The sequence below is a fragment of the Hesperophylax consimilis genome, chromosome 11 (assembly GCF_061612785.1).
Source record: "Hesperophylax consimilis isolate HC1 chromosome 11, BYU_Hcon_1.0, whole genome shotgun sequence".
NCBI lineage: Eukaryota > Metazoa > Arthropoda > Insecta > Trichoptera > Limnephilidae > Hesperophylax > Hesperophylax consimilis.
The window spans coordinates 5,527,938-5,600,026 of NC_142846.1; the positions used below are offsets into that span (position 1 = coordinate 5,527,938).

Genomic DNA, 72,089 nt, shown 5'->3' on the forward strand with positions numbered 1-72,089 from the left:
AATTCTATATTTTTCTTGGTGGGAATCTTAGTTATTTTCGAACTTTTATTTTTGTTATCAATCAAATTTTGAAGTTTATTTTGTTGTGTTTTAAATTTTTCAAATATAATTCCGTTAATATGTTCACGTGTATCAAAATCTAGGGTATCAAATTCCCATGCGTGAAGTTTAAATGTTAATTCTGAATGGATCACCTTTATGTAGTGAAGCAATGTGTCCCGTTTCCGACAGCACTCCTTTGTTTCTTCCTTCAGCCATATCCTCTGTGCTCTCACCACAGTGGCTATGGCTGCCGTAGATGTACTTTTGATGGAGATCTGCACGAACTTCGGAATCACATTACACTTCAAGCACTCTTGGTTAAACCACAAATTTTGAACTATTTTTCGATGTTTGAGTTTAAGTCGTCTATATAAGATCACAAGGGTAGCTATATCAACTACCTTTAATTTATTTATTGTTTTTGTGTTTAATTCGTAGAACTCCATTTAATTTTTTTATAAATTTAATTTAGATTAAATTTGATAATATTATTATTAAGTTCTGCAAGTGTTTTAGTTTTTTATTATTGTGACAGCTGTTTCGGCTTACAAGGCCATTTTCAAACTGTGGTTAGTCCACATTGAGACGACGTTTTTATACTATTTCAAATGTAAATTTTGAAGGTGCATACATTGATTTATTACTGGTTACACCGATGACATGATCTATTGTTGGTTAAACCAATCTATGTTTTCCCCTCAGTAAATGGTAATGGGTTCTTAATTATTTACTAATGACTTTATTGCTATGAATTATTTGGGTGCATTATACTGCTTGGGTTTTGTGAAAATACTAAGAAGTGGTGAGTAAATTATTTTCCGTACTTTATTAATTAGTGTTAAATTTGGGTCATTCGTTCGTTTATTGATTTCTAATTGTTCAAGTAAATTTAATCTAATGCCCTTTTTTTCTATATGCAATGGTTTAGGACCCTTGTTGTTAAGTGGGGTATGATTATTCACCAAGAGATGTTCTGCGAATTTTGAGGATGTGTTTTTATTATTATAACATCGTATATGTTCTTGGAATCTAGTTGAGAATGCCCTCCCCGTTTGTCCGATGTAAGTGGCGTTACAATCGGCGTGGTCACATTTTAATTCATATATGCCACTGTTATTGAGTATAGGGATTTTACTTTTAGAGTTTTTAAGGCTTGTTCCTAAATTATTGTTTGTTCGAAAAGCTATATTTAAACCACATTTTTTAATTTCTTTTGCAATTTTTTCAGATATTGGGCCGAGGAATTCGAGACATGCAAATTTTTCTATATTTTTGTTATTTACCGGATATATTAAATTGATTTTATTTTTATATTTCTTATTTTTTATTATTTTTTCAATGTTATTTGCCTCATAGCCGTTATTAATCGCGATCGTTTTTATCGTTTCCTTTTCTTTTACATAAGCTTTATTGTCTAAGGGAATGTTAATGAGTCTATGTACCATTGAATGGTACGCTGATAATTTATGAGACCAAGGATGATTTGAATTTGAATTTATTGTTGTATCTGTAAAAGTTGGTTTTCTAAATATTTCAAAGGTATGTTTATTATTACTTTTACCAATTGTCAGATCTAAAAAGTTTATTTTACCTTCAATCTCATGTTCAACTGTGAAGCAGATTTTATTATTAACGGTGTTGGCCCAATTAGTAAAGATATCTAACTGTCGGTTGGTACCATTCCAACATATAAGGATGTCGTCTACGTATCGGACATAATATACTATATGTTTAGCTAAGGGAGATTTAAGAATTATATTTTCAATATAATCCATAAATATCTCCGCTAGAAGTGGACTTAATGGTGACCCCATGGGGAGACCATCATGTTGTTGGTAATATATATCATTGAAAAGGAAATAATTTGTATCTACGCAGATTTTTATGAGCTGGAATAACTTTTTTCTTATTACCGGATTGATATTGCATTTTTCCAAGATATTTTCAATTATTATTAGGCATTCTTTAATGGGGATGTTGGTAAATAGGGATTTTACGTCTAGAGAAATGAATTTACAGTTATGCGGGAGATTAAAAATTTTTATTTTATTAACTAGTTCTATCGAGTTTTTGACACTGTAACGTGGTGAAAAATTTGTTAATTTTTTGAAGATGAAGTTAAGTCTTTTAGCCAGGTTTGATGTAGGGGCGTTAATAAAAGATACTACGGGCCTTATTGGATTATTCGCTTTATGGAGCTTAGGTTGGCCATACAGAGCTGGGGCTCTTGGGTTCATGACCCTTACGTTTTTCTTTGACCATTCGGTGGGAAATATGGCATTGCAATTATTTATAAGGATGTTGACGTTATTGACAATTTTATTGGTTGGATCCTTAGTTAAAATTTTAAAATCTTCTGGTAACAAGAAGTCTTCCACCTTACTGATGTAATCAATTCTATCTAAAATAACGATTGAGTTACCTTTGTCAGCTTTGGTTATAGTAAGATTATTATTTTTAATTTTATCTCTAATTTCTTTCAATGTTCGGGTTTCTGTACTGACAGCATATTTATTTTTATTGTTTATCGATTTTAGTGTTTTTTCTAAAATAACTGCCGTGACGTGTTTTGTTAAATTATTATTTTCCACTTTACGTAGAGAAATTTCAGTGTCGATAGCTAATGATTCTATTTGTTTGGGTGTTACTTCGCTAGGGATTTTATATTTAAAGCCTTTATCTAATAAATTATTTTCATCCGTTTCAAATGCAGTGTTTGACAAATTCACAGTTTTTTTATAAAATTCTATATTTTTCTTGGTGGGAATCTTAGTTATTTTCGAACTTTTATTTTTGTTATCAATCAAATTTTGAAGTTTATTTTGTTGTGTTTTAAATTTTTCAAATATAATTCCGTTAATATGTTCACGTGTATCAAAATCTAGGGTATCAAATTCCCATGCGTGAAGTTTAAATGTTAATTCTGAATGGATCACCTTTATGTAGTGAAGCAATGTGTCCCGTTTCCGACAGCACTCCTTTGTTTCTTCCTTCAGCCATATCCTCTGTGCTCTCACCACAGTGGCTATGGCTGCCGTAGATGTACTTTTGATGGAGATCTGCACGAACTTCGGAATCACATTACACTTCAAGCACTCTTGGTTAAACCACAAATTTTGAACTATTTTTCGATGTTTGAGTTTAAGTCGTCTATATAAGATCACAAGGGTAGCTATATCAACTACCTTTAATTTATTTATTGTTTTTGTGTTTAATTCGTAGAACTCCATTTAATTTTTTTATAAATTTAATTTAGATTAAATTTGATAATATTATTATTAAGTTCTGCAAGTGTTTTAGTTTTTTATTATTGTGACAGCTGTTTCGGCTTACAAGGCCATTTTCAAACTGTGGTTAGTCCACATTGAGACGACGTTTTTATACTATTTCAAATGTAAATTTTGAAGGTGCATACATTGATTTATTACTGGTTACACCGATGACATGATCTATTGTTGGTTAAACCAATCTATGTTTTCCCCTCAGTAAATGGTAATGGGTTCTTAATTATTTACTAATGACTTTATTGCTATGAATTATTTGGGTGCATTATACTGCTTGGGTTTTGTGAAAATACTAAGAAGTGGTGAGTAAATTATTTTCCGTACTTTATTAATTAGTGTTAAATTTGGGTCATTCGTTCGTTTATTGATTTCTAATTGTTCAAGTAAATTTAATCTAATGCCCTTTTTTTCTATATGCAATGGTTTAGGACCCTTGTTGTTAAGTGGGGTATGATTATTCACCAAGAGATGTTCTGCGAATTTTGAGGATGTGTTTTTATTATTATAACATCGTATATGATAGATTAGATTAGATAGGTTGATAGATTGGTTTAACCAACAATAGATCATGTCATCGGTGTAACCAGTAATAAATCAATGTATGCACCTTCAAAATTTACATTTGAAATAGTATAAAAACGTCGTCTCAATGTGGACTAACCACAGTTTGAAAATGGCCTTGTAAGCCGAAACAGCTGTCACAATAATAAAAAACTAAAACACTTGCAGAACTTAATAATAATATTATCAAATTTAATCTAAATTAAATTTATAAAAAAATTAAATGGAGTTCTACGAATTAAACACAAAAACAATAAATAAATTAAAGGTAGTTGATATAGCTACCCTTGTGATCTTATATAGACGACTTAAACTCAAACATCGAAAAATAGTTCAAAATTTGTGGTTTAACCAAGAGTGCTTGAAGTGTAATGTGATTCCGAAGTTCGTGCAGATCTCCATCAAAAGTACATCTACGGCAGCCATAGCCACTGTGGTGAGAGCACAGAGGATATGGCTGAAGGAAGAAACAAAGGAGTGCTGTCGGAAACGGGACACATTGCTTCACTACATAAAGGTGATCCATTCAGAATTAACATTTAAACTTCACGCATGGGAATTTGATACCCTAGATTTTGATACACGTGAACATATTAACGGAATTATATTTGAAAAATTTAAAACACAACAAAATAAACTTCAAAATTTGATTGATAACAAAAATAAAAGTTCGAAAATAACTAAGATTCCCACCAAGAAAAATATAGAATTTTATAAAAAAACTGTGAATTTGTCAAACACTGCATTTGAAACGGATGAAAATAATTTATTAGATAAAGGCTTTAAATATAAAATCCCTAGCGAAGTAACACCCAAACAAATAGAATCATTAGCTATCGACACTGAAATTTCTCTACGTAAAGTGGAAAATAATAATTTAACAAAACACGTCACGGCAGTTATTTTAGAAAAAACACTAAAATCGATAAACAATAAAAATAAATATGCTGTCAGTACAGAAACCCGAACATTGAAAGAAATTAGAGATAAAATTAAAAATAATAATCTTACTATAACCAAAGCTGACAAAGGTAACTCAATCGTTATTTTAGATAGAATTGATTACATCAGTAAGGTGGAAGACTTCTTGTTACCAGAAGATTTTAAAATTTTAACTAAGGATCCAACCAATAAAATTGTCAATAACGTCAACATCCTTATAAATAATTGCAATGCCATATTTCCCACCGAATGGTCAAAGAAAAACGTAAGGGTCATGAACCCAAGAGCCCCAGCTCTGTATGGCCAACCTAAGCTCCATAAAGCGAATAATCCAATAAGGCCCGTAGTATCTTTTATTAACGCCCCTACATCAAACCTGGCTAAAAGACTTAACTTCATCTTCAAAAAATTAACAAATTTTTCACCACGTTACAGTGTCAAAAACTCGATAGAACTAGTTAATAAAATAAAAATTTTTAATCTCCCGCATAACTGTAAATTCATTTCTCTAGACGTAAAATCCCTATTTACCAACATCCCCATTAAAGAATGCCTAATAATAATTGAAAATATCTTGGAAAAATGCAATATCAATCCGGTAATAAGAAAAAAGTTATTCCAGCTCATAAAAATCTGCGTAGATACAAATTATTTCCTTTTCAATGATATATATTACCAACAACATGATGGTCTCCCCATGGGGTCACCATTAAGTCCACTTCTAGCGGAGATATTTATGGATTATATTGAAAATATAATTCTTAAATCTCCCTTAGCTAAACATATAGTATATTATGTCCGATACGTAGACGACATCCTTATATGTTGGAATGGTACCAACCGACAGTTAGATATCTTTACTAATTGGGCCAACACCGTTAATAATAAAATCTGCTTCACAGTTGAACATGAGATTGAAGGTAAAATAAACTTTTTAGATCTGACAATTGGTAAAAGTAATAATAAACATACCTTTGAAATATTTAGAAAACCAACTTTTACAGATACAACAATAAATTCAAATTCAAATCATCCTTGGTCTCATAAATTATCAGCGTACCATTCAATGGTACATAGACTCATTAACATTCCCTTAGACAATAAAGCTTATGTAAAAGAAAAGGAAACGATAAAAACGATCGCGATTAATAACGGCTATGAGGCAAATAACATTGAAAAAATAATAAAAAATAAGAAATATAAAAATAAAATCAATTTAATATATCCGGTAAATAACAAAAATATAGAAAAATTTGCATGTCTCGAATTCCTCGGCCCAATATCTGAAAAAATTGCAAAAGAAATTAAAAAATGTGGTTTAAATATAGCTTTTCGAACAAACAATAATTTAGGAACAAGCCTTAAAAACTCTAAAAGTAAAATCCCTATACTCAATAACAGTGGCATATATGAATTAAAATGTGACCACGCCGATTGTAACGCCACTTACATCGGACAAACGGGGAGGGCATTCTCAACTAGATTCCAAGAACATATACGATGTTATAATAATAAAAACACATCCTCAAAATTCGCAGAACATCTCTTGGTGAATAATCATACCCCACTTAACAACAAGGGTCCTAAACCATTGCATATAGAAAAAAAGGGCATTAGATTAAATTTACTTGAACAATTAGAAATCAATAAACGAACGAATGACCCAAATTTAACACTAATTAATAAAGTACGGAAAATAATTTACTCACCACTTCTTAGTATTTTCACAAAACCCAAGCAGTATAATGCACCCAAATAATTCATAGCAATAAAGTCATTAGTAAATAATTAAGAACCCATTACCATTTACTGAGGGGAAAACATAGATTGGTTTAACCAACAATAGATCATGTCATCGGTGTAACCAGTAATAAATCAATGTATGCACCTTCAAAATTTACATTTGAAATAGTATAAAAACGTCGTCTCAATGTGGACTAACCACAGTTTGAAAATGGCCTTGTAAGCCGAAACAGCTGTCACAATAATAAAAAACTAAAACACTTGCAGAACTTAATAATAATATTATCAAATTTAATCTAAATTAAATTTATAAAAAAATTAAATGGAGTTCTACGAACTAAACACAAAAACAATAAATAAAAAAAAAATAAAAATAAAAAATAAAAAATGGACTAATCTCGTAAATTTATCAGATCGCAGAAAAATCTGTGATCTATTAATATTATATAAAATAATTCACTCGGTCCTGGATACCCCTGATTTAATAGAACTAATACGATTTCATTGCCCTGGTCGCGCTTACAATAGACTGACTCTACCGTTCTACTATAATAACACACATACATTATCACATTATTACTCACCAATCAGTCGATTACACATTTTGGGAAATGAACATGCCAACATCGGCGACATTTATTTCTTAAAATTAGCGCAATATAAACATGCACTCAAAAATTATTTTTCCATAATGTAACGTTATATACGCAATATGGATATGTTGAAATGAAATGATGATATTTCTCATTGTTCTTTTTTTGTTATTTTTGGTTGTGATACACAAAATAATTGTATGTTAGTTTTAAGTTTAAAACTACTATAATGTAATAATATTATTTTTCTTACTTTGTACTCTATTATATGTTTATTTATAAAAGGCAGTATAGCCGTTTATGTATTTAAAATAAAATATATGTAAATGGGGGATACATTGACAATATCAACTTGGCTCTGGTCTTGGCATCCTTTGCAGCTGCAACGTTTGCTTGAACTTCCTCTGGCAATGCATCCCAGCGTTCCTTCCAGCACTAAGAAGTTTTCTGCCACAAAGCACCACTCACTATAGTCACGATATAGCTTCAGTTAAAACTCCATGATGTTTTCTCACCGCTCGACTGCACAAACACAACACAACTAACTGAATGAAAATTAACACAACACAACATGTTCTCTTACCTATTATCAATGTATCAATCACAACACAACATGTTCTCTTACCTATTATCAATGTCCCGATAACACACTGTGAATGTCCTGTGCCCACAACCTGTTAATATTATGAGATTAACTAAGCTCTAAATAAAACAACGTGCTTGGCTATACTGATAAAACGGAAAAAGTTTTTATTTCCTATAATAGACAAGTTTACACCTCTCCATTATACTCGTAGGTAGAGTTAGTGACAAGTAAATACATGGTATTTTGAGCACATTACTTACTACAACAGAATCACATCCCCAAGTTAGTTCAGCACTTTTTTATTTTTTTTATGTGCAATACTTTATATATTTTAATGTTTTTAATATTTTTATGGGCAATACTTTATACATTATTTGATAATGTGGGCCTTACTGGGTGCTTTACCCGTGCTGAGGCCCCCATTTTACAACTTTAAAAATAACAATTTTTTCCAGGATGTGGTGAGGTTAGTGCAATCCCACGCGTCCCAAATAATTACACATATTGATTGAATTAAAAGAATTAGTTTTATAAAAATACAAGTAAATCTAAAAACAAACAATGATTATGTGAACGCCATGAATTTTAAGAGTAAAATTAATTTAGTAGATACTTTAAACCCGGAAGACCTTTGTTAGTATTTAATTCTCCTCCCAAAAGAGCGCGAGCTGGAAGGCTTATTTATAACTGAACACAAATCGAATAGCTCATTTTATTGTATAAATAAGTCGTAAATAAGTAGGTTACCTATTTATTTATTACGTTAAACTGAAATAGAGAACACATTTCAAATAAAATTCATTTAAATAAATTAAAGAAAATTAATTCATATTTCCTCCGCTAGAGGCGCTAGTGTAGCATGATACTATCTCAATAAATGAATAATGTCAAAGAACCTATGAAAATGATGAAAATTTATGTTTTCGCTTTGAATAAAATTCACAGTATTTGTCCAGTTCATCAGAATTCTATGTTAATTTTAAAGTTCTGTCGAAGTCCTTTTCAAGTTGTTATTGGCCAGTTACTTCACAGTATTGAAAAAATAACGAAACATAAATAGAACTTTTACAAAACATTAAAATTACCTTTTAAATTTGATGAATTGTTCAATAACATAACTTACCCTTACTTACCGTTATTTTTAAAGTAAAACCAAATAAACGAAAGTTAAACCTATCGAATTCCACTGCACGCAAAGACTCGTTAGTTAAAATAATACTTAATCTTAACCTTTGCATGTAGCGGAATATGACAAGTTTAATAAAAAAAGCATAATACTTTGTAAATATTATTTATTCAAACCCATCGACAAAAGCATTAGACATTACGAAAAAAGCACATTAATAAACATTTTTAAAAAAACCTTCCGAAAGAGACATCAAAAATGTGCATCGCGACAACAAAAATTTTACGTTCCCAAAAATAACAATTATCAACATCTTCTCCGCTTCTTTCTGACTGTAAAACATGTCCGGTCGCTGGGATTGCAGCAGTGCTTCCGCTTGAAGCGTCCCGTTATACGACTCCTGCAGGCGCACCTTCTGTTTGGGTTCCTGCGTCTCCTTTTCCCGCAGGACCTCTTCCTACGCTTTCTGCAGGATCTTTTCCTTCGTCTTCTGCATGATCTCTTTCTACGCCTCCTACAGCTATCTTCAGGGGCAGATGTGGAAGGCAATACCTCTCCGTTACCTTCACCGTCACCGTCACTTAATGATTCTTCATCGTCACACATCTGATATTCCATACACTCCTTACACAACATCCCGGAAAACAACTATTTCGATTAAAAACAACGATTAATAAATCGCATAAAAAAAACACAACTAATTTGGAAGAACGTCTGGTCTTTCTTGTATTAGAACTAAAATAGTTTTTGTTTTTTGTTCTTATTTTTGGAAGGTTTGTTTTTCAAACATAAATTTTCTAATTTCGTAAGTTTTCGGAGGGTATCCTACCTAGCTGGGCAACGGTAATCACCAAACTCGTTGAAAATCGCTACATTACTTGGTATATAATGTAGGTATTGTAGGTACTTCTATAATTATTATTTAGTAGGTTACTTGTTTCGCTGTGACAATTGAGATCTATAATTACTTCAAAATCCATATACCGTCCATCTTCTTCAAGGATACACAAGTATTCAATACTTGAAAAATTTCAGGTACGGTAGTTGTGAGTAGCGATGAGTCGTTCGTGAACAAGTCACACTATTGAGCTAGCTCCTTTTAAAGAGTCGTACTCTTACGACTCACGCAAATTGTTTCGCTATAAAATTTTGCCTAGGTATTACTCATGCATTTTTTTTAATGTACGTATTAAGGGAAGGTATCAAGGTATTTTTAAATGTAGGTGGGTACATTGAAAGATAAAGTAAACAAATATTTTTACTAAAAACAATAATTGTATTGTAGGACTAAAATGTAAGAGATATTTCACTTTGTGGTAACTTTTTTTTTTAAATGTGTATATTTTTCTATTTTGACAATGTTCGCAAATTTCGACATATTATAAAATAAAGATATCATTAAATATTTGCAAATGTATTTTCTTATTATTCATCCAATCGAAAAAATAATTTAATTTGCATTTAAAGATTATTCTATAGTATTTATTTCTGAAAACGCTCCTTCATTATTCTTATCTTGGCGTTCAAAGGCGATAGAAAGATAACCTTTTGCAAAACACAAATGTTTATGATATGGAATATTTCATATTATTTCAATTTGTTTCATAATTTTCTCGGACATAGAAAACACTAGATTATGTCTCTCCTCACCGTTTGGCAAAACGTTAAAATATTAAGTATACAGGTATGAAAATAGTATTACTAAAAATTGTCGTTAAGAGGAAGCTACAAGCCAAAAATGTGAATATTCTTGGTACCTACACCTTATATTGTAGGTAATAGGTATTAAAATCGCTTGACAAACGCAGTCTAGAAACGTTCGATTTCAAACACAAAACTGGTTTTTATTTATTTCGTAAATAATTTTATAATAAAGCAAAAAAGTAAATCAAGTGAAACTGTCACAAATAATTTTAGCTATAATACTGTATATTTTAAAAGTTGTTTCCTTTATGCGTTCATACATTTCTATTGAAAAAATATTTTTTTATTAGTTTACATTTATATTTTTATTGAGTAATTAATTTTTTTTATTTGTATTCTACTCAAACGAAACGATAGGAAAACCTTCAATTTATCTAAAGCATATTTTTTTGTATTCATAATGTACACCAATTCGATATAAAGATTAATCAAAATAGTGATTTAGCATTAAGCTTCGCCTTAATAACACGTTCAAAGTCGTTTTCGAAGATGCTAAAATGCTGGTTTAAACAACAACTTTTCCACCCTTTGGTCTGGCTTTAAAGCTAAGTAGACTTTTGAAATGTGAAAAGTTAAAGTCCCGGTAATGGTAATGCTAATATAAATATTAATTATTTTCAAGCAACTTTAATTTTAATTCAATAATAAAATGATTACATTATTATTAAATCAGTGTATTTAAGACATTGGTAAGAGTAGCTCGTACATTATAAATGAAATAATAATGTACTTCATCAAAACCGTATTGGTTTTGTTCGTGTTTTTGACAGCAGGCGTTTCGGGAGAAAATAATGAAGGTATGTCAAATAAGAATAATAGGTAATCAAATACCATATCGACTTTGATTAATACCAATTATTAAGCCATTTTTTTCTTCTTTTTTACATTAAAAATACAATAACGATATTTAGGCGATCCCTGCACCGATATCAAAACAGGTGAGCCTGGAATCTGCACGATAATAGGCGACTGCGCTGAGGCTTTGAAATCTGCGATATTTAACGGCTCCATGCCACAGGTACTTTTTAATTTTTTTTTATGCAAACATTACGAAAAAACATACGAGTTTCGAATAACCTGACAATATTTGAAATTATCCTACTACCACCACAGTAAGCGAAAAATGTTGTCTGTGTTGTGATGGAGGACTTAGCCAGCCGAGGCATTGAACACATTACGCCTGGGTGGGACCCAAACGCGATGTCAACTCAGCCCCGATCGGTCAGTTTATCGAAGTATTTAATTTTCTCTAGAACACAAACAAGCATAACATTATACAGGGGGATATGGGACATATTTGACTTACTTACCAGTGATTTCTGACATTATATGGAATCAAAAATGGAAATGAAATTTTGGTCTTCGGTGACATTTTCAACGTTTTTTTTCAACTAAAAACAAAGAAAATCAATATGTATTGAATAGCTTGGGTCGATTCGAGGGGTTGAGCGCTTACTCGGCTAGTGACAAGTGGAAGGAAAAAATATGTTTGAAAAAAAAAGAAAACAAAAATCTGAAAAGTCAAAGGAAACCAAAATTTAAATAACATTTTTTACTACAAATAATGTCAAAAACTATTGGTAAAATTCAAGTACGTCCCTCAACACCATATATATTGCGAAAATAAAAGTAGGTAGGTAAGCCTTTGAGACGTACGGGGGATATGTCCAAGATCGCCGCCCCGTTGTTGTCGTTTGTGTCTCAAAGTACCGTAATGAAGAGTTCGCACTAACTAATTTACATAATTATAAAATACAGCTAAATAAGATTTTTTTCTTACGTGGTGGTAGCATTCTATCTCTGTAAACAATTATTGCCTTCCACACAGGAGGCCACGAGGAAAATGATTTTGATCAGGGCCTATGTCATCTTTGGAGTATCTGTGTGGAAGGACTATTAAGGAAAGGAAAGAGAAGAAGTTTCGTGAAGAAGGGATATAAGGGTGGTTAGGAATCTGGGGGTTCAGTGTATCCAGTAGTAACGTATGACTCCATTCCTCCCACTGCGGTGAAAGGCAATGGTTTGAGAGAGTCAGTCTGGAGAAGTGAAAGGGTCTCTCTCAACTCTGGGCACTGTAACAACGCAGCTGGTGGGCAAACGCATCCGCAAACTGTATAAGGTCGATCAAAAAAGACCTGGATAGACCTTACCCTATGTTCCCATGCAACCCTGCCAAGTCAGCAAACTTTAGCTAACCACTTGGGGTGACTTTTAGCAGAAATGTTTGTTATCCAATGAATTGTTCCCTGGGCGGCAGTTCCCATGCCCGCTTCCCAAATTGATGTCTAAAGCTTCTATCCCAGCCTCCTTAATTTAGCGAACACGTTGTTCAAACACCGTGATATTGTTGGTGACTCTTAACTCTAAAAGATGACCTGGTTATAGATGATGTAACTTCCTATGACACATTATTTGATGTGTTATATCTTAATTATTATTAAACCTAGTGGTCCTTGTGTAATGATGATTTCACAACACATTTGTAATTTTTATGATAATTGTTGTAGGTCTGTTCTCATCTGGGAACCCTGCAAATAGTTTGCTGTCCCCGTACCTCCCCAGTCAGGACCAGCTGTCTGCCACTAGCTGCCCCGTATATCAAAGTACAAAAGACAGGAAGTAAATCATGGGATCGTAAGTGCATCAGTTATTTATAAAAGATAAAATAAATCATTTGATGTTACTACATTCCCTTGGCCATTTCAATTAAAACCACAATCACAACATCTAAACGCAAATGGCTAGCCATGGGTTAGCAATTTGGAAATGATGCCAACAGGCAGTACACCAAAATGTACCCTGGAATGTAGAAGCAGGCTGAAGTAAATCTGGTCAGATTACATGAAAACGCGGGATATTGGAGCTGAATTCTCAAGACTACGGGCTGGATCTTGGGTATCGAATAGAGATATTCCAAGAAACCTACTCACATTATGCTAATCGATACTGTTTAGCACTATGTATCTACATTACAGGTGAAAAAAAGATTTTGATACTTTTTTTTTCAGATTGTATCGATTTGGCTGACACAATCTTCCCCTGTGAGAAATCCGGGGAAAGGTGGGTCAGGGAAAACAAATGTCCCGGAATTCCCAGTGAAGGCACCTCTGATGACGGTACAGTACCTCCAGGAGAGTTCCCGCTTTTGGTTTGTCCTGCATCCAATTTTATTTGTTGTCTTCACAGGGCGTAGTATGCAAAAATCCCAAAATGAAGTTTTTGACCCAGGAGGGTACTAATGAGTATAATGTAATTACTTAAAGAGCCTGCAATGAAGATGTGGGCACATTCAAACCACCCAAACCACTGCTTTGCTCCCTTCACTCGTTTGTGCCCCAACGAGTGGCGGATTAACATCTTAGTGAAAGATGGCTGAGCCGTACTAGGCTGACTCGCAAAACTCGGTGAATATTACTTAATTACTAAAACCATGAACTTATACGAAAACGAAGATGCACCACAATATAATGTAAAAAATTCAATAAATCTATCTGTGTGAAGCATACATTTAATTAGGATAATACTCATAATACTTATAACGTACCTACAATAGGATAACATCCTTCTTGGGTTAACAACATCGCTTTCAATTAGGACAGTACACATAATACCAATAACACACCTATGAGAGGATAACACCATTCTAGGGTTTAAAATATCGCTTTCAATTAGAATAATACTTATAACGTACCTACAATAGGATAACATCTTTCTTGGGTTAACAACATCGCTTTCAATTAGAACAGTACACATAATACCAATAACATACCTATGAGAGGATAACACCATTCTAGGGTTAAAAACATCGCTTTCAATTAGGATAATACTAATAACGTGCCTACAATAGTATAATATCTTTCTTGGGTTAAAAACATCCCTTTCAATTAGGACAGTACACATAATACATATAACATACCCATGAGAGGATAACACCATTCTAGGGTTGAAAACATCGCTTTCAATTAGGATAATACTCATAATACCGATAACGTACCTACGAAAAGATATCACCCTTCTAGACATAAAAACGTGGCTTTTTATATCTATATAATACTCATAATACCCATAACGTACCTACGAGAAGATAACACCCTTCTAGGATTAAAAACATAACTTTCAATTAGGATAATACTCATAACGTACCATCAAGAGGATAACACTATTCTAGGGTTAACAACATCACTTTCAAATAGGATAAGAAAATAATAAATCAATTCGGACAAAGATGGCCATCGTCATCATCATGAATTATTATTCTTTTTAGGTTTTTGGTTAGGTTGGGTGTTTTTAGTGAAGTAGCTTTCAACAAAATGCATCCTTGCAATGCTTTTAAAAATGTATTTAGTCAATTAATTGCAACCTCATTTCGAGGCCATTATGAATATGCATGCATGAAGTTTTTGATTTGTCCAGGTGAGCCTGGGTAAAGGGGACTTTCCTGACATTCATTGGAGGTGTACAGGATCCTTCATCAGTGATCGATGGGTCCTAACCTCCGCAGGGTGCTCAATGTTTTTTGGGTAAGAATAAATTAGCAATTTTCGTTTGTCTTCGTGTATATTAAATCTGAGATCACAATTGCTTGTTTGCCTTTGACAAACAGAATACTAAAACAAAGCTTGGTTTTTAGGTTGGTTGATGGTTTTCGTACGCAGCGTGGCATTACAGCTCTTCGTGCATTCACCTACATATTACGCGTCGCATTATTTCCAGCCTTAAAGGTCCTCAATCAAATCCAACCCAATCAATCGTTTTAAGACTTTTAATATGATTTCCATTAAATAACATATTTTCGTAAATTTGTGGGTTAGGGTGTTTTTTGTCCAAATATCGATGATAAAATCATTTTTAAACAAACTTTATTTATAATGACAAAAGCTGGATTCGGATTCATGTCCTTTTACCACCATATTTCTGATGTTTACGTCCGATAAAAAGGCAAAATCAAAATTCTTTTGCAGCCCCTTGAAGTATGCATCACCGGGTGGAGACAGCCCAGAACCCAACAAGATCGCCCTAAGTGACATTTATTCTATAATCGAGAATATTCGCCATCCCGAGTACAACCTAAGATCGAAGATAAATGACATTTGTCTTGTGAAGATAGACAGGAAGTAAGTATACGATTGTTACTTAAATTCTAAGTTCTGCAAAAATAAGAATGATGGTTTAGATTCACGTTTTGACATGTAGGTATGTACTTTTTTGTATGTGAATACCGCACAAGAGTCCCAACTTTGTTGTTGATGAATTGTGAGGCTGAAGGTAGTTTGAATGGGAAGGAGGTGGGGTAAAGGTAGCTATTGAGGTAGCTGGCTATTCAGATCTGGTCACAAACACTGCTTAAGCCGTTTCAGGCAACATTTTAATTCTGAATTATGGTCTTTCACCAGGGCGACACTAAGAGTATCTACTTATTTAGTACGTTTCACTAATAAGCTATGTGTTATTTAAAAACAACTATTTGAGAAACAACACATATCAATTGTAAAATTTATGAACGCCAACCTCCGCTTTATAAAAAAATATGTTGCGTATCACGTGGTAGATATTCGTAATTTAAATAAATTTTATTTAACTAGTGACACTTCTTCGTGTGAGGATTCTGCCTCTTTCATGATATTATAAAATGGATAACTTAAATTTACAATCTTTAGCGCCGGACACGCTGCCTGCTTGCACACCCATATTCCTTTACCTGATGACGGTTTTGTGTACACTGGAAAAAATAACGACGATAGGCTTCAAAAAGTGAGTGTAATCATTCTGATTATGATTTTCAGAGAAAACTTATGCAGCATCTAATTTTTAATTTTTGACTATTACGATAACAGACAATTGAAATCGTCTTGTTGAAAGTGGTCCCAAAACCAAGAAATATTTGAGAAAAATGTATTATTTTTGTTTTAGACCACATTATTTTAATTAAACTCTAACCGTTTTGGAAGCACCAACATCAGCGTCAACTAATCAGTTTTAATATCTCCTGAGGAAAGAAGGGTGCTTCCGAAACCGGAAGAGTGTAATTAAAGTTATAGTGGTCTATAACAAAATTATAATTTTTTTTTGTAAATTATGCGAGCCACAAAGTTAATGCTCATTACAAATATATAATTTCAGCATTTATGCAAATACACGTATTTCATGCGCATCTATGCTATGCATATTTCAAAGACGCTTAGAACATTACCCAGAAGTCTTTACTTCTCACAGACATATGAATATAGTCTATGGTACTTCTAAACATTTGTTTTGATTTTATGAATGAATAATAATATTTTGAAAAATTACCTCAAGGACGCTGTACAAATCTATATAAATAAAAATGTAAGTGTCAAAGTTCTTCACAGATTGATTTGAATTTGGCACAGCAAAAAATTGACATTTGTATACGTGTGTTTTTATATACCTGAAGATGACACCTGTGACAGGTAAAAACAGCGCCATCTATGGGAAGTAAAAACAACACGCTCTCTTGTTTCTCTGTCTGCACGCACAGACATATTAAGGTTTTTTGGGTCACCTGTGACATGTAAAAAGTGTTTTTTTAACAAACAACGCTATCTGTTGGAAGTAAAAGCATCACCAGCTATTGTTCCTATATCTGCACAGACAGACTGAGCCGGGTAGCGGGGTACAGCTAGTTTATAATAAATCTCTACGACGATATGTTTCATTACTATCTACAGACTAGTTAAAAGAGTTTTTGTTAAAATAATCTTTCCTTTCTCAAAAAATTGAGTAAGATTTAGCCAAATGGCTAGTACGCATTCAATAAAAATAATACAAAACAGCAGTAAACTCTAACTCATAAATGATTCTAAAAATATTTTTGTACAAAACAAACATTTATTTTTTTAGATGACCATGGTTAAGATCTCCCATGCAGAATGCTCAAGAACTGTTAATATGATGGCTTTACGATTGACCAATGATACCATATTTTGCTGTAAAAACGTTAAGCCACTCCGAATACTAACAAACAAATGTCAGTTTGAGGTAAGTCATCTTTTCACAATTATTTAACTGGAGTGTAATAAAGCTATTACATGAAGCTACTTACATTGTGATAGCAAAATTTAAAATATTCCTTACAAGAAGCAAAAGTTAGGTCTAAAACGATTGCAAGACGTTTTAGTGAAAAATTTAACTTAATGTTATTAATTAATTTGGAAAGGCAGGTACGGGTACCGCCGTCCCGGCAACCATTCATTAGTTAACCTTCACCTCTGCCATAGTTCACTCCATGTGGTTTGTTAGTTGTAATTTAGTAGGGGTGCTAGGGTTTTTATTTATTTTTTATTTATTTAATACATGTTACATTGTTTTGAAATTTACATAAAGTAGATATAATGAATCACCATACTATACTAATGGTTAATGGGGTGAGGTTTGTCCGGGTCTTAGGGGCGTCTTACTGCGTGGCAGGCGGGATCGGAAGAGACTGGTTGAGGAAGACCTTTTGCTCTCTCCTGCAGGACTCTCTCTCTGAACATCGTCTTTCACCGCAGTTGGAGAGATGGATTTATAAGTCCGTGCTCCTGGACACAATAACCCTCTACATTCCTACTCACCCCTCATACCATATTCCTTCCAGGAATACCCTCTCATTCCTTTCCTATAAAGATCCTCCACATAACATCCTCATGGATGACATTAAATTTAATTATTTTCCCTAGGCCCTCTTTTGTGGAGCTTTGTAAAAAAAGAGAAAACCTAAAAGCATGGTGTTAAAAAAGATGTTTTTAGATGAAAGACATCTGAAAATAATCATCCATCACCTCTCTCGGACACACCAACCCACGAAGTGACCGCGGCTAGGAAGGCTACTCAGTATTTACGTAGGACCCCCTCCACTACTCCCCGGATGGAATTCCATGATGGCCGCCGTCTCCAACCAATCACAGCCCAGCATGTCACCTTGACTTTCTTATCAAACACTGATAACAGATTCAAATGTGATTAATTGTGATATCATCAGACTAGATTTACGGAAAAATGATGCAAGATATAACTACGAAATAAATATCAACATCAAGAAATGATTATATACTAATTCAATAACATGAATAATTATATCTAACTATATTTGTTACCCTTTGGGAAATGTTCAAACCAAAGATATTTAACTTCAAACCCAATATGAAAATTTGTATAATTATTTATAAAATAAATAAACGGGACTGCGGGAGATGGTTTTGGTAGATTGAACTGACTTGGTGAAAGGTATCATATTAAAATATAACTTTCCTCTCAACAAGATAATTGCAGAGAGGAAAAATACCTAACCACTTTACTCCTCACGAAAGAGGATAGAACGCCTCCGAGAGGGTTCGATTTGAAAACGTTTTATAAATAGAGAACCGAATTCCATACAAAGTCAGTTCAACAACTACCTCTGAAAGAGAATCCTCTCTCCTGAACAACCATCTCCAAGTCTCCAAAAGTCTCAAGAAATATTTTCAAGTGTTTTATTCAGTAGTAAATTCAGTTTTTCCAAGTATTAAATTCTTTTCGTCAGTTCAGATCTGGAAATAAATTCCTCTCTGATCGTGGCTTTAAACTCTACCACGAACTTCTACAACATCTGCAACCTCTACCAAGACTGAAAACGCTGACAAGTGTACCCAGCTACCTTCGTATCTACAGTTATTGTACGGACAGTATATTGTTTCGTACAATATTGATGGAATATCTTGAAAAACTACGAATAGGTTCTGTTAAAAATGAGCGCAGGATTTAATTTTTTATTTTTTGATCTGATGGTCGTACTTAAAAAAGTGTAATTTTAATATTTTCATTAATAAATATTATTGTTTTTAAACAATCTAATACTAACTAACTAACTAACTAACCATCACGCCGTTTCCCCGCAGGGGTTGGCAGAGAGGACGGACCGCCAAACAACTCGGTCTTGGCACACACTTCTTGCCTCATTCACATTCATACATCGTCTCATACATACTCTTCTATTATTCTGACTCTTGACATGGCCCGACTCGAGTATCTGATTCACTTGATCGTGCCATTTCTTCCTAGGGCGTCCCTGACTTCTGCTACCATTCGCATTTGCATCATATATCCTCCTTACACTCCTATCTTCGCTCATTCGCTCTACATGCCCAAACCATATAAGCGTCCCTTTCTTAATCTTACTCATTACGCTTACATCAGCCTTGCACTCTTTGCGCATCTCCACATTCCTCACACGATCAAACATGGTTTTACCACACATACGCCTCAGGAATCTCATTTCAACAGCATTCAATCTACTTTCATCCTTTCTTTGCCAGTTGCATGCCTCACTTCCATACATCAAGGTAGGTACCAGCACTCCGTTGTGGACTGCTAACTTCGCTTCTTTGGACAATTTTTTGTTAGCGCCAACGGCGTTCAGTCCTCCATTAACGGAATTACATGCATTTACCCTAATACCGTATATTTCAAAACGGTTCCAACTGGTAACAACATAATTATGACGTAGAAAACGTCATACTGACGCTACTGACTAGTGAGACGGCTGTCACCGACGCGACGTTAGCTGGCATATCGTTCAACGCCATATTTGCTAACAAAATCGATCACGTCGTTGTGGCAGCTTATCAAAAATTGCACATTTTAAAACGTGGTAGAAAATTTGTTGAGCAACATAAAAATAAAATAAAATCGTTATACCCATTATTTTCCTAACATTTTCATATGTTTGTATAACTAAACCTGGACAGAGCTATTCGTGAACAATTTTGAAACCGAGGGGTGAAGGGGAAGATATATGAAAAATGCCAAAAACTATTTAAATTTTTTTATGTCATTCCATTCCTTGTCTCGTCAAATACACAAAAAACATAAACGTCAGTACACAAAAATCATAAAAAAATCAGACAGCTATGCAAAAGATAATGATAAACTGACAAGGCATGTACTTTTTGACACCAAAAAGGTAGTTGATTAGTTCATGAGGTATTTAGTTATGACAAACAACTTTTGTTCCTCCAAGTTGGAACGGAATCAATTGATCGCGTTTCGATCGTCCATTGATGGTGTATACAATTTCTTTCAACTTAAGAGCTTAGTTAGTTTACCTTCATTTAGTTGTTTTGGTTAAAAAAATCGACATTGCATGAAGTCGTGCATATTGACAACTTATTCGACACCTTGGAGGTCTAGTTAAATTTTGTCTACCGACAATCGCAATCCTGTTTTGACCTTTCTGAACATAGATGACGAATTTTGTCAATATTGTATTGACCTAGGACTATAAGGATCATCGGTAGTTACGTCTATCGATCTGATTTTGTAAAGTTATCGATTTCATTGTGTTAGACCCACTGAGCCACAAATCAACCACGAAATTTTTTAATTTCTTGTTTAGCTCTGATTAACAAAATTGTATTTTTTGTTGACAGATGAGCGCCGGATCTCCAGTGCAGATTTATAATGGGAATAGGGTGGCTTGCACCCATCTTCTAGTTGGAATCATCAGCAGATCATTCGGTGAATCCTGCAGAGATGACGGACATTTTATAGCAATTTTTACCAGGGTTGTTCCTTACGTCTCGTGGATAGAGGGAATCGTCTGGCCTTAGAATAAAAAGTATAAGAATTTTACAATTATAACAGATGACAATTATAACAGATGACAATGATAACAGATGACAGTTATAACAGATGACAATCATAACAGATGAAAATTATAACAGATGACAATTATAACAGATGACAATTATAACAGATGACAATTATAACAGATTACAATTATAACAGATGACTATATTTTTTTCAACTTTTGGTGGCAATCACGCATACACACGCAGACATGCACGTACACGAATTTCACTGAAATTGGATAAGATTACAGCATTTAATGTACGAAATAAATGTCTATTCTACCCAATCGGAATTTGCGCAGTTGTTATTGCGCTTGAAACCAGTTCCAGGGGGAAGGTTAAAAAAGTTTAATTTGGCTACAAGAATTGAAAATAGTCGTATTATAGTAAAAAAACTACGTTAAAAACTGTCGAAATCGCGTTATATTTATTCTCGTTCACCTGGTCAATGTGAATTGATGGGAAAATGGACCTTCTCCTTCTTCCCATCAATTAAACTCAGAATGGAAGGGGCTTTCATCAAACCAGACCACTATATGGTTCAACTGTTGTCCGGACATGGGGAATTCAGGGGGAGACTTCACAGACTCTCCCTGTCACCCCATCCCAACTGCGCCTGTGGCAATACGGACCAAACCGCCGAGCACATTCTGTGGCACTGCGAGATAATGACGGATGCGAGGGATGAATTACTGAGAGGCCTAGATGTAATCACGAGACCGGTTTGGAACGCCGATCTCGTTTCGAACAAGACAAATTTCGAATGTCTGAGGAAGTATGTTAAGTCATGGGTTGAGAGATGGCCAGCTTTGAGAGTCGCTGACTAGAGTAAAATCAATCATAACCTGGTGTACTTGCTCCTGACTTCCTTGACCATGATTTGTATACTCTTTTACACCCTCGCCAGATTTTGCTGATAATTGTTCTTCACCCAGCTCAGATGATAAACACCAGACCCAGCAGCAGCAGCTCCCATCTTTGTGGATACCTTGGAATGACAAATAATATATATATTTTTTTTTTGCTATGGAAATTGTAGCTTCTACCAATTCTCCGTTCTTTCATACTTTTGTTTTATTTTTGCTTCATAATTTTCTTTATAGTTTCCTCACATTTCTCTTTTGCTTTCTTTTCTTATATTTTGTTATTCAGGTTATCCACCCATATAGAAGAAACCTTTAGGGGCAACACGAGTCCGGGATGAAACTGAACATCAATGTTCTGTCAATGTCCATTTTCCCCACAAGGGGGTGGATAAACCTCGTCCCCTCATACGGCCAAAGGACAGACCCCGAAAACAGGATATCCACAAACCTACCGCGCCTCCCCCGAGGACAGTAGCAGGTTTGAGGGATGGTCGGTCGACCTTAGGGAATCTTCCTCCCCGCCTCCGACGACTCGACGCATCTCTCCCTAGGGTCTTCGGGTATCCACTCCCCCATCTCCCAGTTACACTTTCTTCAGGGCACCACCGAGAAATCGGCTAAGGGGAGCGGTCCCCTGACTTCGTAACCGATCAACCCAATCACCAACTGACTCGCCTCGGGACCGCCGAAAAGAATGTGGATTATTCCTCTCCGGACCAGCACCAGATGTTTTTCGTTTGTACTTTTGTTTTATCTAAATTACTATGCATATACTATGTAGACAAACAGTCTACACCAGTTGTTTTTATTTATTATTTATTTATTTATTTATTTATTTTTCATGTTCTCCGTAAAACGGCTATTCACCAATACATTATGGAGAAGATTACAAATTAGACAAAAAGTATAGCAAAACACATAAAAAGGTCAGTTTCACTACTTTGTGACATACGTCAAAAGATAATTGTTAAACTGCCTGTAGGTTACGTTTAAAATGTCGATGGTCAATGCAGACTCGTTGAGCAGTTCAGTCGCTCTGTTGACTGGTATGAATTTTATGAATGCCTTCGGGTGAAAAGAATACCATAAATATAAAAAAGCAAAGAAAAGTTATCATTTTACAATAAAACCCACGCACAGGCCTTGCCTTCGTGCTTTTTTTTCATTAAATATTTTTATTTATATAATTACAGCTGTTCCACTATCAAGCAAAATATATATCAAAAACTTTCAAAATATAAAAAAAACTTTTTTTTTGTATTTTAACTCAAACGAGAATGAATATTTTTAACCAAAAAACCTCTCTCGATTATATTTGCATAATTTTTATGTTTTTATTTTATTTACTAGCTGTACCCCGCCACGCGTTGCAATGGCTCAGTCTGTCTATGCAGATAGAGAAACAATAGTGCGTTTTGTTTTTACGTCCATCAGATGGAGCTGTTAAAAAAAACACCTGACGTTTGTATATAATATAGGTATATAAAAACACACACGTATTCGAATGCAATATTCTGTAAAAATTTCAAAGCAATCGGTAAAAAGCTTTCAGAGATTTAAGATTTTGAACAAACGGACATTTACATTCTCATTTATATAAAATAATAACATAATGTGAGCATCAGATAAGGATTTAAAATTAATTACCAACCGTCCAATAACTGTGTACAATAATATTTAGGAATACAACAATAAGTTGGTATTTAAAACGCAAACAATAAAAACAAGAGACAAAGTTTGGGTCAAGTGAAATTTAGTAAAGTTCCGGGGGCTATCGGGGTTATTATATTATGGTTCGTAACGTAAATATCATCTTTTGATTTTTTTTAGACATCTTCGTCCATAAATTCTCTTCCCGTAAAATATCGTGAGAAGGGCTATTTGTAACAGAAAATACATTAAACATTGTGCGTCAGTACTCAATTAAAAATCTTACGTTGTCTACTAAATTCGAAATTAAGGACCTTAGGGTTATACTTGAGTGTAAATTAACTTTCAACAAACATGTCGACCACATATTCTCTATGCTTGGTTTTGTTATCCGTGCCTGTAAACATATCATAGATAAACACTTCAAAACTCTGTATTTCTCGTTTGTTCACAGTATTTTAGAATATGCATCGCAGATGTGAAACCAGGGCTACGCAGTTCAGAAAAACAGAATTGAAAGCGTCCAAAAAAGATTTTTAAGGCACCTTAACATTAGCAAACTTCTACAACATGCAGACAGTAAATTGCCGAAGATATATACGGATTCAGTAATGTTATTTAAAATCGCAATTAATTTACTTGATAGTCCTGATCGTATTCAACGCTTATCATTCCATTTTACAAATCGCACAACACCAGACAATCACTTACCACTAATCTCTCTCTTTCCAAGACCAACTCTAAATACATTTCTTTATCTACTGATCTACACATTCATTAGACTTATATTTTTATTTATTAGCACACTTTTATTTTTATTATACTTTTATAGTGAAGTACTGCCCATCTCACTAGGTGTGGAACGCCTGTGTTGAGATGGCAATTTACATAGTGGTTGATAATAACATAAAATCAGTATTTTTTGATTTTTTTTTTTAAATTATACAATTCAAGAATGAATGTAGACAGTGGAAACGAAGCAATAATAATTTTAAGTAATTAATTAATAAAGTTTCTGTTTGACCAATAGGCGTATTATATTCTATATCTATTACTAATCCGATGCCAAATCCACTGCCCAAATTCAAACATGTCAATAATATAAACTTTTCAATACGCATACATATACACACATACAGACATATAGACTTACACACACATTACACACACACACACACACACACACCTATATACTACACGCGTCACCTGATAATTCAGTAATAAACATACCACTTATCAGACATTATAAGGAAACATATCATAGTTACCCAACATGTAATATCTAGTTCCGTTATATTGTTTCATCACTGTAAATCATGTACTGTTTGTTTCTATAATATAAAAAAAAATAAAAAAAATAAATAAAATGACATTGACATCTTTGACTCGAATCTACGGGACTTAAACTGACGAAAGCTTAAACTACCTTCTCATCTACTCCCGTCCTTCGCCTCTTTATCCTATGCCCCCCCCCCCACTTTTATTTTTGATTATTATTGAAGATTATTAATCGGCTAAGTTCCTCGACTACGAATTCAAAGAGTTTCGAATCCGGCTAGTTGTTTATAATTAAGATTAAGAACATTAAAAAAAATAAGTTAAAGAGTAGTATATTATTTTTGGGATGTTATGCCGTATTGCACTACCTCCTTCTTAAGCTAAAGTTTCTGAGAGCAGCGTCCATCATCAGGGCAGATGTGACAAGGCCGTGAAAATCTCAAATCACAGGTAAAGATAGGTTATCCCCTAGCTTCGGCAGCCCGCGTGCACCGCACACATTGCTCACAATGATGCGGCGCTCCTGACCAACGTCATTCCTGCCTTCTGAACGTGGTCGGCAAATCGTACAAAAAAAAACAGAGATCGAGAAACCTGGCTTATCAGAGTATCAGATCTGTAGTGGAGTGGACTCGTTTGGCGAGACGACTATCTCAGCAAAGAAAACGAAAGTTCTCACTCCGAACGGCGTGTACAATGAAATATAACAATTATGTGGGTATATTACACAAGGCTAGATCAAACTATGCAAGAAGATTTTTTATTTGCATTTTTTTTCTCACAGGGATCTCAAAAATTGCGTAGGTATGATTATTTAGATAACAATCTCATTTTTATTTTTCATTATTACTTTCTATCAGTGTCATGGCTTGAATATGGGACAGTTAAAGTTATATTGCGAACTTGTGTGAATAAATAACAAATATTTTAAATGCGTAATTATTCACGTTTCTGCAGTTTGATGACACAAGTGTGACAAACAAACAGTTTTCCACTTATTTTCTACATCTCTTCGCAAATCATTGTTAGCCTGATGCTTCTATCAAAATTCACACTTCTTAATAATACTTACTGAACGATCTGGAAATTGATTGATTTTTTTTTTGTAAATTTTTGGGAAATCTATGGTTCATTTTTTTTAATTTTTACATCACACGAAAAATACAACGACTTATAGATTTCCTCTTTGTGTTAAGAAATTAACAACATTAACCCTTTCAATACCTACCAAAGTTTTTCTTCAGGAACATGTAGAAAAAATTTAATATCTCTTGATTTTGTGAAACAAATCGCCTTGTATTTTGCGTATAGCTTGGGAAGGATATTCTTTATGGCGTCTTTATATTTATGCATGTTACACTGTAAATTAATATTTTTTTAACTAAGCACTTGTTTGTGTGGTAGGTTTTATGTTTCGAATAAAAAAACTCTCTAAAGCCTACAAATATTTTTTTTAAATTAGAAAAAAAATGTTTTTAGAAAGCAAAAAAAAATGTTTACAAACAAATATTTGAGGTGTTAATCAAGCATAAAATAGTTTTATATGTGGAAACAAAATTTCAGTTTTTAAATGGTTAATAAAACAGAATTACATTAATCAAAAACAAAACCACTATATAAAGGTTAATAAAACAGAATTACATAAATCAAAAACAAAACTACTATAAAATGGTTAATGGGACAGAATTACACAAATCAAAAACAAAACCACTATATATTATAATGGTTAACAGTACAGAATTACTTAAATCATAAACAAAACCACTATATAATGGTTACTAGAACAGAATTACATAAATCAAAAACAAAACCACAATATAATTTAAACCTCGTGACCCAGCGAGGCTCACAATACCAAATAATGTTTTATAAAAAAATTCTCCTATTGTAACAATAAAAAAAACAATAATAATAATAATTAATTTTAATTGGAAGACACTATACCATTCAGAATTGAAAAGTTGCTTGAAATGGCTTTGGACGTGTTAGGTGACCAGATCTGAATAGCCAGGTACTTCCCCACCTTACTCTTCTTCATCTCATTTCTCTCCCCACTACCTTCAGCCTCACAGCACACCCCGAATTGTGGATGCCATAGTCTCACTAACTCCAGACGGCTGAGATCAGTTGGGACTCTTATGCAGTTTCACCAAAAAAAATCTTCGTTATTCGGAAGTTATATAAATAATTTTCCGCAATATTGAATACCAGCGGGAAAAAAATTTGGGCAAAAGATGTTCTCAAAAATTTACTAATTTTAAGTAACTTTCTAGTACATTTTAATAACACGTAAAAAATGTCTCTTTGACAAGTATCATAATTAAATAGTTAAACACAACCGGAAATGTATTATTTAAACCGTCTGACAAATAATAATATATGTTTTCTCTCGCCAACTAATTATTATTATTATTGGAAGTAAATTAATCAGGTTTTGAACCGTCTGATAGCAGTGAGCACGGGATGTCAGATGTCGTAACGGTGAGTTTGGACTACACGACGGTTGGAACAACGGCCAACGGCTAATGGGAGTAAATTGAGCCATTCACCTCTTTTTGTTTCAACGTATTACGAGAATAGCGCGTGACGCGTAACTACTGATACAGTCGATTTCGACAAAGAGTCCGCAGTGAAGACCTTTTAAAGATCTGTTTATTAAAAATTCATTAATTCAAATCATAAAAAAAAGAAAAGTTCCAATTTCTAACTGAAAACCGCACTCGACTTAAATACATTTATCGATGTCCAAAATTAAACACTTCCTTTGCACAAAATTACTATACATACCAAGGAAGAACCTTTTTCAATCAACTCCCTGGGGAAATCAGAATCATAAACAACAAAAGCCAAGCATGGAGCATTTTGAAAAAAATATTTTAAAGTTAAATGATCAAAAAATGAATAGTTAATATTCTACTTAAGAAGCAACTTCTCCAAATATAGTATGTATATTAATAAAAATATAATAATAATAATTGTCTTTATAACAGAAACTAATATCATCATGTTTTTATTTATATATTATAGCTACTATTAGAACATTATTTTACTTACAATATTTTTTTTCCTTGCTTCTCTTGATTCTATATATATATTTACAATAACATAATGTACACTCCTCTTCCAACCACATGCGAATGCTTCTCTGGATGAGTAGTATTAAATATTGTCATTGTAAATTGTAAACCTTATTACTTACATGTACTTTTTCCTTTAATAAATAAAACTAAAAAAAATTAATGCCGAATTTTAATGCAGATTATAGGCTATCCACCGCTTACACGCCATGGTATAAGTAACAGATGGTTACTCCTTCAGGTCTCTCACAAGTACTCGATTTATTTTTGATAAAATGACTACATTTGTTATAAAACGCATCCAGACCCCCAATTAATACAGACAGAATTTAAAAAAAATCTGATTCCAAATACTTATGATTCAAAAGTAGGGAATAACAATTTCACTGTCACCTTTATTAATACAAGCCGTACTATAGAAATGAACTGACAGTTAAAAAGGGACCTTTTTTGGATTTTTGGTACTAATCCCTTCTACTAACCTATGCTAACTATACTTCTATATGTTACCGGAAATGAACGATATCTAGAAAGTGTATACAACTCCTAGGAAATGTATTCAATTCCGAAATTATTCAGGAAATGCATAAAATATTGTTTTGATTTTTTTTTTATTTATTTGTGAATTTGTGTCTGGAAGATGTATAAATTTCCAAGGAATTGTATATAATTCCAATATCGTATTAGGAAATGTATAAAAAGAATGCTTTCTGTAATAAAACGCGTTGTTTTATTTGTTATATTCTTATTAAGTTCAACTTTCATTTGGTAAGTAATCAGTCTGTTATTGAAGTAATTATAAATGTCACAATATTAAAGTAAAAGTCTTTATTTTCTTTTACTAAGTTAAATGTAAACGAGGCAGTCCATATGGCTATTTATTTTTGCAAGTTAAGCTGGAATGGCACTTGGAAGTAAACAATAGTTTATTTTTATAGCACAGACATCTTGCTGTAATACAGTTCTTCTTGCAAAGGCACTTTTTAAATCCTTGGCCGGTTTCAATGGATTTTAGGTTAGCAACTGACTGTAGTTCAATCTTCGTAATCATTTTAGGTTTCCGATTGCTATTTTGAAAATGTATAGATTTTCTAGGAAATGTGTCTAATATAATTTATGTCACACATTTCAGTGCGATTTTAGGAACTACTTACATTTCCTAGGAATTGAATATTTCCGTTAACGTATATACTACTAACCCAGTGCAATCGTCTGAAAACAGGTATCTTTAACTGTTATTTTCATTTCCTACAGCACGGCTTTTATTCATAAAAGATGGCGGTGAAACTATTAAATATTTTAATTAAGGTCGTCGGTGCAAGCTTGTTTTTAGTGCAAGCTTATTTAGGTTACATGAAATTTTCAAAATTGGAACGGATATTGAAAATTGGATGGAGAGTAGGAACAATTTTTTTATCTGCATACTGCACAAGAGTCCCAACTGCTCAGAACCATCTGGAGCCAGTGAAACCATGGCATCCCCATGGTCTCACTGGCTCATGGGTATGGCTTATGGGCTGAAGGTAGTACGGAAAGGAAGGAGATGGGAAAAAGGATGGTGGGGAAGTACATGTCTACTAAGATCTGATCACCATACACGGCTTAAGTAATTGGTGGTCTAATACCAGGGCGATACTAAGAGAATCTTTCACTGTGGAACGTGCCGCAAATATTGATTATAATATTTAAATAATTAAATTGTGAAATAAAACAAATCATTCGAATTATATTAACATGCGCACGCCTTGATTTGAACCCGCGACCATCGGCTTGCAAGTTGAGAGCCTTACCCCTAGACCTCCGAGGCCGTCAAAATTTTATTCAAAATGTTTAAAAAATTTTAAATTTAATAGAGTGAAGATACGTTTCAGAGATAATGCGCGTAGTTTCGGTGGACTAGGTCCAATGGACACACTTTAATAGGCCGTTTATATAAGCTATTTCATTCAGACACACATATTATTTGAATAGATATTTCTCGTCAGCGGTGCTGCATATTATATTGTTCGATCAGTATGTACATAACCTGTCTTGTATTTTTATAATGTCGTTGGATAGTTGTCGTAATTTTTCAACTTAACTAACATTCGAAATTAAAATTTCTTATTTCGAAAGGCAATGATCCTGAGGCATTATTTTTTTAATAATTATATTCAGTTTCATAAATCTTACAATAATCATAATATCCCGTGATTATTTAGTAACTTCGTTAGTTGCAATGTTTTTTAAAAGTTCTTGTAACACGAAAATAAATTGCCTTCCAACAAACTTTGCTGACGAAAGTTTGCAGATTACATCCAAACACCTTAAAACTTTTTTTTTATATTAGTGAATAAAGTGTGACGCGAATATGAATAGTAGAAAAAATCGAATCAATCAAGTGAACCAAAAACTTGAGTCGGGTCATGTCAAGAGTCAAAGTAAAGGAAATGTATGTATGAACGTGAATTTAGCAAGGAGTGTATGATAAAACCGATATGTTTGGCGGTTCATTTTCTCCAGCTTTCCCTACGGGAAACGTTGTGATGGTACTGATGACTACTACAATAATTATAAGCGCAAATTGCTCGTAAAATGACGGAGGAATCTGCCAAGAGAGAAATTGGACACCCATGTTGAAGTAGACACATTTGTCAACTAACCACTGTTCCCTCACGAAAAAAAAGATAAGAAAATATTGCAAATTTATTAAGAACCTCTTCAAATTCTTTTTAACCCGATTAAAAACGGGATTGCAAGCAGTTAACGAATGAATTTAAAGGTATCCTGATAATCTTTTTTTTAATACCAATGTATTGTCACAATTTCCGAACACGTGTTCATAAAAATCAAAACATTTTTGCATTTCGTTATTAAGAAAATCGCAGGCACTTGAACACGTGTTCCAGTATAATTTAGAATTTTATAAAAAAATATCAGGAAGCCGCCTGCAGTTCCCTTTTTATTTATTTATTTATATAAACGCCTAAAAAGGCTTTTAAATAAAAGAAATACATGATGCAGTGTACATAGGAAAATATCTGTACTATACAGGAGATACTGACAGTAAATAAATTTAATCCATTGTAAAGTAGGTACAAAATACACAATTGTAAAATTGTGATTACAAGTATAATGAGAAAATATTAAGAAATAATGAAAAAAAAATAATAATTACTAAATATGAAGCAATATTAGTAAAACGTAAGAGTAACATAAAGTGATAAAGGAATTACAACAACAGTACACATAGGACAAAACAATAAAAATAATTTACCAACGCTACTCTAATTTGTAGGATTCGACAAAGTGTTGGTATAGATTATGCTTGATTCTATAAATGGAGACAATAAATAAACCAATGACACCCCCATCCTATTGCATCATATTGGTCAGTGAGTGTGTCTGATAGTTGGTCGTGTATGTATTGCAGAAGAATGTTATATTTTGTCTTGTATTCCTATTCGGCACATGGAGTTTTATAGTGGCAACGATGTCAGGACTATCAATTAAGTTGTTAATGACTCTGTGTAACACAACCAGGTCTGAAATAATTCTCCTGTCAGACAGTGTTATTAAATGCAATAAACCGGTTTACCAATAATTTGCAGAGAATTTTAATAAATCTATATTTAATTTTTTTTTTTCCTTAAGTTTTCACATTTTTTTCAGTTAATCCCGGAAAGCAGGATAATTCATAATGTCCTTATTTTGACTTGTTATAACTAGATCTATTTATGAATGCATACCTTTTTCTTTCCTTGTCTCATTCCCTCAACATTTCCTCTTCCACGTGATATTTCCGAACTAGTTCCGGAGTTCCATAATAACGACTGTAAATTGTGAATCATTACGAGTAAATTGTCATAGATTCAATTTTATTCCAGTAGTTTCCATCGCGCACCACTGCATGTAAGCGAAATATTATATGTATTTTTTTATTAGCACTTTATTATACAACGTATTGTACAAAGTTATACACACTCGTCATACGTCCTGGATTAATATACAACGTATTGAACAATTTTATGCATTCTCGTAATACGGCCTGAATTATTCCGTGGTGGCAATTTCTAGCAACCAACCAATTCCTGGATATGATTTATTTTCAAGTCCAAAAGTATTATAGTGGTTAATTTTTGGGTTATTTTACCGTGTTGCGCTACCTTCGTTTTAGCCAACGTTTTGGACAGCATTACAGTGTTCATCACATCTGCTCTGATGATGATATGTGGGGGTATTTTTAACGAAATTAAGAAGTGAAACTGGGTTTTGAAGAAACCCACGCTGTGAAAGGGAGGAACACGGAAGAAGGTAAATTATTCCACGGATGCAACAGGGAGCATAACAGGTAGTAAAAACAATCACTTCTTATAAATGGCAGAACTCAGCAGCGAACAAGTAATCTTGACCACATGTTACGCGTATTTCCAGCTATGCTATAAAAAGCTTCTTCTTCGGAGCACCTTACATTGAAAAACCAGCATGAATTGAGCGTTATTACATATTCACGAGGATTTGATGAATAAAACACAAAAAAATCACACTCTTTACTCATTACACCTAAAATGCAAAATTCACACAAAGAAAACAGCTTTCGCCCAGAAACAGCTCTCAATGCAGCTATATGCAACTTATAACAGCTCTCTCCCAAAATGTTCAACTCACTGAGCATTGAGACCAGGAAATCGAAAAATGTTAATCTTTATACCATAAGTGTTCAGAATTGGTTATTTATAAAGAGAAGGAACATTTTTCAATGAAAGCCTCACATAATAAAAACAATTATTTTTTTACTACTCATACTTAATTCAAATTCTAAAAAAAATATTTTTTTATCTTTATTTCTATTCTTTCAACAAGTAAAGTTATTTATTTATTTTGATTTGGATAAAACAAAAGCTTATAATAAGGTTATCAATTATAAATCTCCTCATTATATTAATACCAGTGGATCCCTCGCAATGCTTCACTATTGCTAAAGTCTTTCTGAATTCTTCCACCATTTACCACTGTATACCACAATGTTTAAACTGTTAAAAAAACTACATTACATTGACTTTAATTCAATTCAGTATCTCATTACGGTGCAGAGGTATTACATTAAGTATTCCTCAGACATCCCTATTTTCTTCTACCATCTAAACATCTCTAAACACTCTTGGCACTAATAACAAAAAACTTTAAAATTTTCACCAATGTCGATCGACTACTTTTTGAGTCTTGCGAGCTAAAACATAATCAGGCTGAATTTTTATATTTTAAGATGTTCCCAAACGTTCCAGATTATTCCCGAACTATCCACAATACTCCTGAATGTTCCGGGATGTTCTGGAGTGTTGTGGAATGCTCTTGAATATTCTCGAATGTTCTGGACTGTTTTACGAAACTTCCAGCCCTCAAATCTTCAGAAGCGCGCCCTTAAGGAAAAACGGGAACCTTCTTCATGGATGGGGGATAGAGGGCTGCCACACCATATAACTCACTTGATCGTACTGGGAATCGTTTCTGAAACCAGTCCCAGTACGACGGTCCGTTTTAGCGGCACGCACATTGTACAATTGTACACTTACTTTTATAATATATATTGATGTTATGTGTAATAAAACAGTGTATTTAATAATTAACAGGTATTAAATTAAATGTATTAATTATATTCACAAATTTCGACTATCATAATACGGGTATGTGCCTAGTGTGATAGTCTAAAAGCATATAAAAAACCATGCGCAATGACTTATTATTAATAAAGAAAAAACAAATAAATCATTCCCAAGCAAAGTGCTCTCAGCACATGAAACCGTCCGATAGCAGAGGAATCTATAACACATACTAAAAATGAAGATTGTTTTTTACATTAACGATATTTCAATAATAGCAAGCAAAACAAAATAATATTTCCATATCTAGTTTAAATTCTACGTAACCCCACGCAGTTATGAATGTACGTTCTCCAGTATTGTCTGGGGGAGTCTAGCCAATAAACAATTATTTTCGATTGTATAAAAAGGATGTAGTGGGTGAAAAGTGTATCAGTCACCCAGTGGTGGTCATTGGTAGCGTATCTAGAGAGCTAATATGAGATTCTTGGTGAGATATTAAATTTATTTCGTGTAACTATAAACATTAAATATATTTCATTAATTCAGTGTACGTTTTTGTCTCGTGTTAAACAGTGAATACCGCAAGTTAAGTTTAATACAAATTAAATTTCAATTTTGTGAAGCAACTGACCCATAATGATATAATAACAGAACTTGAAAAGAACTTTCACAGAACTTGATAACTAACGACCAAAGTGTATTCCGTTTTTAAAATGATAATATTGAAACAACTTGTTATCAGAAAACTATATTTTCGGAAAAAATAGTTTTCTTGAAAAAAATAGCATCCTCGTCTTGGTCGCATTAATCGAACGATTGCAAGTTTTTCAAAATAATAATACATATTGTTTAATAAGCTGTCAGAATTCTGTTGATCCGTTCGCTCATATCTGACACATAAGTTTAACAGTAATGAGTAACTTAAAATTATTCAATCATTTTATCTATCAAATCAAATATGATGGCCTCTGTCGTCAGGGGTAAAGGGTCTCGATTAGATATCCGAAGGTGGCGGGTTCAAAATTTAATTTCACGAATTTGTTTAAATTTCAGAATTTATCCTTTTAAAATAAAAAAATATATAGTATATCAGTGGTACGTTCCAGAGTGGAATACACTCTCAGTATCGTCCTGGTTTAAGGCCACCATTCGGAATTGAAACGTTACCTGAAATGGCTTGAACAGTGTTTAGTGACCATATCCTTCCCATCTCCTTCCCCCCCCCACTACCTTCAGCCTCACAATAAACCCCAATTGGGGATGCTATATTCTCAATAGCTTCAGACGTATTCAAATTAAAAAAGGTGCCTTAAATTTGTTTATATTGGTAGCATCGATGACAATCATGTTGGTGAAGTTCGTTTATTATTAATATTTTTTTTAATTGATTCGCGGTGTCATCAGCAGTGCGATTAATATAAATATTACAAGAACTTCGGGCTAGTTTTTACAAATAACTTAAATGAATAGACAGATATAATACATAAAGCAGTGCGGCGATAGAAAAAACTATAAATTATCAATGAAAGTAATTTTACATTTCTCTGTCTATAGGTTGTACTGGCGCTTTCTGCGCTCTTGGTGGGAGTATTTGCAGAAACGACACCAGTCAAAGAGACTAAAGAAAAGGCCAAGGCTGTCACTAAAAAATATAATAAATCGGAAGCCAGTAAGCAACAGGAAAAAAGAGGACTGATCAATTTTGGATACGGCCACCAAGGATCTTCTGGAATTGAGTTTTCTGGACACGGTCTGGGTTCAAGTTTAAGCAGCAATGGTTATGGAAGTCAAGGAATCCATGCCTACGGAAGTCAAGGATACCTGGTCCTTGGTAGCGGATCTCAAGGAATTGGTGGCCATGGGGGTTCTGGTGGAGAGTCCTTAGGATTTGGTGGTCATGGCATTGGTGGACAGGGTGGGATTGGAGGACACGAATCAATTGGGTTTGGTGGTCAAGGATCTTACGGAATCGGTGGACATGAATCTTTCGGATATGGTGACCAAGGATCTGGTGGAATTGGAAGCCAGGGAGGATTAGAAGGACATGAATCTATAGTAATTCTTGTGAAAGGTTCTCAGAACAATGGTAGAATCAGCTCCCAAGGAATCGGAGGACAATACTCACTCAATTTGGGTGGACATGGATCAGAAAACCTAGGAAATATTGGCTCTCATGTGTTCGGTGACCAAGAATCTGGAGCAATCGGTGGTCAAGGATATCAAGGAGGCTTTGGAGGTCAGGGATTTGGAGGACATGGCGTACAGATTGTAACCCAGACTGTGGGCGTACCTCAACCTTACCCGGTGCCTGTTGACAGACCTGTCGCAGTACCAGTAGCTGTTCCCGTAGACCGTCCATACCCAGTATCAGTAGCAAAGCCCTACCCCGTTGCAGTGGAGAAGCTGGTACCGTACAAGGTTGATAACCCCGTGCCATACCCAGTTAAGGTGCCAGTTCATATTCCCGTTATTCACAGAGTGGGAGTCCCTGTTGCAAAGCCTTACCCAGTTCCCGTTGACAAACCTTACCCAGTAGTAGTACCCCAACCCTACATTATCGAGAAGCAGGTTCCAGTTTATATCACTCAACATTCTGGATTGAGTTCGGGATCAGGTTTGGGATCCGGTTATGGATCAGGTTCCGGCGCTGGACTTGGAATTGGACATGGTTACGGATCAAACTCAGGATCCGCATATGGATTGGGACATGGATACGGTTTAGAATCTGGATACGGGTCTGGATATGGGCTGAGTTCTGGTTCTGGTCTGGGTCATGGTTCTGGTTCTGGACTTGGAATTGGACACAGTTATGGATCAAACTCGGGATCTGGATCCGGATACGGATCGGGACATGGATATAGCTTAGATTCTGGATCCGGATCTGGAAACGGGCTGAGTTCAGGTTCTGGTCTGGGTCATGGTTCTAGCTCTGGACTTGGAATAGGACATGGTTACGGAACAAGTTCAGGATTGGGATCCGGATATGTATCAGGACATGGATACGGCTTAGCTTCTGGATCTGATTCTGGTTCTAGTCTGGGACATGGGTACAATTCAGAATCCGGACTGAGTTATGGATCGGGTTCCAGTTCCGGAGTTGGACATGGATACGTTTTGAGCTCAGAATCTTCTGGATCTGCATCCGGATATGGATTAGGACATGGATCGAACATAGTTTCTGATCACGGGTATGGTTCTGGATCTGGTTTAAGTTCTGGATTGAGTTCTAGTCATGGATACCAGTTGAGTTCTGGATCTGGATCTAGCTATGGATTGGGGCATGGATACGAGTCAGCATCAGGATCTGGTTTAAACTCAGGCTCTGGATATCATTCAGGCTTAGATTCAACATCACTAACTGCAGGACAAGTGTTCTCTTCAACTTACTATGGCAAACATTAAACTCTGTGTTTGCGTTTTATGTTTTGATATTGTTATTTTTTTGTATATATGGAATGTTTCAATCTGTGTGTTATTAAATATGTTAAGAAAGCATGTTATATTGATGTTATCGTGTGGATGTACTTGTAAATGTAAATGTTATATCATTTACACAACACAATGTAAATATTAAAAGAATCAAACTGTGCAATATAATAATAGGAAATGAATAAATTAATAATTTTAACTCGATTAACCAAATTGAATTCTTATTTTATTCTTTTATGTTAATTAAATATAAATATACTCTAGTCAAAAACAACTCATTTTTAATTGTATCAAACTTCGACTGAGAGCTGCCAACTTTATCTTCAATTATTAGCGCACATTTTGGCTGCTCTCTTTATGAATGTTTACAATCGTAATAGGTGAATCAAGAGTGGACTGTAAAAATTAATTGTGAATTTTGAAGTTGACACCACTATGGTTGGAGATGGTGAACATGGAGTAAGGAAGGAATCCGACTTACCACTTTGATGTTCTTCAAAGATGTTGATGGTTGTTTTCACTCACAAGAGATAACATAGGAGATTCAACCTGGATATTATTCCATAACATCCAGGTTGGATACGAAAGACACTGAGGGAACAGAATATATTCACTGCACAGGCTTCTAGCCTGAGTTGATATCAATAACAGCACTGATAACAAAGAGATGTTCATCAAACAGGCTTCATCAATAAACTGCTTTGGCATTTACTTTTATTGTTTAAATGTCACACAAAAACGTGGGTACAGTCTGATAATGACAGGTACTTGTAGGTAAAATAGGATGATGATGATAATTTTAAAGGAAAATTAATAGTTGCGTCAACACTGTTCGAACTAAATGCAATCTACATAGTGTATTGTATATTGATATTCGTTTTTATTTTAATATGTGGCATATATTGACTTTTCTACACGTTCAGGTAGAATATTTTTAGTGGAATTACTTAATGAATATAACCTCAAATTTTAATATTTAAACATCGATGACATTATTAACGACAGAAAAAAGATTCAGTCGCATCAAGGAATTGGACCCAGGACCTCTTCCTTGCTGGGGAAGTGCTCTGACCACTGAGCTAACACGACCTTATCAATTTACATAATTTTTAACTGTATACATGAATTCGCAAGTTTAAAGAAACCTAACAATAAATAAAATCATTACAATTAACGTATTAACGCGCAGTACCTATTTTTTGTTCGGAGAGCAGATTAAGTTTTCATATTGTGTCATGGCAAAATAAACAGTTATAACAGAACCAAACAAGTTTTTAAACGGTACATAAGTTGTGAAAACTGCAAAATTGTAAATGATATCTGTAAACTAAAAACAAATATCAACTTACCTGCTGATTGTGAAAATGTGAGAATTTTAGTGAGAGAAAAAGTTCAATACATTTTGACGAATGTCCCTTCATACGTAAAAAAATAATGTTCTCGAATAGAGAGATATATGTATAATATAGATATTGAAGAAATAAATCGATAGAAGTGTATTGTGGACGTGTTCATGTGACAAAAGAAAGCTTGACAGCCTCCGTTGTCAAGAGGTAAGGCTCTCGACTAGTAAACGGGAGGTAGCGGGTTGAAATCCCGACGTGCGCAAATAAATATAATACAGTATCGTATCGCCTTGATGTAAGACCACCAATCATAATTGAAACGTTGCTTGAAATGGCTTTGGCGGTGTTTGGTGACCAGATCTGAATAGTAAGGTACTTTTCCAACATCTTCTGCCCCATTTCCTTCCTCTCCCTACCACATTCAGACTCACACAAGCATGTAAATGTATCGCATAAACTGTTTATCATTTCTACGTCATTTGAGTAAATGGCATCTTCGGTTCCCCTATCACCCAGCTGCTATTGAAAATGATGCGAAGCGGAGTAAATTAAAACGTTTTTATGACTGCCGTAATTAGAAAAAGATTTTGCCTTGCAGATTACAAAACCTAACATTCGCATCGCAGTTTTGCACACCAAATCGACGTGATTACAAAAAGTAAGGCGAACGTCAAAAGTAAATCCTAAGTCCTTCATTCAAAATATATTTTATCAGGAAAAATCTAAATGGATAAGTAGAAAATGAAAATTAAAAGTGTACGATCCTTGTGAAATAATATAATGAGCTGAACCATAAATTGAAAAAATTACTCCACTCCTCATATTTTTTTACTAAGAAATACAATATCGTACTAATTAATTCACAGCATTTTTCGTTTTATGTGAAAATAATTCATCGTTTTTGCACCCCCGAGGACATTTATTCATGAACATTCATTACTACAAATACGTATTCATAATTCACGTACTTCTGGGAAAATATTTTTTTTAAATTACAGAAATTATTTTTACGAATTAACAATGAGAAACGAAAAGACTGATAAATCATGGAATTTTTTAAATTTATTTTATTATCGTACAAATAAGACTCAAGACTAAGACCAGACTCTAAGGAGATTGCAACAGTCATGCTTTGATTTTTTTAATTTTGAAAAAGAAACACAGGATTCTACGCCGATCCACAATTGTATGTATTTTAATGTATTTAATAAAAAAGTGTACGTAATTTGTTCTGAGGTGATATTTAACTTACAATTTATTAATCGTAAGAACATTTGCTGATTTTTTCAAACATTTTTAATGTTTAAAGAAATTTTTGGATTTTATGGGAGGTGACCAAATAACGGTATTGCGTACCGAATAGATTGGTACTCGACGAATGGACTGTAATTTTTAATACGATTAAACGTGTTTATCACAAGGAAAAATAGGAGTGGGAAAGTAGGCCTTTATCTTGTGAATGTTGTTGCTTCAATTAGAAATTCTGATATTGGTCTTGAATGTTCTGTGGACACTATATTTAACAGGTGTTCATCTAGTATTGTTTTGCAATACAAACTGTTTTGTATCACAAATAGTGATTTTTTATAACAATTTTTTGATAATCTCGAGAATATACAATATTGATTTAATGTATGATGATTGGGGCTAAAAATGTATACTGTTTTCCTATGATTATTACAAAGGGGCGACAGATATACAACAACGATGAAAAAACATTAAAAAAACAAATGACCCTTGATTTGGACTTTTATTTTTAAAAATCTTCTTGCTTGCTTCTTTCTAAGGAAATGGAATAAAAACAGAGAACAGGGCAATTTAGGTAGGAACCGGATTGTTTTAATAACCATAAAAAAATTTCAGTATTAAACGAACGGTAACATACTCTAATTGACTACGAACTAATAAGACAAATAAAATCTTCATGAAAAGAAGAAAATAAAAGTATTTACTGTTTCTCAGAAAAAATTCTAATGTTTGTAATGTAATTTACGTGTTGAACAAATTCTAGTTTTTTATCAATTATAACTCCGAGATCTCCAATTTTCATTAATATCTCCAGTTGTATACGGTCTATCGCATAATTGAATAGTATTGGAGATTTGTTTATACAAATTTAAATGGAAAATGTGCCGTTTCGTATAAATTAAAAGTTGGCAGTTGTCTTAATATTATTTTAAATGGAATCGGTTAAATAGTGGAATATATTTCGTTCTTTGAAATTGCCTGGGAAAGTATTCCATCACCTTTAATCATATTTATGAGCGTAATAAAAGAAAAACAATACGATTGGGCATTTTCAGAATAAGAACAAGTCTGTCTTTTCAAAGAATGAAACAAGGTGCTGACGTGAGAAACAACAAACTTGCAAACTTCAAAAGTTGCAAATTACAGAAAACTTTCAAGAAACTATTTCTTTTTTCCCATGAGTTGTGTTTACAATGTCTTAACTTGTAGTTCCAGATATATTCCAGATAAAAACAGAAAACGACAATCAATAAAACAAAAGATACATTTTTGTATATGATACTTTGGTTTAGTTTTAGGCAACTATAACGGGACCATAAAACCGTGCCATTTTCCAATTGTGGCAAGGAAAAAAATATATTTGTATTCCTAGAAAGTCTATTTCAGATTGGGAGTAACAAAGAAATAAGTCCTCTTCGTAGAATGGGCATGCTACGTTGAGCCATATATCAGTGATAATATAAGAAAAATCGACATTTTTCTACTGGGGTAGAGATTTAAACATCTTACTAAAAATGCACAGAGTGTCTTAGACAAAATTAACAGTTGGCTCCAATCAAATATCCTAACAATGAATGTTAAAAAAACAGGATACATGATTTTAAGCTCAACTCGTAAAATAATTCCTCCTCATGTACCCTTAAAAATTGAATATAACAACCTGCAAATCCTGATACAGGAGAAATATCTTGGGCTGTGCATTGATAAACACCTAACTTTTAAACAGCATATTCAAGATATTAAAGATAAAATCACCCCCTTAACTAGCGTATTTAGCCGGATATCATATCTGTTACCAAATAAAATTTAAAAAAGTCTATATTATAGCCTCGTACACTCACATATAAACTACGGAATTGAAATCTGGGAAAATGCACGTGAAGCATATATAAGTGAACTACAGGTAACACAAAACAAAGTAATCAAAAAGCTATTCCATTTCAAACCTAGAACATCAACAAAACAAATATATATGGAAACAAAACTATTCAAAATAAGAAAATTATATAAATATAATACATGTCTCCTTAATTACAAAATAAATAATAATTTCATACATACAAATACAGAACTCACTAAAACGTCCCAAGTATTTACACACTTTACACGGCAACACGATAAAATACATTTAAAAACCATACATACTCATTATGGCAAGCAATCCATTAGTTACGAGGGGAGCAACATATATAATTGTCTCCCAGACGAAATAAAAAATGAGAAAAGTGTAGGTACATTTAAAAAAAATTGTTCAGTTTTATGCTCAATCAACAAAACAATGAAAGTTTATAATATCATTATGTAATAATATATGTATGTGTAATGTATTCGTTATTTCTAGTTAAATAAGTGAAAATGTAATTTTCTTTTTATCTAAAACAAAAACAATAAAATAAAAAAAACAGACTAACTAACTTACCAACCATAACTATTATAACTAAATAAACTATATGCTTGGTGTTCAGAAAATGATTTGCAACTAAATATTAGTAAATGCCAGATTATTAGTTTTTACAAAGGTAAAAAATCCTCTTATTTTTTCTTATTTAATTAATGGCGCTAATTTTCTTCGAGTTTCACAGATTTTAGATCTCGGTGTCTTATTCCACGAAAGTCTGCAGTTTAACTTACACATCGATGAAACTACAACCAGTGCAATGAGAATGCTCGGTTTTATTTTGAGAAAGGGGGCAAAGTTTAAAAATGTTTTAACTTTAAAACATCTGTATTGCTCATCAGTACGAAGTAAATTAGAATATAATTCCACAGTATGGTCACCGTTCTACAAAGTCAATTCTCAAGCCTTAGAAAAGGTACAAAATAAATGTCTTCGGTACATCAATTTTAAAATGAATATTTCCATCGAATTATAATAACTTACGCACCGAAACCAGACTTCTCAAACTATTGGATAGAAGAGTTCTAACTGATATATTATTTTTATTCAAAATTATCATATCTCTAATTGACAGCCCTGAGTTATTGGAATTAATTTATACGAATGTACCTGCCAGACGAACTCGGAGCAAAGACACTTTTAAATGTAACAATAACCTCAATACTAACTACTCTATGTATTCGCTAATTCCAAGAATTCATCACCTTGCAAACAAATACTGTGAACTTATTGATATTTGATTTTGTGAGTTTCAAAAGGCAACTAATTTCAGACCTATTTGCTAGTTATTAACTTGTATTATTTATTAGTTTTTTATTTATTTAAAAGCCTTGTCTCTATACCTTCCAACGTTTAACTAAAAATACTCCTTAGTTTACTTGTTATTTATTTTTTTGGACACATATTAATGACTGTATGCATGTACGGTCATATTTGATACGTATATTATAATTTGATTTACGTTACCATTTCAAGTACTATCATTAAAATTCAATATTAATTACGGCGTTGGTATTTTGCCATTACTTATTAGTTTTTTTTTCCATAGATACAACAGACATTATTTTTCATGTAACAAATGTAACAAGCAGTAATTGTTGAATGAAACACTAGTATATATTGAATAATTTCGCGGGTAAGAGATAAGCCGCCATAGCTCAGTGGTCAGAGCTGTCGACCGGAAATCGAAGGGACACGGGTTCGAGTCCCGTTGGCGTCATGTATCTTTTATCACGAGATTTCTCAATGTGGATGAGTGTTTCAGGCGAATAATTATTGCTTGTAAAAATAATTATTTTTCATCTTTTTTTAAACATTTGTTTTACAATACATATCAGTATATTATATATGTTTATTTTCTATTTACCTGACGATTAAATTATTTGTCTGTTTTCAGTCTTACTGGTTTTGCAACAAACATGCACAATTAAATGCATATATGAATGTACAATGTACATACTTACTTTATACTGGAAACTTTTCTTTATTTACAATATTATTTTATTTGGATTTTATGTTAATCTTAGTATAAGCATTTGATTTTTATCTTTTTTTGTATTTAGTTATGCTATTATTCATATATTATGTTACACTAACATACAGAAACTGTCAATTTAATCTGTAAAAGCCAGATAGGGCGTTAATTTTTATTTATTTATTTATTTAACGCCCAGAGGGCTTTTACATGGTTGGTAGTATAATTTTAATTTGACAAATACTTTCAAACATAAAAAATAAGAATAAAATTACATTTGATAAAAGCTATGTAACAAGTTATACAAACACAAAAAACAAAAACAGAAAATTACAGCTATTTGTTGGTTTACATGATGTGTTTAGGAGTATTGTTGAAATAAATGTTTTAAATGATCCACAAAACTTGCCAAGTTGGTATTGAATATGTCAACATCACCCAAGTAATGATTTCCCATGGTGTGAAGTCGTTGTATCGGAGAGTGGGCAATGTAGTTACGCTTATGTGTGCTGCTGTAGAATATTGTATTTTGTCGTGTTGTTATTGTGGGTGTATGTATGTTTATAAGTTGCAGGAGTTCACAACAGTCGAATTTAGAGTTAAGTATTTTGAATAAGAACGTTAAATCGTTTATTTTACGTCTATCTTCTAATGTATGTATTTTTAGAGTATTTAATAAGAAATTGTATTTTAAGTCTTCGACAGGGATATTCAATTTAAAATTTATAAAACGTAGAAAATTTTTTTGTATTCGCTCAATGTTGTTAATGTGAATTGTATAAGATGGAGACCAAACTACTGAGTTATATTCAATTAGACTTCTTACTAGAGATACGTATAATAGTTTAATGGCTTGCAAAGAATTAAAGTTTTTAGTTGTTCTTAATACGAAGCCTAGTGTTTTCATACCTTTGTTCACAATTTGATGGATATGATTGGTGAAACTTAGTTTTTCGTCCAAAATAATTCCAAGATCTCTCATTTCCGTGACTCTTTCTAAAGCTATGTTATTGATGGAATATTCGAATAAAACAGGATTTTTGTTTCTGAAGAAAGTCAAGGTTTTGCACTTTACTACATTTAAAAATAAATTATTTTGAGCGCACCAATCTCTAAACTTACTAATATTTGACTGTAGTATATGGCAATGATTTATATCAGTTATTTTCTTGTATAGTTTGACGTCATCTGCAAAGAGCAATACCTCGACATCGTTGAAGCAATTGGTTATATCATTGATGAAAATGAGGAACAAAACCGGGCCAAGGTGACTACCTTGCGGTAGGCCACTGGTAGCCCGGAAAGCTTTCGACATCCAAGATTTTATTTTAACGAACAGTTTACGATTTGACAAATAGCTACTAAACCATTTTAGCATGTTATCCCTTATTCCTAGAGCAAATAGTTTTTGGATTAGTAGTTTATGGGATACTTTGTCGAATGCCTTCGAAAAGTCTGTATATATACAGTCGACTTGTTTATTTTCTGCAAATGATTGTATAATGAAGTTTTGAAATACCGTTAAGTTAGTTGCGGTGGATCTTCATTTGATAAAACCGTGCTGTTTTTGATTAATTAATTTTATTAATTTGGGATAGATTTCATCAAGGACCAATGATTCAAAAAACTTTGGCAGTACTGACTGTATACAAATGGGGCGATAATTAGCTTTGTCAGTATCGTCTCCTTTTTTGTAGATCGGTGTAATGAAGCTAGATTTCCAGCGGTCTGGAAAATGTCCAAGGGACAAGAGACGGTTAAATAGTAATGTAAGTGGTTTAGATAATGTATTAAAGCATGTTTTGAGGAATATTGGTGGAATGTTGTCTGGGCCAGCGGATTTGTCAGTGTCTAAGGAAAGTAATTTTTGTTCGCAACACTTTTGTGTGATTTGGCAGTTTGTTAAGTTTGTGGTCATATTAAATTTGTATTCGGGTATTTTATCATCTGGAGTGTCTTCATCATATACATTTTTGAAGAAGTCCGAAAAAAGGTTTACAATATCCTGTGTATTGTTTGCACTGATTCCATTCATATGCATTATTGGCGGGTAGTCTGTGTTTTCATTGTTCATTTTTTTAAGAAATTTCCAAAGGTTTTTGGATTTAAAGACAGTGTCCTCGACAGAGGTTATGTACATTTTGTAACATTGTTTGGAAAGATCTTTACATTTTTTCCTAGTTTCGCTAAAGATTATATAATCATTTATGGATTTACTTTGTTTGAATTTTTTGTGTTGACTCTTTTTTTGCTGAAGAGAGGCTGTAAGCTCTGATGAAAACCAAACCAGGTAGGTATAGCTTCTTGGTGTGTAAAAAAGTACATAGGATTCAATAGTATTAGAAAAATATAAATAAAGTTTATCTTATGATTCATCAACGCTTTCATCGGATAAAAAAAACCAGTCTGTATTTGAGAAATGGGAGTTAATTGAGTCAAAGTCGGCTCGTTTAAAGTTTAGGACGCTTTGTGAAGGTTTCCTTTCATTATCACATGTCATATTTAATTTAATGTATAGGGGAGGATGATGATTATCTATAGGTAGAAGTGGATCATTTGAGAGTTCAACAGACATTTTAGGATAGTTTGATAAAGCTAAGTCTAATAAGCGATTGTTACTGTTATATATAAAATTATGTTGATGAAAGTTTAGAAAGTTTACCATGTCCAAAATTTCACGTGCACGATCGTTTTCACTTTCGTTTATGATGAGACCACAGTTATTTGCTTTCCATATTAAGTTTGGTAAGTTATAATCCCCAAGAATAACAATTTTCGAGTGAGGATATTTTGATGAAATTGTTTCGATGTCTTGACAGTGGTTTCTATATGACTGAGGGTCAGAAAGTGGTGGTAGATAGGCCGATCCAAATATAATTTTCTCGAGAGGAGTCGTTATTTGCACAAAAATATGTTTGATGTTATTGTGTTTCGTGGTTAATTTTCTTGCTGACGACTTCTGTTTTATTGCAATTAAAACTCCTCCACCTCTTGACTTGGAACTTGATCTGACGTTTCTGTCGCAACGAAATACTTTGTAGTTAGTAAGACCGAGTTCAGTCGATTTGATTTCCGAGTTTAGCCAGGTTTCCGTAAGTATAATGATGTCATGATGATGAGAAGGTAGAGCTGCTTGTAGGTCATCGAGTTTTGATCGCAGTCCGCGGATGTTTTGATAATAGATTTTTATGGTTCTGGTTCGGTTAGGTGAGATTTCTTGAATATTTTTGTAACTTCCTAGTTTTTTGGTCGATTCGGCACGATTCGGGGGGTGGAGTTAATGTATTTTATGGTGACATCTTCACCATTTTCTTTCCTTTTTTCCAGCTGAACCCTCAGATCGCTCAGAAATTTTTGTTGCGCCGGTGTTGAGTCGGGGTAAATTCTGACATTGTTCTTGAGAAGACTTCGTTTGCTTAGAATATTTCTGGATTGTGTTGAATTTTGTAGTTCTATTTTTATTGGTCTAGGCTTGTCATTTAATAATTTTCCAACCCTATAAAATTTAGAAATATTTTCATTTGCTGAATTGTCGATTACACCGATTATACTGGTGACAGCTGCCTGGTCATCCGAGATCCTGCCAGCTTCTGTCGCTTTAATGCTTTCGGGCACATTGCAAATAATAATATTTTTAGATCGCACTTGTTGTTCATTCATTTCCAAAATTGCCTCGCACATATTAAAGTTGTTTTGCGAAGGATTTGCTCTAATATCCTTGTATGCACGCAGTTCACCTTCTAAATTAGCAGTTTTGGATGCTACAGCTGAAGACATGGTATTTATGGCACTTAAAATTTCACATGCAATTGGGGAAATTTTAGAGATTTGATCCTTGTTAAATTTGTTGGCCGGGTCAAAAAGTACTTTATTTAAGGCATTGACAGCTATTTCTGCTTTGGAGATGAAATTTTGCACATCCATTGTGAAACGTTTAAAAATTCACTAATGTTTATAAATTCACTATTAATGAATAATAAAAAAATAAATAACGCCGTTTCCCCGCAGGGGTTGACAGAGACGACGGACCGCCAAACAACTCGGTCTTAGCACACATTCTTTGCCACATTCACATTCATACATCGTCTCATACATACTCTACTATTATTCTGACTCTTGACATGGTCCAACTATAGTATTTGACTACCATTCACATTTGCGTCATATATTCTCCTTACACTCCTTTCTTCGCTCATTTGTTCTACAAGTCCAAACCATCTAAGTGTCCTGTTCTTAATCTCTTTATGGTAAACTATATAACATGTTGTCTTATAATATTGTATTATGTTTATGGTAAACTATATAACATGTTGACTTACAATATTGCACAAAAATATTCCTATAATAAATTAAAATAAACGGGAAAATGCCCAAGATATATTTAAGTGATATATTTTAAATGCAATGAAACCTTCTAATATACTGATTTGAAAAACCCATTTGGCATCCGTTTCAATCGTTTTCTGTATAATAATTTATGCCTAAATTGCTCAAATCGCAGTTATTCCGCCAAAAGGGGTGTAATTATCACAATCTGTATTTGGAGACTAGTAAAAGAAAATCGTATTTTGAACAAAAAATGTCTTTTTTATCCGTTAGTTTTGCAAAATAAAATTGAAATATAAAATAAGCTTTTCAGTAACCTTTGATTGACGAGTCTCAAAACGGGTTCGTTGGAAATAATTGGATGCAGCAGAAGATACAATATTAGCTAATAATGTATTATTTTGAACTGCTCTCATTTCGATTTCCACTTAATTATTCGAGTGACGTTAAAATATTATTAGCAGAGAAAAACATTCCTTTAAAAAAAATACGTTTTGTGGCATACAAATTATTTATCTCAAGCAATTTACATTACTCATATTTTTAATTATCGCTTAAGAAAAAAAAAATAATGGAATTGGTGTTTATGTTTTCGTTAAAAGCATTAATAAAATAAATTTATTTAAATATGTAATTTCGCAATGAGAGATAAATAATATTTCACTGAGGAAAATTGCTAATGGGTTTAAAATGGGAATCAATATTTTTAATACATAGGTATCCATTGCAAAAGTGTTAAATACCTAGGTTAAAAAGATTTTAAATGAAGACATTTGTGTTCTTCTAACTAATTAAGTGTAAGGAAAGTGAAAAATTTACCATAGTAATAATTTCAGAAAGCATTACCTCAATAGGAAACTTGATTGAAGGATATTATGGCATAAAAATATATTTATTCGTGTTGTTAAATAAACGCTGATTCTGAATATTTGAGTTGTATTATTTATTGTCATTCAAAAACAAACAAAACCGTGAAACGCTCAAACGTCGTTAAAAAAAATCGGCGGTTCTAACAGCTCTTAAACCGCTACCTCATGGGTTGGCCGGGCACGTGCAAGAATGTGGACAAGTTTGTACTAAGTTGCGGAGTGTATTTTCGCACACGGATCACTACTGCGGTTTACAAAAGAATTCATCTTCATACTGACCCGTGTGGGATTAACCTACAAAACCGAGGTAAATATTTTACCGTTACCAATACCGATTTTGGGGGCTTTGAAAATGCAAACTTTGAAAAATATTTTATCCATGAAATAGAAATTTGTAAAAAAAAATAATACTGCTATGTTGGAATAGTAAACATTCATTATAGAAAATAAATGTTCAATATGCCCATAATTTCAATTAAATATAAGACATGTATTAGTAATACTTATGTTATTAAATAATTTCCATGGCCACTTAACACCTGTGGAGATTAATCTAATTTTTTGTATTTTATTTTTTCTTCAGTTTGTAGTATTATATGATTTGAATTATTATATTCTTTCCTAATATAAGCTATGCATGTGTTTAGAAAAGAAGTGGTCGTTAATATAAGAAAAAATAAACTGTGCTTGCATGACACTACTTAAAACTAAACTAAAATAAAAAAAAATCAATGTTTAAACTAAGGAAGGATAAGATAAGATTTGAGATTTTCACACTATTATAAAGATTTATTTTTGGGGTTTTATGCCGTGTAACGCTTATAGTTTGCACTTATAGATTAAAGATTATACACCTTCTGATGATGGACACTGTAATGCTTTCCGAAACGTAGGCTTGATAAGGAGGTGGTGTAACACGGAATAATAACCCAAAAATAAATCACTATAGTAAGAAAAGTTTAGTATACACGATGTTGAAATTTCTTAAAATCAAAACATTCAACCCCGCAATATATTATTAAAATCAGATACTTTGTATTTTTAAATATTTTCATATGGTAACCCCTTGGGGGCGTTGACCATTATCGGGGAGGCGGAGCGAAGGGGTCCTCAGTCCAGCAGAAGAGAGACCAGCTCTCTTTGGTTTTAGTTCTTGTAACGAGAGGGTGTTACGCTCTCCGCTTTGAATTCGAGACTTGCTTTGCTACACAGTGTGTTGAAAGTGTTTGTCAATTAATAACTAGTATATTTTGATTCATTTTTTCTACTGCCTGCCCCCTGGACGTCTACAAAACTACCTGCGGTATCGTTCCATGCTTTATTCTATTAATTTCTGTATCTCCTTTCTTCCCAGTAATTTAACATCATTTTTTCATTTTTTTAACCGTCCACAAAGAGATTTAAGCTTTTCCTACGCGTAGATTCAAAATGCTGTAATATAGGTCATCATGAAGGCATTTACCAGCACCACAATAATAGTGTTTTATTTCAAAGAAGCCCTTTTATTCTCTCCACTTCTAGAAGGCGTATGTTCTCTCTTAATACCAACGAACTGAAAACACGGAACCCTGCTTGAGCTAGCCAGGTATTCTTGAAGATATAATACATTTCCATACGCGGTTCGATTCCGTGGAAACCCGTTATCTAACACTGGCGCCCAACGTGGGGCTCCGCACCGACCCAGCCAAGGTAGAAGCGATAGAGAATTTTCCCCGTCCTGTAAATTCCAAGCAAATAAAATCATTCATTGGGTTGGCTGGATATTACCGGCGCTTCATAAAAGGTTTCTCTGACATAGCCGAACCACTGACTAAACTCACCGGTTGTAGAAAAGGCATAAGCAACTTTAAGTGGTCCGATAAAGCCGAGCGGGCCTTTGTTACTCTCAAAGCCGCCTTAGTATCAGCACCGGTGCTAAACTGTCCGGATTTCAATCTCGGTTTCTGTGTACATACAGACGCTTCAAATGTAGGCATTGGGGGAGTGATTACGTAAAAATTTTCGGAAAGGCGAGCACCCCGTTGCATATTTTTCCCGTTGCTTAAATAAAAATGAACGAAACTATGGTGTCACGGAAAAAGAACTTTTGGCGGTACTGGAGTCGGTACGTTATTTCCGCGGATATATAGAAGGCGGAAAATTTACTATAGATAATAACGGACCACTCGAGCTTAAAATGGTTACACTCTCTAGATAACTCTTCTGGGAGACTGGCCCGTTGGGCCACACGTCTTTTGCAATACTCTTTCGATATTTGTTGTTTGTTTTTGGGGTGTTATGCCGTGTTGCGCTAACTCCTTCTTTAGCCGACGTTTCGGACAGCGTTGCAGTGTCCATCATCAGGGCAGATCCGGTAGATCCGAAGATGTGTAAATTTTGGTTGTCGAGTTTGTGCTTATTTATTTGTGGCCTGGGCCCGTTCAAGTGCGAAATGCCAACGGAAGTGGCGACATCTTGTGGCGAATTCCGAAAGCACAGTATTTATGATAGCCTGGGGCCCATCCAAGTGCGAAATGCCAACGGAAGTGGCGCCATCTTGTGGCGAATTTTAGACATGTTATTTGCGTTTAGCTTTGGTGTAGCCGTCAATTACCGGATACCAAGAGCTGTTGAGCTTAGCTCCGTCGTCTCTATTGATATTAAATGGATTTTTGTAGATTTCAATTGCCTCCATAATCAGGCGTGATCTATAAGTTTTGGGTCTTCCCAGGACCTCGGGAGCAAATCCAAAGTAATGGCCGGTTTCAATTAAGTGTTCGGCGATTGCCGATTTATCAGGGTGGCCAAGTTTACAAGCACGAAAATGTTCTGCTATCCTTTTGGAAATCGTCCGCTCTGTCTGGCCTATATAAACCTTGTCACAACCAGAGCAGCTGAGTTTGTACACTCCATCTGCTTCCAGAGGAAACTTAGTCTTTGCAGACCTCAGTAGGTCTTGGATTTTGGTGGTGGTTCCGAAGACAGTTTTGATGTTTTCTTTTCTCAACAGCCTGGCAATTCTGTCTGTCACATTGTGAACGAAAGGCAGGAAAACACAGCCTTTTGAGTCTTGTTCAACTCTGTCTTCGTTTGTTGTAGATTTGGCTCTTAAAATTTGCCTAGTCTGACTTGCCGGGTAACCGTTGCGCTCCAGTGCATCGGTCAGTTTTATAAGTTCTGCTCCAAGTTTTTCTACCGGATCTGCCCCGATGATGGACACTGCAACGCTGTCCGAAACGTCGGCTAAAGAAGGAGTTAGCGCAACACGGCATAACACCCCAAAAACAAATAACAAAAATGCTTTTGGCCGTGAGAATCTAAAAACTTACCTGACTAACCTCTATGGGGAGAAAGTTCACACGATGGTACGCCGTTTGGAGAATCTGAGGAAGCGTAGGAACCATTTATTGGGCAGCCTGGCTTTCCTCAAGAGATGCAAGGAGGAATCGGTCGTACCAGTACACATCCGTATTAAAAGACATATCGCATCCCGGAAAGCCGAGAGGGTGTTTCAAAGAGCAGAAGCAGCGCTACTAAGGGAAAGAATCCATAATGTGCGCAGCGAACTGGATGGAACATCTTGGGACCTTTTTAATTTACACTTGCATCTGAGTACAATCCTAATCGAAGAAGATTGGAATAAAATTGACAATATAACTTACCAACAAGCACTAAGGTGTAAGCAGTCAACAGATGCGAGACAGAAACATAAGTTTGAGAGGCTCAACCAAGCCAAAAAAGGAGATCGAAAACAACTTGATCAAAATAAAGTAGTTATCAACATTTCGACCCTTGTGCTGAGCCCAGATGCAACTTCAGTGCTTGCTAAGGGCATGAACTATGCAGTTGCCCCCAAAAAGATACCTGTGGAATCTATCGTATGTGGTGTGGAGACAGCACTACATACAATGATGAAAGTCCACAAAATGTCAGAATCGCAAGCAGAGAACATACGACAAGAAACTAGCCATATTTTGAAAAGGGCTGAAATACCCCGCCCAAACATCACAAAAGGAGAGTTTGCGGCCCTAAAAGAATTGCGCGCCAATGAGGAAATCTTGGTTCTGCCAGCCGACAAAGGAAATGCCACTGTCGTGATTAATACGGTAGACTACATAAAGAAGATGGAAGACCTCTTGTGCGATTCCGGCACCTACAAGAAGATCAAAAACAATCCTACTAACAAGATTGACTTAAAGACAAGGGAACTAGTCAAAGCATCTAGCATCAGAAAAGAGGATTGGTCTAAGCTTTTTGTAAAGGCCTCTAGAACTCCTGCCCTGTACGGTCTCCCAAAAATACACAAAAAGGGAATCCCAATGAGACCGATTGTCAGCGCTATTGGTGCACCTACATACAAACTGTCCCAACACCTCTCGAGATTACTGCAGATGCAAACTGGAAAAACCGAATCGTTTATTAAGGATTCAACAGATCTGATCAGTAAGCTTAAGCAGGTTAAGACTGAGGAAGGAGATATTTTGGTCAGCTTTGACGTCGTGTCTTTTTTCACAAATGTGCCTCTAGAAGACTCAATGACAATGCTCAGTGAGATATATGAGGAAGACATCTGCAAACTTTTTGAACACTGCCTCAAAACGGGATACTTTGCGTTTCAGGGTGAACTTTTTGAGCAAGTGGAGGGAGTTGCAATGGGCAGTCCGTTATCGCCAGTAATAGCCAACTTCTTTATGGAGAAGTTTGAGGAAGCGGCACTTGATACAGCTTCAGCTGTCCCTAAAGTATGGTGGCGCTACGTCGACGATGTCTTCGCCATTTGGCCTCATGGAACGGAGAAACTTAACGAATTCCTGGACCATCTTAATTCTCTCCACAGCAAAATTAAGTTCACAATGGAGCTGGAAAACCAAGATAAAATCCTGCCTTTTCTACATGTGGAGGTGATGCGAAAACACGATGGTAGCCTAGGACATACCGTATATAGGAAACCAACTCATACGAATCGATACTTACACGCTGATTCGCACCACCACCCAGCGCAGAAGAGAGGACTTATCCATACGTTGGTGACCCGAGCGACCAGAATATGTGAAGAAACAAAACTTGGAGCAGAACTTATAAAACTGACCGATGCACTGGAGCGCAACGGTTACCCGGCAAGTCAGACTAGGCAAATTTTAAGAGCCAAATCTACAACAAACGAAGACAGAGTTGAACAAGACTCAAAAGGCTGTGCTTTCCTGCCTTTCGTTCACAATGTGACAGACAGAATCGCCAGGCTGTTGAGAAAAGAAAACATCAAAACTGTCTTCGGAACCACCACCAAAATCCAAGACCTACTGAGGTCTGCAAAGACTAAGTTTCCTCTGGAAGCAGATGGAGTGTACAAACTCAGCTGCTCTGGTTGTGACAAGGTTTATATAGGCCAGACAGAGCGGACGATTTCCAAAAGGATAGCAGAACATTTTCGTGCTTGTAAACTTGGCCACCCTGATAAATCGGCAATCGCCGAACACTTAATTGAAACCGGCCATTACTTTGGATTTGCTCCTGAGGTCCTGGGAAGACCCAAAACTTATAGATCACGCCTGATTATGGAGGCAATTGAAATCTACAAAAATCCATTTAATATCAATAGAGACGACGGAGCTAAGCTCAACAGCTCTTGGTATCCGGTAATTGACGGCTACACCAAAGCTAAACGCAAATAACATGTCTAAAATTCGCCACAAGATGGCGCCACTTCCGTTGGCATTTCGCACTTGGATGGGCCCCAGGCTATCATAAATACTGTGCTTTCGGAATTCGCCACAAGATGTCGCCACTTCCGTTGGCATTTCGCACTTGAACGGGCCCAGGCCACAAATAAATAAGCATAAACTCGACAACCAAAATTTACACATCTTCGGATCTACCGGATCTGCCCTGATGATGGACACTGCAACGCTGTCCGAAACGTCGGCTAAAGAAGGAGTTAGCGCAACACGGCATAACACCCCAAAAACAAACAACAAAAATGCTTTTGGCCGTGAGAATCTAAAAACTTACCTCTTTCGATATTGTTCACCGACGAGGAGCACTTAACGTGGTACCGGACGTTCTTTCCCGCGTAGAACACGGAAAAATATCAGCTGTCAGCACGCCACCGGCTACCACCGATACCTGGTACCTAAGCACTTATAACAACTGCCTAGAATCCCCGCAGAAATACGCGAACTACATTATCCGCGAAGGGCAGCTATTTTGACACTGCCCTGCCGCGCTCTCTGTACGGGAGGATTATTCGTGGAAACTCGTTGTACCATCCGAACAGCGGCAAGCTCTAATAGTAGAAAATCACAATTCTGATAAAGCTATTCACCCCGGAATATATCGCACTTATAAAAGGCTTAGCCTAAGACACTTTTGGCCGGGACTGTATCGCCAGGTGAGCGAATACATATCGAAGTGCGGGATATGCAAAGCATACAAGCATAGCACGTCCGCCCCTCTGGGACATATGAGCACCCAGAAACGTGTGGAGAGACCTCTACAGGTGTTATCCATGGATCTGATAGGCCCTTTTCCGAAAAGTTTCGCCAGGAATATGCATATTCTTAGTGTCGTAGATACGTTCACCAAATTTTGTTGGATATTTCCGTTAAAAATCGCCAAGGCCACAGCTATAATCAAACTTTTAGAAACACTTATTTTTTTACTGCATGGTGTGCCTCGTACCGTGATATTAGATAACGGGAAAGTATTTATTTCACGAATATTTAATAACTTTTTGAGTAGTTACGGAGTGCCCGACATATTTTACAACAGCTATTATACCCCGATGAATAACGTTGTGGAACGGTATAACCAAACGATTGGCACGGCCCTGGCCATAGTGGTAGAGAAAAATCAACGGACATGGTGTAAACAACATCTGCATAAAATTTAGGCGGCTTTAAATAATTCCGTAAATCTAACCACTGGATACACGCCGTTTTTCTTGGATCACGGCTATGAGCAGGTACCCCTTGGTGGCCTTCATAAAACTCCATTCCCCAGAACCACGCTAACAACGAACGAATACGCCGACCGGCTAGAAGAACTATCCGCCGTTTACGGCGATGTCGGTGACGCTTTGTTCCTGGCGTATCAAAAGAGCTCCGAAAGATACAATCTTAGAAAAAAAGGCGTGACGTATTCCGTCGGTGATACGGTTTGGAGGAAAAATTTCGCTCAGTCAAATTCCGCTGCTTACTTTTCTACCAAACTCGCCCCGCGCTTTATGAAGACTAAGGTGATTAAAAAGGTTTCCGACGTCATATATGTGTTGGCAGATGAGTCAGGAAAAATCTTGGGTATATACCATGTAAAAGATATGGTTAAATTAGGTAGCTCCACGGAGAACCAGACCGATTCTCCTTTACCCTAACTGTGACCCCTTAGGAATTTAAAAACAACAATTGGCAACCTACCCCAATTGGATTCTTGGAAAAATCTGTTTGAAATCTGGTTAATGCGATGAATATTGGAAAGCCAGTTTTGTTGACTGCCCGGATGGGAAAATATTCTATTTTAAAGGGAAAATATTCTATTTTAAAATTCGCAAGGAAAGATAAATAAGGTACAAGTACTCATTGAACATGCACATCTACACAATACACGGCACTGTCTTCGAGGGGGGCCCTTTGAAGGCAGTGTATACAGACTCCAACATCACAGTCACTCCGGAGTAATTAACCGGAGGCGGCTAAATACACGACACTATCTTTAAATATTCCTACACACAGTACGACATTCACATTGTGTCTGATTCGTACCCAGTTCCTACTTGCTATTAATTTGGTGCAAACTTCACCAACTTTATTTAAAATCTGAAAACATTATAAAATAATTATTTGTGACTTCGATCCTAGGGTTGCTTGTTAGCCATAAACAAGATGGCGCCCATATCGGTATATATATTATTATATAATAAATTCTAACCCATTATAATCTATTGTATACGAAAACTTCAAAGCGCAATGACTTGCGACAGAATATTATTAATTTGTTTTCTTGTTCTTGTGTTGTTCATTTTGGGAGTTTTTTGTATGGATGCAATGATTTTCCACACAAATAAATAAGGTCCACAGCACTAAGTATTTGAAAGATACGTCTCGTATTATACCTATGTCAGCAATTCTTACAAGATTTCTGGCGATATGTAGGTCACTAAAGGAGGACGATTTTGATTTTACTCATATGTTGCGCTATTCATTAACAGTTATCTGGACCATTAAAAGGTAGATACTGATTAAAGAAGCTTTGGTTATTTTGTTTATTTCTTTTCAGCTATTCTTCAAACAGCTATCTGGACCATTAAAAGGTAGATATGCTGATTAAAAAAAAAAAAAAAAAACCCACTAAAAGGAAGACGCCGATTGCGCCGAAACAAATCCGTACCATTAAAAGGTGGATATTGATTCTCGTGTGTGTTTTTCAATGTATATTGTTAATTTTGTTTTATTTCTTTTCAGCAATGACCATACGGAAGCATATCCGAACCATTAAAAGGTGGATACTGATTCTCGTGTGTGTTTTTCAGCATACATTTATTATTTAGTGCAAATTAACGATTTTAGTATGTTTTTCGCCTTATGTATAAAACATAAACATATGTGTGTGCGTCACGATATACAATGGGAAGTTCTGCCTATATACTGCTCCCCTGTGCAAATATATTTACTATTCAATATTAGTTTCTCACTCCTTATGTGAACACGATTTTTTATTTGATTTTTTTTTGTTCATTGCCCACTGCTTATTCGCATTTTTTAATATTTTTTTATGCTTCGTTTTCATGTAAACGCTTCTCCTTGAATCGTTCCCACCGAGGATCGAGACATCTACGCCATGACGAACCAGTTGACGCTACTGCTTGCGCCCTTTGCAGAGAGAGCCTATGCCATCACTTGCTGCTGTTGCTCTTACGATTGATACCATCACTTGCTGCTGTTGCTCTTACGATTATGTGCACCGTATTACCAAAAAAAAATGTTTATTTATAAATAATAATCTGAAATAATAATATGTAGCTTTTGGGCGTAGGTTTTTAATGCTGAATCTCTATGTGGATGTCTTCTTTTTTAGCTTTTGTCAAAGGGGTTTTGAGCGATTTAGAGTCAAAATCTTTCATTCCCACGGCAGTTTTTTCGTTGTGTTTTCGGGGAAGTGTTATGAAATGAACTTTCTTTAAATTAAAACATTCAACCCCGCAATATATTATTAAAATCAGGTACTTTGTATTTTTAAATATTTTCATATGGTAACCCCTTGGGAGCGTTGACCATTATCGGGGAGGCGGAGCGAAGGGGTCCTCAGTCCAGCAGAAGAGAGACCAGCTCTCTTTGGTTTTAGCTCTTGTAACGAGAGGGTGTTACGCTCTCCGCTTTGAATTCGAGACTTGCTTTGCTACACAGTGTGTTGAAAGTGTTTGTCAATTAATTACTAGTATATTTCAATTCATTTTTTCTACTGCCTGCCCCCTGGACGTCTACAAAACTACCTTCGGTATCGTTCCATGCTTTATTCTATTAATTTCTGTATCTCCTTTCTTCCCAGTAATTTAACATCATTTTTTCATTCTTTTAACCGTCCACAAAGAGATTTAAGCTTTTCCTACGCGTAGATTTAAAATGCTGTAATATAGGTCTTCATGAAGGCATTTACCAGCACCACAATAATAGTGTTTTATTTCATAGAAGCCCTTTTATTCTCTCCACTTCTAGAAGGCGTATGTTCTCTTTTAATACCAACGAACTGAAAACACGGAACCCTGCTTGAGATAATAATAATAATAATAATAAAAACGTTTATTTGACAATAATTTTTTACATGTTTGCATATAGTTTGTACACATACATTTAGATGATTATATTGCCAAAAGGGCAACTGCTCAGCTGTACATTCCGGATTTCTCCGGGAATGTAGCTGGTTTTCAGCAGTGCCTTTAATATAATGTGTTATAAATCGATAAATACAAATTTCTTTAAAATAAAATAAAATATAAATTCAGGATTAAATTTACATAAAATACATAGATAAAATAAAAAAAATAATAATCACAAGTAGGTGTCCCTTTCATTTTAAATTCGATCAATTATGATGTTGTGCGGTTGACTGTGCTGTCAGCAACCATTCGCTGCAGAGCTTCTTAAAGCACTGCAACGATGTTGTTGTTCGAATAGGCAGTGGTATTTTATTCCAAAGTTTTGACGATGAGTAGCTAAAACTACCCTCAAAAACAGCAGTTTTATGTTTGGGGAGAACAAGTAAATGGTCTCTTTGGCGTGTACTATGTGCATGTGAGTCACGGGACCACTGCAGTCTGTCAAACAGATAGGAAGGAACCTTTGAATTCATCAAGTTGAACAGTTGACACATTTGATGTAACTTCCTCCTGTTCGACATATTCAGTATTCGATGCCGATAGAGGTAAGGCGAGATATGCTCGCGTCTCGGGACATTATAGCAATATCGGACACATGCATTTTGGACTCGTTGTACTTGTTTTTGGGTTTTTTTCAATAAAGATGGACCGTAAACTGAGTCTCCATAGTCCAATATTGAGAGAACAAGACTATCAGTAATAATCTTGCGTAGTTTCACTGATATGTTATCTCTTATATTGTACAATAGACGAAGCCTCGAGTAGCACCACTGTGACCTGTTTTTAACATGTTCATCATACCTCAATCTACCGTCCACCATTATTCCAAGGTTGCGCGCAGCATCAACAAAGGGAACGGTGGTTTCATGTATTTTTACAACATGTCCTCCATTTTTTACGCATGATATTTTTTGCTTAGTTCCCATTAATAAAGCAACAGTTTTTTGAGGATTGAGAAGTAACGCGTGCTCCTTTGCCCAACTGCAAACTCTACGTAGGTCACCATTTACCATATCCACTGCCACATGAGTTTTACTTACGTCAAACGATAAATATAGTTGTGTGTCATCAGCATACATGTGCGAACCACAGTGTTCAATAGATTGCATCATGTCAGCGGTATATATAGCAAAAAGCAATGGCCCTAGTATCGATCCCTGGGGTACCCCTCTTGTTATTATAATGTCAGATGAATATTTTAGAGTCCCATTACTATCCTTGCAAACTGTGCGCTGAGTTCTATCTTTGAAGTAATTTTGAAACCATTTTATTGCTTCATCGTCAAAACCAAAGTAACGCAACTTTGCAATAAGTAATGGAATGCTCAGTAAGTCAAATGCCTTAGAGAAGTCCAGCAGAACTAGTATCGAGGCTTTGCCTGCATCAGTGGAGGCAAGAATATCATCTGTAATACATTGCAGAGCTGTTGTAGTGCTGTGGCCTTTACGAAACCCCGATTGATGACGAGGTATAATCCCGCATGTTTCAGCGTAGACTACTGTTTGCTCAAACACAACTTTTTCGAGTACCTTGGATAATGCTGGTAATATGCTAATCGGTCTGAGATCACTAATACTTGAAATTGGTTTCTTTTTCGGAATTGGTGTGACTAAACCATTTTTCCACAGTGCTGGAACTATACCTGTCCGTAATGATTGGTTAATAATGGTTGTTATAGTGCTGAGTGCATACGGAAGTATGAGTTTAATCATTGAGATACTTATTTTATCGCAACCGATAGCGTTTGATTTGATAGTATGAATGTGTTTTGATATTGTAGTTTCATCAACTATTTGAAGTGAAAATGATTTTGCTATAGAGTTATTTTGTGTATTATAATGGTTGACTAAAATTGGACTATGTTCTAGATTTTGACTGTGATTAATAAAATGATTATTTATGGCTTCTGGGTCATTTAAATGTGTTGGTATATCTCCGACTTTGTCTTTAACATGAAGGCAATTTTCTAAAGATTTCCAGAGTTTTTTTGAGTCATGTACATTATTATTGATGTTATATTCAAAAAATGCTTTTTTTTCTCTTTTCATGGAAGAGGTTACTAGATTTCGTAATTGTTTATAATAAGTGTAGTGTGAGTCTAATTTTGATTTTAAATACCTGATATACGCGCGATCTCGAATTTTCATCATATATTTAATGACATCTGTTATCCAAGGTTTGTGTTTGTCTTTAATGGTTATTGTCTGTTTTGGTGCATGCGTATCGTAGATATTCAATACGTACGCATTGAAGTGTGTGACCATACTGTCAACATCATTCAAAGCGCTTATGTGTTGCCATGGCCCGTTAGCCAAATCGGCATTTAGCCTATTCATGTCTATGTCTTTAGTGTTTCTGTAAGTTATTGTTTTTGGTATATATTTTGGTTTTGAAAATTTTAAGTCGCATATAACTAAACCATGGTCGCTTATAGTTTTATAATGGTAAATTTGTGTACGTGTAACTATTTCAGGTTTATTAGTGAATACCACATCTATAAGTGTCGAGGAAGTACCTGTTACTCTTGTTGGTTCGTTTACAGTTGGCGACATATTAAATGCTTGCAATGCATCTATTAACTTTTTTGCATCCGGTTCCTGTTTGTTTAATAAGTTTATATTTAAATCGCCAAGTAAAAAAAGTGTTTCACACTGAAACATGTGGTCAGATAAGTTATCACTGATACAATCGATTGCGTCATTGACGAGGTTTTTACTAGTTCTGTATGCTGTGCCTAAACATATATCGATATTCGGAGCCTTAATTTTAAGCCACATTTGTTCCAAGTACTTGTTTTCGTGTGGTAGTATAACGCTTGATAATTCACGACGTACATAGAAACCAACACCTCCCCCACGTTTAGGACGAGGGGAAAGATATAAGTTATAACCCGGAATTGCTCTATCAGTTGTACCTCTGCTTGCATCAATCCAAGTTTCGTTCAAGGCTAATGCATCGATTTCGTGTTCTCTAATATAGATACATAGATCATCAAAGCCTGTACCAAGCGATTGTGCATTTAGAAAACCAATAGTCAGTCTACGTTTTTTATTATTATTTGGAGCCATTTATGTAATATGCAATCATCTTGAATGGTAAAGACAAGATATTGTAATATACAGTATTTGAACATAGAGAAGTTGAATGAAATAACAACATGGATAATTTAAGCAAACACAGCACAAGATTTAAATAATCTGGAGGTAATAAATAAAACATAAGGTTTTTAGCGCATGAGAAGTTAATGTAATGAACGTGTAGGAATTGTAAGATAAAGAGACATAAGAATAGAACAGAAAAAATAAAGTTGGAACTCAATACCACTGCCCGTCCGGTAAAATTAATAATATAATATGGTTGCCATAATGTCGCACTACGCGCATAACAACAGCAATATAATAAATCGAGATCATCAATATTGGTAATACTTCGTATATTCTGGTGTACAATTTTTAGACTGTACGATTCCCAACAGTATTTATTTATGTCTTTAGGATTATCAACTACATAATTGTTGCATGTGGGCATAGATTCATCGGGAATTTCAAAAGAATGTTGGATCATTTTTAGAGTAAGTTATCTGTAAGTAAACCCACACGGTAATATTAATTTGGGATGGTAAATTTATGTTTTTGATGTGTGAACAAAGAGTACATAAGTTTGGTTGCTCAGTTATTGACATAAAATAATATACATAAATTATTGTAATACATAAATTGTGAGAAAACATTAGCCATTTCATGTTCTTCGAATGGTACAAATAAAAATTGCAATTGGTATTAGTGGTGAATTGAGGGATAGCTAGTAATTTCTTATAATAAGGAAGTAAAGTAGCGGGGTCAGAGAGACACAATGATATAGTTGTAAATTTGTCATATAAGAATTTCCTGATAATGTGTGGGTAATATAAATGCACCACGATGTTAATAATTAAATTATTAATTGAAACGTCTGACATCGTGCTTCTTTGGGGATTGAACAATGCAATATTGTAGTATTTTTTTGAAAGGAATAGAAATATCATGAAATATAGGAACACTCTGATTAACATTTTGAAAAGGGATACAGGTAGTATGGGTATGATTGCATTTGTGAGTCATAGTGCAAGTAAGATATTCTCAGAGGTGATATGTATAGCTCTCGATTCCGTGGTTTGGCGTATATATACTCGTCCCGCTTTTACCCATACGAATGCAAATTTTTTATCAATAGCCGTCTTCTTCGCTAGGTAAAGTAGGCGTTTATTTGTTGAAGTCAGGTGTTCCGATATATATACCGGCGTGCGCGGTCCGGAGAGTCCTATTGAGGTCGTGTTGAGTTTGTCTTCCTTAGTCACAGCATTCATATTGTACCTTTTTACATCGTTTAAAAAGACATCTCTTACGTGAACGTGCTTAAACCGCACAATTATAGGTCTGGTTTTTTGGGGGATTGTCTTACCCGGAGACCTATAGCTGGTCTCAATGTCATTTTTCGTAGTGTTTGTTTTTATTTCTTGATTTATGTTAAATAAAATATTTGCCAAATTCTCACCTTCAACCTCCGGTATACCTCTTATTTCGGCGGCAAAATTTTTTTGTTGCCGATCTTGATCGTCGATCTTTAATTCGAGCATAGTTAGTTTTGCCTCGAGTTCTGTGTTTTTTTTTTGAACGGAGTCTATGCTTTGTAGTTTTATCAGAGATTTTTTAAAGTCTTCTTCAAATCCCTCCATTTTGCTATTAAAGAATGTTAGCGAGGCCTTGAAGTCCTTGAATTCATCGAACATTTCGTATAATTTCGTCTGGACATTCTTGAATCCCTGTAGCTCAGTCTTGATTTGACGTAATTCATGTGTAATTAGGTCGAGCTGTGTTTCTCCTACTTTAGTGGTGCTGGCCGCTGGGGTCTCTTTACTGGAAATAGAAGTAGAACGCGCCGTACTGCGCGTTTCCGTCTTGCAGCCAGTGCATTTGGTATTATTGCGTTTTTCTTGGGAGAGTTTTCGGTAATGACCTTCACTTACGCCACCGCAGGCGAAATGTAGACTCTCCTTGCAGGAGGAGCACCAGAACATTGATTCCCTCGTGAGTATGGGTTCCGGGCACTTGCTGCAGGTGGTGCTCTCCATATTGCAGGGAGTTATTATGTATTGCACTGAACAATCGACACAGAAACTGAGTTGTAAAAAAAATTATATTTTAGTATTACAGTTTTGAAGGATTTGTATTAGAATATTATATTTAGTTTATTTTGTTGTTGGATTTAATATCACATTTATTTTTAAAATTACAGTATATATTTGATTTAGTATTGGATTTATTTTGTATGATTTATTGGATTGCCATCTGTTGAACAAAATGTAAATCAAACTTCACAACGTAAAAAATAAAAAATAAATGTTTACTCTGGGTTTCGAACTCACGTCCCAGGAAGGTAGATCGGAATGTGTCGGCGCCTCTCACCACGCTGCTAAGTACCGATACACAATTAGCGTGATTTAATCTAATATAACTGGTAGACTTGCGAAATAGTCGTACAAAAGGTCTAAATTGTGGTTTAGTTGTTTGACACTTATATAACGACTGTTTTTTTTTTAAATAAATCATGAAATTCACGTTCGCGAACAACGGGTTCACTGGTTTAGTAGTAATTATTTTTAATGTTTGTTATTTAGATTCACTTTTCACTATGTTTATTACGATTGTTTGTTACCTTCTTTTGTATGTCAGAAGGTGTTGATATAAAACACAAATTTAATGTCGGTTTGTCGTTTTTTAGAATAGCGCAGCTCACAGATAGTGCGCAAACGCAAAAATGATTATATTCACTTGAATTCCAACTTTAATTCTAACTTTAAGATTGTTTTATTTTTAAATTAGTTTATAGTAAAATGAAATGCGACTGGTCGGTAGGTAGTTTTTGTAGTGTACATATAGCCAGGTATTTTTGAAGATATAATACATTTCCATACGCGGTTCGATTCCGTGGAAACCCGTTATCTAACAATGAACAACAGTTTTAAAATAATTAATCAAGTACGAATATAGTAAAATGAATGTGTTATAAACATTTTTTATACGCATTGTATAAAATATTTCAAAAGAGGTCTATAATGGCAGTCAAATTATTTAGTACATTTTACTATAGACAGCGCTCGGGTGCGCGAGCGATGAGCAAGTGATGCGCGCGCACACTAGAATCCGAATGGTTCCGATATATTTCCGAACCTAGCCAATCATAGCCAGGAGGCTTCAGTCAGAGAACAGGGACGTCAGTCCTACAACCTTGATATATCCTTATATCATTAAATACTCTCACGATACACTAGCTAAGGAATCTGATTATTTGGTCGGAATTAAAGGAAATTACAAAGTCTAATGTAAATTGTTATATGTAATCGGTTTATGAAATATTATTAATCAAAGTTTATAATTTATAAAACCAGCTATTATAGTCCCAGCGAGAGCTCGTACGGACGTCGTTGACGTTCGTCATTTTCGTCGTTCTCATGCGTCTTGTTTGAAAACGAAAAATACAGACGATACAAGAACGATAACTTCACTTACGATCTCTCGCTGGGTTTTGTATAGTAACTTTAATTATGCTATTCCACTTCATTATCCAATAATAAACTCGGCGATAGGTAGGTAGATGGTCAAAGTATGGGAAAGTTTAAATAAAAAATTACAACTCAAATTACAAAAAGGATTTTATTTTCTATGATAAGTAAGGTAGGACATTTGACATATGTTGACACAACGTTGTTCGACTTAACCGACATTTTATATGTGTATACCATAAGTATGCATCATATTAATATGTATGATCAATGGATAAATCAACACAAACACATTATATTTTACGGTTAATCATTCCAAATAGTTTTAATTTTTGCCGTAGAAAGTTGAAGAAATAATCTGTCTGCCGTACAATGATTTAGAATCTAAGCCATAATTATATCCAAATCCTGAGCTAATTCCAGATCCTGATGATAATCCGTATCCTTGCACCAATCCAAAGCCAGATCCAGAATTCACACCATTTCAGTGTCCGGAACTTAATCCCGCGCCGACACTCAGTCCAGATCCGGAACTGTATCCATGTCCTAAACCAGAACCCGGACTTGAACCATATCCAGATGCGATACCAGAATCAAAACCGTATCCATTTCCTGACTCAAATCCATTATATAAATAAAAAACATTTTTTTCTCCGAAATCGTAAGATTTCTAAATAGGTACTGAAATACCAACATACTTTATAATAATCAGTTTATTTAACGTAAAATTGTTTTATGTCCATAGATACGTCATTATCTCGATGACAATTCATTTTTTATTCTTTCTTTAATCTGAATCTAGATCAAGTTATTTTGAAAAATGCGAACAAAATGTGCAAAAAAACCAGACGATTTCACCTATGGATTAATATTTTCTTACTGAACCATTAAAATACCATCATCTTGAAACGCAAACGGAATGACAAATAATTTTTCGGACAGACAAAAAAGTTGAATTAAAACAAGACTTCTCGATGCTCAGTCAAATATTATGTAGAAATGGTTACATTAAAGATAAAAGTCGACTTCTTGTAACTTTAACACGCAATGTAAAAATATTTTTTTAAGTTAATAAATAAATAACATAAATCGAATTTATGTGAAACGTCAAGAGACCTGAATGTAGCGGGGAAGGGAAGGAAATGGGGAATAGGAAGATGGAAAAATTCCTGGCAATTAAGATCTGGTCACCAAACACCCAATCCATTTCAAGCAAAGTTCAATTCTGAATGGTGATCTCACACCAGGGCGATACTGAGAGTATCTTCCAATGGGGAAGAGGAAGGTGAGAAAGTACCTGGATATTCACATATGGTCACTAAATACGGCTAAAGCCATTGCAAGCAACGCTTCGATTCCGAACAGTGGTATTTAATGACATTCACCTATGCGATGCTGAGTGAATCCATCACCATGTGCGACTCTTTGTATAAATACAATTATTCTCAACAATTTCCATGTCATATCCTTGTCTTGATAGTTTGCTAAATTTATTTAGATTGTCTTCAAAGCAATATATACAAGGCGCTAATAAATAACCTCGATTCTACGACATCAATTAAAAGTAACACACAGAAATTCGAAGGTTCAAATCCCGGGGTGCGCAAGAAAACTAAATTTGATGAATTTGTGTTGTTTCATAATTTATTAATTTATTTTACTGAAACATGATTTAGAGAGTACATGTGTTTTTTTTGTTGATATTTCACCCTACATGCTAAGGGCGACCCTGTGTTATGGCGGGTGAATTTTACAGTTTGCGGACATAGAATCTATACATTACTATAATATAAAAAAGATAAATGATGTATAGCTAGTTTGCGTTGCAAAAAGAGGATGGAGAAGTTAGAGAATTATAAGAAGATGAAAAATTTGAGAAATTATTAGTAAATTGAACACACTAATTAATTATGTGTATAAAATACCACTAAGTTAGGGAATAAGGATATTTTTATAAGCAATAACTGTTCGCCTGAAACACTCATCCACATTGAAAAATCTCCTGATAAAAAATACATGACGCCAACGGGACATGTATTTTTTATTTTTTTCATGTATTTTTTATCAGGAGATTTTTCAATGTGGATGAGTGTTTCAGGCGAACAATTATTGCTTATAAAAATAATTGTTATCCTTTGTGCTATGCATAAATAATATCTTGTCTTAAAAACATTAATTTATCAAAAAAATAATAATGAATAAGGATATATTATGTGTTGTCTGAAAGGTGATTAAATTGAAAGAGTGTAGAATGAATGGGGTTTGTAGTTTAATATATTGTAGTGTAATTAAAAATAATATAAAGTTTATCGGTGGTACGTCCCAGAGTGGAAGATACTCTCAGTATCGCCCTGCTGTAAGACCACCATTCAGAATTGAAACGTTGCTAGAAATGGTTTAAGTCATGTTTTGTAACCAGATCTGAATAGCCACCTTCCTCTTCCTCATGTCTTTTCGCTCCCTACTACATTCAGCCTCACAAACTACCCCAATTGGAGATGCCATAATCTCACCGGCTCCAGAAGTTTATGAGCAGCTGGGAGTTGGGACTCTTTTGCGGTACTCAGTCCTTTGTTTGACTTCAAAGAAAGCCTCACCAGATAGAAGTCTACCGAGCCGGCCATAGATCTCCTGTCCACTCCCCCTAGATTTTACAAAGACCTTTAGTTATTTTATTTTAATGCGTTGTAAAAATCATTGATTTTAATTACGTTATCTCAGTTTTTTCTCGGAGTAATTAAATATTCCTTAATTGCGAAGAACCACCCTTGGGATGAAAACGAAAATGGTATATTTTAATAAGTATTCATTAAAAAAGTTAGTGTTACAACGTAAAAAACTTTATAATCAACACGTTGTTGTTTTTCTTAGTAAATGTACGGATGTTTTTTGTATTTAACTATTTCAGAAAACATTAGTCAAATAATTATTAATGATTTATTCGGCAGTTGAAAATTTACTCCGTGGCGAATTTTCATATAATAAATAATAACCGGTATTTATGTAAAATCTTAGGTAATTACACAATTACGATGGTCATTTAAGGCCTATTGAGCTACAACTTAATGATATCATTATAATTAAACATTTTACTATAAATTAATTAATGGGAAACGTTCGTTGAAATTAAAAACATAAATACAAATATAATTTTTAATCACTCTTTAAAATTAGTAAGGTACATTTCGTATAAAATATATTCCTGATGTTTTTTTATAATTTAAAAAAACATTTTATAGAGGTACAACATAACAACAAAACATAGCCACCCAGTTCTAGAGTAAAACAAATTTCAAGTAAAGGCTTTAATAACTAAATGTATCAAAAAAGCAACTTTATGCGTAATGGATGATAGCTCCGAAAAGTTTTAATGTTTGACGAAGAAAGTTGAAGAAATAATCTGTCCGCCGGATAATGATTTAGAACCCAAGCCAGAATCATATGCAGATCCTGAGCCTAGTCCAGATCCTGATGATAATCCGTATCCATGTCCCAATCCATAACCAGATCTAGATCCGGAACTCAAACCGTATCCGTGTCCGGACTCTAATCCCGAGCCGATACTCAGTCCAGATCCTGAATTGTATCCATGTCCCAGACCAGAACCAGAGCTCAATCCAGATCCAGAATTATATCCATGTCCCAAACCAGAACCTGAACCCAAGTCATATCCAGATCCGGAAACAGAACTTAAACTGTATCCATGCCCTGATCCATATCCGGACTCGTATCCAGATCCTGAACCCAAGTCGTATCCATGTCCGATTCCAAGTCCAGAGCCGGAACCAGATCCAAAACCAAATCTCAATACAGATCCTGAACCCAGTCCAGATCCTGAACCCAATCCAGATTGTTGAGTGATATAAACTGGAACTTGCTTCTCTACAATGTAGGGTTGGGGTATTGCTACTGGGTAAGGCTTGTCAACGGGAACCGGGTAAGGTTTTGGTACGGGAACGCTTACTCTGTGAATAACGGGAATGTGCACTGGAACCTTAACTGGGTATGGCACGGGGTTGTCAACCTTGTACGGTACTAGCTTCTCAACTGTAACGGGGTAGGGCTTTGCTACATGTACAGGGTATGGGCGGTCAACGGGAACAGCTACTGGTACTGCGACAGGTCTATCAACAGGAACTGGGTAAGGTTGAGGTACGCCAACGGCCTGGGTGATAATATTTACGCCTTGTCCTCCATATCCTTGGCCTCCAAAGCCTCCTTGTGACCCCTGTCCACCGATTCCTTGTGATCCCTGAGACCCTTGTCCACTGAATACTTGAGGTCCAACGTTACCGAGATTTTCAGATCCATGTCCACCAAAGCCTTGTGATCCAATTCCCTGGGAGCCAATTCCACCAAGATTTTGGGAACCTTTACCCACAAGTAATATGGCTTCATGTCCCCCAAAACCTCCCTGTCCTCCAATACCCTGATATCCCTGGTCACCAAATCCAAAAGATTCATGTCCTCCAAAAACTCCTTGTCCACCGATTCCATGAGATCCTTGACCACCAAATCCAAGAGATTCTTGTCCTCCGAAGCTTCCATGTCCACCAATTCCTTGAGAACCTTCTCCACCGAATACCACTGAACCCTGATTTTCATATCCATGGAATCCCTGGCTTCCAAAGCCCTGATTGCCTAAGCTTGACCCAAAATCATGCCCGGAAAGTTCAATTCCAGATGATCCTTGGTTTCCGTAGCCAAAATTGAACAGTCCTCTCTTGTCTAGTTGCTTGCTAGGTTCTGCTTTAGATTCTGTTTTAGCAGCAAGCTTGACCTTTTCTTTGGTTACTTTGACTGATACTTTAGCATCTTCTGTAAACACTCCAACAAAGAGCGCAGAGAGCGCGAATATAACCTGTCGAGATAAAAATACATGATTATTTTCATAATGACTTAAAATCTATAATTTCATTGTACCGGTGTTCGTTATGAAGGTTTCGTTATATTATGTGAAGTGCAATTTAAAAGCCTTACTAAAAACAACTCTATACTTTGACCTCCATCTTACAAAATTAACCAATTTGATCGGATGCAAAAAAATCTGCAATCTAATATTCACTTTGACACAAATTATTAAATATTATACAAATACACACATAAGAAGGTAGACGTTAAGTAAACGGCTTAACTTTTTTTATTTAAAATACTACACCTCTAATTCGACTGTTCCGAACTCTAAGACAACAAGAACAATCCGAAATGATAAACTGTTCTACTGCAGTATAACAAAGATCATATAGATATATTTTTTTAATTGCGTGAAAAGGCGAGATACGAAAACGAACACTGATTTGAAAGAAACAATTTTTACCTGAAGATATTTTTATTGTATTAAACAAATGTCTTACCAAAAATCTCATTTTAGCTCTCTTGAGGTACGCTACTAATCACCACCACCGGGTGACTGATACACTTTCCACCAATTCCATCCTTTTTATACAATTGAATATTGGCGTGGTCTTTAGCGACTCCCAGACAATATCTACGCGCGCAGATGTTCGGGGTTACTTTGAAATGAACATTCTGTGAAAATGAAAAATCATATTATATTCAACTAATATAATTTGATTTTACAAAATGATTGAACAAGTTTTCTACACGAATTTTCATAAAACTCATCGCAATAATTTTACTATACACATAAATGATATAGTGAAGTGCTTTAAGTACTATTTAATCAAACTTTTTATAAATTATAGCAATAAATATTAAAGATGCAATTTTAAAAATAAAAAAGTGAACTTCTTGAAATATTTAAATGAATTAATATAAATAAATTTAAATTAAATGTAACTTAAAGGAAATTCAAGGTTTTAGGTTAAAAAAAACTAACATAGATAATCAAAATATTGAAGAAGTAGAAGAAAGTAAAAAGTTGGGAATCAATATCTAATAATAATTAAAAGTTAATATTAATAAGGAAATTTTGACTAAAAAGATGCCAAAAAGATTACTACTGCACAAGTTAATTTCTTAAGAAGGATAAGATGAAAATTAGACCCTATAACAATTTGGTATTGGTAATTTGGAAATACTGTACAAGTTAACTTTTTAAGTAAGGTAAGGGGAAAATTATACCCTAAAACAAGGAAATCGGTCTACAACACCACTGTAGCATCCCACCTGAACTTCTGCACAAGTTTACTTCTTAAGTAGGATAAGGGGAAAATTAGACCCTAAAACAAGGAAGTTGGTCTACACCACCACTGTAGCATCCCACCTGAACTTCTGCACAAGTTTACTTCTTAAGTAGGATAAGGGGAAAATTAGACCCTAAAACAAGGAAGTTGGTCTACAACACCACTGTAGCATCCCACCTGAACTTCTGCACAAGTTAACTTCTTAAGTAGGATAAGGGGAAAATTAGACCCTTAAACAAGGAAGTTGGTCTACAACACCACTGTAGCATCCCACCTGAACTTCTGCACAAGTTAACTTCTTAAGTACGATAAGAGGAAAATTAGATCCTTAAACAAGGAAGTTGGTCTACAACACCACTGTAGCATCCCACCTGAACTTCTGCACAAGTTTACTTCTTAAGTAGGATAAGGGGAAAATTAGACCCTAAAACAAGGAAGTTGGTTTACAACACCACTGTAGCATCCCACCTGAACTTCTGCACCCTAGTACTTATATACAAATTAAAAAATTAAATGTTACCAGATTATATGTTAAAAAGTGTTACTATTAATAGTACAGTCCATGGCTATCCTACCAGAAGCTCCAACGATTTTAGGATTCCTAAGACAAATTTATCGGCAACACGAAATAATATTTTTTGTAAAGGTTTCAAAATATTCAATGAACTCCCTTTAAATGATGAGAAAGCCAAAAGTCTTGCAGTTTTTCGTGGGTTTGGTCTCAATGTTATGAAGTCCAAATATTTGTACGTAGGTAATGGAATATTTTAGAATAGTAGTTTTAGAATGAATGTACACTAAATATAAAATGTTAAATTTTATAA

At 34.7% G+C, this 72,089-nt stretch overlaps 2 protein-coding genes and 1 non-coding gene across 3 annotated transcripts; 2 read left to right on the forward strand and 1 right to left on the reverse strand.

Moving 5' to 3' along the window:
- Positions 1-11,271: 11,271 nt before the first annotated feature.
- Positions 11,272-21,167, forward strand: LOC149419696 (trypsin-like). Its single transcript, XM_089637525.1, has 9 exons — positions 11,272-11,378; positions 11,493-11,599; positions 13,089-13,215; positions 13,590-13,729; positions 14,995-15,101; positions 15,543-15,695; positions 16,239-16,332; positions 17,443-17,580; positions 20,988-21,167. Exons 1-9 carry the CDS (start codon positions 11,306-11,308, stop codon positions 21,165-21,167), a joined length of 1,119 nt encoding a protein of 372 aa, XP_089493651.1. The 5' UTR covers positions 11,272-11,305.
- A 12,929-nt stretch (positions 21,168-34,096) lies between these two features.
- Positions 34,097-37,129, forward strand: LOC149419697 (uncharacterized). The gene is made up of 2 exons (XM_089636993.1): positions 34,097-34,128; positions 35,196-37,129. Exons 1-2 carry the CDS (start codon positions 34,117-34,119, stop codon positions 37,041-37,043), a joined length of 1,860 nt encoding a protein of 619 aa, XP_089493119.1. The 5' UTR covers positions 34,097-34,116; the 3' UTR covers positions 37,044-37,129.
- Positions 37,130-38,086: 957 nt separating this feature from the next.
- Positions 38,087-38,159, reverse strand: TRNAA-AGC (transfer RNA alanine (anticodon AGC)). Its single transcript has one exon. It is a non-coding gene; the product is annotated as a tRNA-Ala (tRNA).
- Positions 38,160-72,089: the final 33,930 nt, after the last annotated feature.

Bases quoted from the DNA above. Each gene is read 5' to 3' on its own strand.
- LOC149419696 (XM_089637525.1), top strand. From the start codon at position 11,306: ATGTACTTCATCAAAACCGTATTGGTTTTGTTCGTGTTTTTGACAGCA. The intron at 11,379-11,492 runs GTATGTCAAATA...AACGATATTTAG, and splicing joins TTCGGGAGAAAATAATGAAG to GCGATCCCTGCACCGATATC. The intron at 13,216-13,589 runs GTAAGTGCATCA...TTTTTTTTTCAG, and splicing joins AGGAAGTAAATCATGGGATC to ATTGTATCGATTTGGCTGAC.